The sequence below is a fragment of the Meles meles genome, chromosome 6 (assembly GCF_922984935.1).
Source record: "Meles meles chromosome 6, mMelMel3.1 paternal haplotype, whole genome shotgun sequence".
Lineage (NCBI taxonomy): Eukaryota > Metazoa > Chordata > Mammalia > Carnivora > Mustelidae > Meles > Meles meles.
The window spans coordinates 63,880,458-63,949,901 of record NC_060071.1 but is presented as its reverse complement, the minus strand read 5'-3'; the positions used below and the strand labels follow the sequence as shown (position 1 = coordinate 63,949,901).

Below are 69,444 nucleotides of genomic sequence, written 5' to 3'. Positions count from 1 at the left end.
CTGAGGGGGCCCTCAAGCAGAGCTCAGAAGGGGACAGCTGCTTCCAGTCAGTGTGCTCCCCCGGGGCAACAGGGCCAACTCAGCTTCGGGAAGTGGAGAGTTCTTTCTGCCTCCAAAGCAGCGCCTCCTTCCATGCTCCATTCTAACCTGTAGGCTATGCCTGTTTATAAGGTTTGCTAGCAACCTTCCTACTGCCTAAGGCAGTCCTGAATCCTGGACCTTCCCCCTGACGGTGTGGAGGGTCTCCTAAGGGAAGGGCCCTGCTCAGGCCACCGGATAGTGCACCCAGGACGCTGTATGTTAGAAGCATCTCTGGAGGCGCCTGGTGGCTCAGTTGGTTAACCGTCTGCCTTCGGGACAGCGTCTGCCTCCTGCTCAGCGGGAGTCTGCTTGTGGTTCTCCCTCTCCCTCTGTCCTTCCCCCTGCTCGTGCTTGCTCTCTTTCTTACTCTCTTTCAAATAACTAAAATCTCAAAAAAAAAAAAAAATACAGAAGCAGCATCTGTGGGACTGTTTGGGTAAGGGGCACAGTCTCTCAGTGTCTCTACCTCTTTCCTGCCCAGCCTGCCTCCCACAGAGGTGGGCAGGTGTAAGAAAGCCAGCCATCCAGAGCGCTCCCTGAGTCCTCTTAAACACCCAGGCAACATTTTCTCCTCTTGTCCCTCCTGCCCCTTCTGCCCCCTGTGCTCTGGCCTCTATCCTCTGTTTTCTCCTCGCCCAGGCAGCTGGTCTGCTGTGTGTCTGCCCTTCATAGTCTCTGCCATTCTGCCCCTAGTTGGTGACCAGCGGCTGCTCAGCTCTGCATATGTGCCGGAGGCTTGGAGTCACCTTTTGCAAGGAGGCAAATACCCCCACAGCTGGGTCATTTTCCTCATACTGGAGCCAGGTGTGGGGATCAATTGCACAGAAGACACTTAGGATTCTATCTGGACTGTAGTCCCATGTGCTCCTCCAGGACCAAGGGCATTCCTGGTCATCCTTGGGAATTGTGCTGAGTGGGCTTTGCTCTGTCTAGAGCTCCCAGACCTGCCTGCACCTTCCCTGTGCCTGGCACATCCCAGAGAGCTCAGCTCACAAGCAATCAGTCTGTCTTTGGGTGACTGGAAGGTCTGTGCAGTCCCCACACTCCCACCTTGTGCCCATTCTCAGGTGTGCAGTGCAAAGCTCTTCACCCCAGTCAGGTGTTTCCAGAAGCCTTGCTCCTGGTGCCAAACCCTCTGGGCTAGGCATGCCTGTCCATAGGGTTCCCAGGTTTGCTACTCCTAAGCTGTAGAGGAGACCCCTTGCTTGGCCCAAAGGCCTTATTCCTAACTCGATGAGCTTCTGTGGAGCTGAGTCCATCCTGGAGCCCTGTTCCCACCAGAACCAGCTATTCCCACCAGAACCAGCTTAGGGAAAGACCCTCAAGCAGGACCCTCCAACTTTGCTGTGGGACACCAGGGAAAGAACAAACTGTATACACTGGATTCGTCTGGCTTCTCGGTGAGGCCCCAGCACTTTAAACCCCAAATTCAGTGGGTTTGACCCCCTGGAGCCAACCAGGTCATTAAACCTGCAGCAGAGCTGGGGAGCCTGAGGCCTGTGAGAAGGGCTCATGCTCAGCCAGGCAGCCCCCCTTGAACCTGACCTGATGCCAAGTTTCAGAGTCGGAACCTCTGCCAGGTCAAACTCTGCATCAGGGCGTGACTGGGAGCTGGGTCCCAGCAATGCTCCATAAATATTTGTGGGATGACTAGTTGAGTGGAGTATCCCAGAGGTGGTGGGGTGAGAAGGGCCTCCCTGAGGGGCATCCCGGGGGCCCCACACCAGCTCTGCCGGGCAGGAGGGGGAGGTAAAGGCAGGAATAGCAGAAATAAGCCTTTCTTCCTCCACCCAGGAAGCCAGACGCCAGCTTACAAGGGGCTGTTTCCAAATGAACCAGGAGAGGCGGTCGGGTGGGGTGTGGGGGCTCCTTGTCCTAGAAACCCGCAGCCTCTGGCCCTGTCCCAGGCGGTGGGCAGCCCGGACGCTTGGGTCCCCCCCAGCCCTGCCTGTGGAGCCCGAACCCACCGCGGCCGCAGGAACCTTACCGTGGCCACTGCTGGGGGGCTGCCGGGCCTTGAGCTCCTCACTGCGGGCTGGTGCTTGTCTCTAGCCCAGGAAGAGGCACTCCCTTCAGGCAGGAAAGAAGAAAAAGGAAAAGAAGGAAACCTCGGTGCTTTGCTCACTGAGCCGCTTCTCCTGAAGGCTCCTGGTTGGTGTCGTCCTGCCTCTGCGGGCACACAGTCTTCCTCCCCCTGATGGCTTACTCACCGGTGTGCCCGTGAGGCTGCCAGCTCCACGGGGGCGGCCTTGGGGGGTGGGGGATGCAGCGGGAGGTGGCCCACACCCCTCTGCCCGACACACTGGAGCATGCTCTGTGGGGACCGGGGGGGCTCCAGGGGCCAAGTGGTATCCCCCAGCCAGGTCCTGAGTATGGGGAAGCCATGTCCCGGCCCGCCCCCTGCGCAGGGAATGCGTCCCTGTGGGCTGGCCAGAGGACACACTTAGGTGCTGGCTGGCACTACATGGGAGAATGACGGAATTCCTTGGGAGGAGGCTGTCAAAAGAGGGGGCGGCCAAGGCTCAGTCTGGCCCCCTGGCAGGTTGGCTCCCATCTTTGGGCTGCCCCTCTGGACCATTCCCTACTTGGAAATCCTCCCGGGTCTCTGTCCTGGGGGCTCAGAGAGGGCCTGGACCTGTCTGAGCTGGAGCTTCATCCCTTTTAGGCTGGGTGCCTCATCGTCCTTTTCCACAGCACCCACCTCAGGGCCTGGGTGGGCCCAGCATCAGTTAGGACAAAGTGCTGCCAAGTCCCCCTCACCATCCCCAGCCCTCTGTCCTCAGCCGAGGGTGTGGGGGTGGGGGACATGCACACTCTCACACACACATGGGGCCACACCCAGCACAGAGCCACCTACCTGCCCCGGGCAGCCTAAGCCAATCCAGCCTTGCTCTTCAAATGCCACTCTGACCCTACAAGCCACTCGTGTACAGCGGTGTCCTGTGGGAGGTGAGTTCAAAGCCAGCCCGGGAGGACTCCGGTTAGCACGGACCGGTCTCCCCTTCTCTCCTGACACCTCCAGAGGACACGGCAGCCCGATCACCATATCTGCTATTGCACTTGGCCGGCCAGCATCTCTCTCCCGGAACCTCGGGCCCCCACAGCCGCTTCCATATCCTTACGGGGTGGCAGCAGATTGCTGATAGGTCCCATCTTCCTCAGAGCCCAAAGGAGAGAGAGGAGAACTAGAAGGGGCGGGACCCAGGTGCAGCTCCGAGTTTTCAGCTCCCAGAACAATCAGACGCAAAAGGGAAGGAAGAAATCCCAGGCCAGCAGGTGACTCAGTGCCGGTGGGCCGGCTTAGTCACCTGGATGGCTGCTCCCAGCTCCTGGCACATCAGGCCGGTGTCCTCCCCCAGCTGCTGTCGACAGCAGGGCTGTCAGAGGGAGCGTGGCTTTGGCCCGCGAGAGCCAGCTGGCCCGGGGCTGCCTGGCAGGCTGTACTGGGAGCGGGAGCGAGCTCCGGCCTCCTTTCCAGCCGCAGCGCGCCCCTCCTCCCTCACGCACCCAGGCTCACTTTGGGATTTCTCCATTAAATCCTCAGGCAAGGACCTGCTCGTTTGGGGCGCTGAGCTGCTCCAACGTTGCTTGGCAATTTTGATATCGTCGGGGGTTGCTATGGGGAGGAGGGTGATGTCATTGACACAAAAAACCCACTGAATTTACAAATCAGCTGGGGCTGGAGCTATTTATAAAAACACGTTTTTCCCTGCCTTCCTTTACTGAGGGGGAGGGAAAGGAAGGGCTGCCTGCCAGGCTCAGTGGAAGCCTCCCCCAGCCCGAAGAAGCCAGACGCGCCCCCCCACCCCTCTGCAACCCCCATGTTCTCCCCCACACCACAGAACTGGTTGGCCCCGGCCACAGCTGGGCTGAATGCCCCTTTCAGGGTCTCAGCTGGTGTCGGCATGAAGGGCACAGGGAGGACGGCACACAGTGGGTGCTGGGCAGCAACGCCAACTTCCTGGGTGGGCAGGGGCCAGAAGCCAGCCACTCAGCCGGACCGTTCAGAGCCAGGGGGATGTGCGGGTCGGCAGCTTGAGACCCTCTGGGTGACTGCAGGCCAGCTCCCCTGAATACACCAGGGGGAGCCTGGCCTTCCAAAACGCACTCCTGGCTTCTGATTCTTGCTGTCTCCTTCCCTAGCTCCTTTTCTCCTCCCAGTGTCCAACGGGGGACCCCCGAATCCCCCAGTCTTGGCCCCCTGCTCCTTTCTCATCACACTCGCTGAAACACCATCTTGTCCGTGGTGTTGACTGTCAACCTGGACAGGCTCTCCCAAAACTCGTGTCTGGCCCCCCCAGTTGCAGACCCCAGCCCTGATGAGCCAGGGGTCCAGCTGCCAGGGCCCGCTGTGACTGACGGCTGGTGGAGACTGCTGTTCTCCTTGCCCATCCTTCCCAGCCAGCCCTAGGTCCTTACATCCAAGGTGGCACTAGGTTGCTCACGTTATTTTTGAGAACACTTTCATAAATCTCCCAGAATGAAGCGATGCGGTACCTGGTTAAAAGCCCAGATTCTGAGTTTTCACAGTCCCGAGTTCCCATCCCAGCTGCTGGTCATCAACTGAGTGACCTTTGGCCTGTGACTTAACCAGCTGGACTCAATTTCCTCATCCACAAAATGGGGATGATTTCACCTGATTCCTAGGCATGTGGGAATTAAATGAACAAAGCTCCTCGCATAGGGACTGCTCATCCTGAAAGCTCAATAAACATTAATCTTTGTCTCTACTTTCATGACTGTGTTTTTTGTAGCTCATCCTTAGCCACCCACCAAAGGGTGGCAGGTTAACTTTCTAAAACCATGACCTCCCCCCCATCCCCTCGTAAGCTAAGGTCACAAGCTGCACACACACACTTCGAATGAACTGCACAATATTGGACCTCATGGCATTAAGCACAAAAATTTCAATAAGTCAGGTCCCCCAGCTCCCAGCCACAGAACCCACTCCAGCTCCATCCCGAGCAGGAAAGGAGTTTTTTTGGTGACTGTCAGGTAACCGAGTCCTAGTCCTGATGAGAAGCCTGGAGAATCAAGTCCAGGGCAGAAGCCAGCGCTCTCGGCATCAGGATTGGCCACACCTGGTGCCCTACCACGTGTCTCACGGAGGGCACCCCGGCATCTACTCCCAAGAGCAAGGGGAGTGGCTGGCAGGCTCAGGTCACGTGTGTGTGTGGGGGGGGGTGCCCTGGGCACAGTGCTCTTGTTCTCACCCATGAGGTGGGGAAGAGAACTTGGGTGCTGTATTGAAGGAAAGGGGAGTGGGTGCCGGGGGCCAAAAACCAGCTAATGCTCCAAATAGAATCTTTGCTTTTTTTTTTTTAAGATTGTATTTATTTATTTGAGAGAGAGAGTATACAAGCGTGCCTAAGAGCAGCGGGAGAGGCAGAGGGAGAAGGAGAAGCAGACTCTCCGCTGAGCAGGGAGCCCGATGCAGGGCTTGATCCCAGGACCTTGAGATCATGACCTGAGCTGAAGGCAGCGACTTAACTGACTGAGCCACCCAGGCTCCTCTTTGCTAATTTTTTTCTCTTATTTATTTTCGGTTCCTGAGCCTGATGATTGCTAATTGCTGATTCTTTTATTCTTCTTGTCTTCCTGAGCTTCTGGAAACGGATGACCCCCACACGCGGAGACCTCCTCTGGTCCATCCTGTGGTGTGACTTCCTGATTGTATGAGGATACCTGCCCACTGGGATCCATTTCTTTCAGAGGTGGTGCAAGGGGCAGGGGGACCTGCCAGCCATTGGGAGACCCCTGCCAAGCTTGACTGCCCATTGTAGGGACCGGTGGGCAGATGCCCAGATGTTCCCGGGCCAGTGGCTGTGCCCTGTGCCCTCCTTTATCCCAGCCGAGTTACATCGCTGCTAGTTCCAGCAGGCTCTGAGCTCCCTGGGGCAGGAAAGCCAGCATGGGGCTTGGCACATAGTAAACGCTCCTGGAAACGTGGTGGAATGAATGAACATCTGAAGAGGTTCTGTTCTCTGGCCAGCCTTACTTAGAATACAGTGAATCATGGAACTGAAAGGGATTCTAGAATCACTAACCTCCTCCCCCCTTCAACCCCCTCCCCCCTCTACAAGTGTGAAAACTGCAGCCCTGAGAGATTAAGTGACTCAGCAAAGCCACAGAGGAAATGAGAGGCAGAGTCATGACTGGAACTCAGCTTTCCCTCCTCACAGGCCTGGATTGTTCCCTTGGCTGCCCACACAGACCCGCTCTGGCTCCAGCCCTGAGTGTGTGATGTCTCTGTAATTCAGTCAGAGACGGCCTGTGCTGTCACTGGGGGTCCTTTCTGCCTTTGAGTCTTGGCTCCCTGGGAGTGGCAGCCTTGAGAATCTGCCAAGACAGTGGTCTTACAATTTAACAGAAGTTTGTCACTTGATTCTTTTGTTCTTGAAAATGGAGATACAGTCTCAAAGGTAACGTGCCTCATTTTGGGTCAGCCAGGTTCGGCTGGAAGGATTGCTTACATCAGGAGTGTCCCGCTGCGCGGTTTAAAGAAATCACTGGAGATGTGCTCAGAAAGGCCGTGCAGCAGGGAAGTCCGAAAATTTTCATAAACAAATGCTTCCCAGGTTTTCCCAAAGGATAAAAACCTTCAGAAACAACATTGAGGGTCCTAGTCTGTGGTAAAAATTCCTCTCGCCAGACGAATTTTTCTAGACTTTTAGGTTCTTCTCCAGGCTTTCCCTTGTGCTGAGTGTATATAGGAAGCTTTCTGAAGACCTTCCTAACGGCTGTGTGGGCCTGTCTCCACCTGCCTAAGCTTGTCAACAGCTCTACTGCAGGGCCAGGAAGGGAGGGACAAATTCTTGCCACCTTCATCCCCTACCAGGAAAGGAAGGGCTTGGATTAATGACCACGTGTTGCCACTGGAGGCCTGTGCGTCCTACATTCCAGGCCGGCCTCACCTTAGAGGGGCCCCTAAGCCTCTGCCCTCCAGGAGAACCAGATCAGAGGCAGAGGCCCACCTTCAAGAGATTTTCCCGGATGGCTTTCTACATGGCAGGTAGGATGTCTGGGAAGAAGAGGTTTCTGGGATACCTGCACATTCTCCAAGGTGTTGGTAGTGAAGGGTTAGGGTTAGATAGTCAATAAAGGTCCTCAGTGGGGGTCCTCAGTGGGAAGGAAGCTTTAAGGGCCTTGTTCGATAGGAGTGCTGTGGGTCCCTTCTGTGCCCTCTCTGGCCCTGCTCCTCTGTCCATCTTGTGAAGGGGGGAAAGGGAGCCCAGGGTCATGAGGTGCCCTGGGGGCTGGGCAAGGCGTGTGGAAGACAGATAGCAGGGGAATTTTCTCCACCATGCTCAGCGAAGTAGGGATATCTGCAGGCTACAGATTAGGCAATTTCTTCAGGAACTCTTTTCCTCAACAAAAGCAGATTGGAAAAGCCCAGGGGTAGTTACTGTTGCTGTGGGCTAACAGCCTTGCCGTCTGGCCACTGATCAGAAGGCTCAGTGCTGCCCAAAAATGGAGGGAATGTTGAGGCCTCCTGGTAACCCTGTCTGGGCCGCAGAACCTACCTGGATACCAATGGGCATGGGAAGCTGGGAGGAGGGCAAGGGACCATAGTGCAGTTTTGGGAAGACTGGGATTATTCCCTGAGAAACTGGTTTAGAATCCCCCATTGCTTCCATCTCCATAGTGTGCCCCTACTCTGAGTCAACTAGGGGGAGCAGGAAGAGAGGATGATGGGGCATGGCCAGTGGGGAAAGAGACCCAGAAGAGAGGACAGTGGCAACAGATGGCTGAGAGGGCAGAAGGTGGGCACCATTTTGTATGGTCTTTACTTCTTGCCATTATGCTCTATCACGATGCTATAGGGGACGTGAGGGAGAGGAGGACAGATCAGAATATTAAAAGGATTAGGAATGACCCTGGCTGGGGACTCTGCTGTTGCCCTTCAGGAGATCCCCCAAGAGAAACAGGCTGAGCCTTTCCTGGGAGCATGGCCCCTTCTGTCAGAACGGGCTGGGACCTCACTTGAGATGGAGTGGGTTGGGGGTGGGAAGCTTTCTGTCAGAGTGAAGCAGGCACTCTCCCACTCTGGCCTTAGAAATGAGTTGAGCTGTTCCCAGTGGTGGTGGTGGTGGTTTCAGGGGATCTGCCCTGAGGAGTTAACAACATGAAGGCCGGCTCAGAAACCGGTCAGAGCTACAAACTAGAGTCCCAAGTATTGAACTCACAAGTTTTATCCTCTTTCCAGCTGAGGGTGTGATGGGCCTTCGCTGTCCCAGCCCCACTCCACCAGGAGCAGAGCTTTCTTGACACATCTCAGCTTCTGTATGAGCAAGGGCTTTGTGATCAATATGGCAGCCCAGGCGGGACAAAACGGCAAAAGGACATGTACAGGGGAGGGTTCCCATGGTCTCTATCATGTGGCTAAAATCTAATTTTCTTGGGCACAATGTATAGTCTATGCACTGAGCTAAACCCCTGCCATATAATAACTCAGTTAATCCTCACAACAATCAAATTTATCCATCTATTCAGTAAGTATCTACTGAGTAGCTGCTAGGGGCAAAGGTGCTAGGTGCTGAGCATAGCTAGGTGAACAAGACAAGTTGCTGTCCTCATAAAGTTTATAATCTAGGTAGGACCTATTATTCCATTCCAGAGATGAGAAAACTGAGGCCTCCTGGATGTAACTTACTTGCTCAGGTCACTAAGTGACAGGGCAGGGCATTGAACCCAGGCAGTCTGTTTCAGAGTCCAGGATGCTATTTGTTACCAAATGTTTCCTTCTTTTCTTCCCAACACCACTCACGTGGCAGACACGGTTGGTCGCCTCTTGGAATCCATCTCCCTTCTTACTTGCTGGAAGATTCCCAATTTATTTGGACTAGCACTTTCATACCTGTGTGCTTGGGGGAAGGGCCCCTTCCCAGCCCCAGCCCCAGCCCCATGAGTGAATCTTGGTTCGTTTGAACCAACCTTCTTAATTCCCTTCCTTTTGCCAGGGATTAGTTAGGTCCCAGGGATCCCCCATGTGGATGACAAGAGGGGAAGGTTGCTGGGAGGGTTTCTGGGCAAAGTTTTCTTGTGCTGTTCCAAGTGGTGGATCTGGGAACAGGGGTGCCAGCTGGGTTCCATATGGTGACCAGCCTGAGGACAAAAGCCAACATGCTGAAGATGATGGAATGGAAACGTGCCCTCCACATTTGCTGAGCTCTGGGCTTGTTATGGGAGGTAACAGATATTCTTACCCTTATGAAATTTTGGATTATTTTCCTGATTTTTGTAGTTGAAAACTACCTAATACCAACGAGCTCTAGTCCCTGCCATGCCGTGACACCCCAACCTCGTCTGGCGCTCACTTCCTGAGTGTCTTAAAACACTTCAGCTCTGCTCCTTTGACCTTTGGTTGCTTACCTTGGCAGGCCCTTTGACTTTCTTCTCGCTACATCTATTGGTTTTAACCTATAATACCCTGTTTCTTTAAATCATAAACTCCCTGAAGAGAGTGAGCATTCTTGTATTTCTTTTTGCCCTTCGTGGTGCCTGTCATTAATATGGAACCCCAATAGAGTTTAATAAATATTTCTTGGCTTATCTTCTTTGACACATTCCGAGAGATTATTTGCTGTCCTAGAGGGGTAAGTGAACACATTTCAGCAAAGAATATAACAGGTGTCCAACAGGCCTGAGTCAGTCACAATGTCAGGTGTCTCCATCTTGGCTTAGAGTCCGCAGCAGATGACGCCACCTCCAGCCACCTCCTGTGCACCCAGCTCAGGGGCTGCTGGGGAGACAGAGGAATCTGCTGCTTGCCATGAGCCAAGGAACTTTCATGCTGAGCAACCATCTTATTTTCAATTCTCACAATGGCCCTTGGGATAGGAGCCACTGGCACTCGTTTCTAGATGGAATACTGACCTGCCCGGCTCAAGTAGCTGGTAAGGAGCAGACCTAGGGTTTGAGCCCAAGTTTTCTAGTTTTTGAATTGAATTTATAGGGTTCCCTCTGTTCCCCTTCTTCTTTTTCCTACTAAGTGGTCATCTTTTACTCATTGGCTCGAGAGAGGGAGATAGCAGAGCATGAAATAGAAATCTTTCCCAAAGCCCAAGCTCCAGCAGAAAGAGTGTAGAAAGGGACTAGATGTCTTGGCCTTAAGTGGGGTAAGTAGGCCCTGCTCCCTAAGCCAGACAATCTTTCCCTTGGGCGGCAGAGGGGGAAGCTGTATCTGTCAGTGGCTAGAGGGAAGGAAATCTGCATCCTGCTGCCCACCACCGAGGGCAGCAAGACCCTGCTTGATGTGTCAGAACAAACTGATCCGAGGCAGCCTTCTAAGGACTCCTGTGCTATGAACATGGCACAGAAGCAGCAGAGAGTTGTAAGGCAGAGGAGACCCTGCAGACTGAAAACGCCCTTGTGGACTGAAGACTGGGGACCAGACGGACCTTCCTGATAGCTTGGTGGCTGCCTGATCTTGAGACTGTCTTAAGGACAAAGATTTGGTTTCCTGAAGGTCACTTCCAACAGAAACAACTCTTTCCCCTTATCTTTAGATTACAGAACACCATGCTTCTTTATCACATCACAGTTTGGCTATACGCTATACTATAAATTAACTCAAAAAACAGTAAAGGTAGGGATCAGCTAGCTGGGATCCCAACGTACTTGAGAAGATTCCAGAGAACTTCAGACCGTTCAAGCAATATTAGAACTACATCAATACAGCTATCTACATGTTATCTGTACTAAGAACTTTAACTCACAATATTCTATAAGGCAGGCACTCATGCTATCCTCATTTCATAGAGGACACTAGCTCAGAAAGGGTAAGTAATTTGCTCAATGCCACACAGCCAGGACTTAAGCCCAGGTATTCTGGCTCTGGAGGCATTTCTAACCACCATGCTAGATTTGATTTGACACCATAGGCAGGGAGCCACCTCAATAATGAGGACATTTTAGAAAGCTCTAGGCCTGTGTAATTGACCCCCTATAATATGAGCACTACATGCAAGTTATAACTAAGGTAGGAAAAACCCCCACAGTTCTTGCCCCCAAAGAGCTCTTCTGAGTGAGAAAGGTAGGGTATATGGGGACTATATGGCAGCAGGGAAATGGTACAGGTAGGAGCTATGGGCCGCCCCCTAGTGGCATATACCATAGACCCTCAACCACTGGCGATCTGCTCAATGACGAGTCCAGTTGAGGTGGAAGGTATCTTCCAGCAACACTAGTTAACTTTCACCTACTCTGCCTAGGTCCTATTTCTGCCCGCCTAACCCCTCGATTTGCTGGGACTCCTTGACTCACTGTACCACACACGCACTCATCCTTAGCGATCTCATTTCCTTGAACGAGCCAATCTCAGTGAAGCTTCACGTGTCACCTTTTTAACGTTTTTATCACCTGATTCTAACATTACCAGACTTTTCAATCTTGTCTGAAAAAATGCAAAAGCAAACAAATGTATATATTCATCATTTCGTTCAGAGGTTTTAATGGGTATTTGTTTTTATGCCATTCTCACTTTGCTAATTGCAGGACTGAAGCAGTTAACTAAAAATACATCACATGACCAGGCCAGTAAGATTGAAATCACAGCATAGGCTGATTCGCATAACTTTCAAATGAATGTGAGGCTGGATTAAACACATGTGAGAAATAAAGTACACATTCCAATGGAGTAAATATACCTGGGGAAATAACATTTAATTTAATTTTACAAGGAGTAAACAGGACAATGAAATGTATCACAATGTGAGGTCAGCAATCAGTTCCAACAGAAGGTTACAGAAACATAAAGAGACATACAAGAAAAGTGAGGTTATGATTCTATGCACGTCTAGAGGCTAGGATAGATTTACCCCCCTCGCCAAGGCTCCAGTTCAACTAGGTTTTGGACTCAGAGCAGCTCTTTTCCAACATTTTAATTCATAACTTCTTTTTGACAACTATGTGCTAATTTCTGGGAATATATAAAATTAATAGATGCAGAGTCCTTTGTTCACAAGGGTTTGAAAATTAGCAGTTTGGGCAACCACTACTTTCCCACGGAGACACCAATCTCAACTTATGGGACAATACTGATCAGCAGCCGAAAATCTGCCACCGAGCCTCGAGGAGCAAGATTACTAGAAATGGCGTGCTTTGATAGAAAAAAGGTCTAAGTTTATAGAAGTTTAGCCTAAGTTCACCTAAGTCTATCTGTTCCTTTCTTAATCAATGTCAGTTTGTAGAAGCTCAAGTTTTTATACGAAAGCCAAAAAATGCATTTTGTTTTGGAAAAAAGTCAAGTTTGGGGGCATCTGAGTGGCTCAGTTGATTAAACGTCTGCCTTGGGCTTAGGTCATGATCTCCAGGTCCCAGGACTGAGCCCTGCATCTCCTCATGGAGCTCCCTGCTCAGCAGGGAGTCTGCTTCTCTCTTTGTCCCTTCTTACTTGTTCTCTCCCTCTCTCTCTCTCAAATAAATAAAAATCTTTACCAAAAAGAAAGACAAAACTTTGTTCACAGACATAGGAAATTAAAATATAAGGAAAATGGTAATTTTGGAAAGCATATCTCAAATAGAAAAATTACAAAAGATTTGAATATATATGAGTTTTTAGCATATTAAAAATAGTTTAGATATATTATCTTCAATGATTTAAAATATTTTCACTCTCATTTTTTAAAAAAGATTTTATTTATTCCAGAGAGAGAGAGAGAGAGAGTATGGGCAGAGGGTAGGTAGAAGCAGACTCCCCGCTGAGCAGGGAGCCTGATGCAGGCCAGTCCCAGAACCTGGAGATCATAACCTGAGCTGAAGGCAGACGTTTAACCGACTGAGCCACCCAGGCACCCCTCAGTCTCATTTTAATTCCAAATTAATCTTGCTTTGATATTTGAATGATAAAGCTTCCCAAATTCCCTATTAAAACAAAAACTAAAACAAAACTAACAGTTGTTAGGCTTTTTATTTTTTTTATATAAAGAAAAGATCACAAAACCATGGCCCATCATTTCTAAGACCATAGATAAAAAAGAAAAAAAAAAAGCAGTAATCCATGGACATGGTCAGAAAATTCAAAAGGGGGGCGCAGTGGCTCAGTGGTTTAGGCCGCTGCCTTCGGCTCAGGTCATGATCTCAGGGTCCTGGGATCGAGTCCCGCATCGGGCTCTCTGCTCGGCAGGGAGCCTGCTTCCCTCTCACTCTCTCTGCCTGCCTCTCTGCCTACTTGTATCTCTCTCTGTCAAATAAATAAATAAAATCTTTAAAAAAAAAAAAAAAGAAAATTCAAAAGGTCCAGAAATGCACAAAATGAAAAGTAAAACCCTTTATTCTTTTCTCTCCCCACTCCTATGGCTCTCCCCAAAGGTAATCACGTTTCCTCTTCAGCTTCTCTTTTGTCTTTAGCCAAAGCTGAAAATGGAGTTTCTCTCTCCAAGCCTAATGCACGTCTCTATGCACTCGGACCAAATGGGAAGACTTTCAGCAGCCTGCAGTTTACAAAAATGGTCCCATGTCACCTCTGCACAGTCCAGAATTCCTGTTTTCCTGGGGTCTATCATACTGATCATCCCTTTAGGACTAATGAGCCTTGGAAGCAGGAAGACAACAATACAAATGGCGCTTTTCTTGGGAGTGTGGCAACATTTAAGATGTGTTTTTAGAAGGGTGCCTGGGTGGCTCAGTGGGTTAAAGCCTCTGCCTTTGGCTCGGGGCATGATCTCAGGGTCCCGGGATTGAGCCCTGCATCGGGCTCTCTGCTCCACAGGGAGCCTGCTTCCTCCTCTCTCTCTGCCTGCCTCTCTGCCTAGTTGTGATTTCTCTCTGTCAAATAAATAAAATATTAAAAAAAAAAAGATATGTTTTTAGAAAAATTTCTCAGCCAGAGGGAATATTTAAATTTAATAAATATTGCCAAATCACCTTCTGATAAGGTACAATTTGCACTCCAGCTAAAAATTCAAATTATATGTAAGTACCTACTTCCTTTCACCATCACAAACACAATTTTCAACTATAGCCTATGTGAATGATAAAAATTTCAGGTTTATTTTGCATTTGATTTAATTAGGAATAAAGGGTGAACATCTCAGGTAAGTTGGCCATTAAAATGTTTTTAATGGATTGTTCATGTCCTTTGTCTATTTCTATTGGTTTTCAAAAAATTTTAAAGAGTTCTTTGTACTTTAGGGTTAGATACTGCTCTGTCATATTTTATTCATTCAGACGCTTGGCTTAAAACAGGAAACAAAGTAAATCCCCACCCTTAAGGAAGTTAATTCTAGTAGTGGGCTGCAGAAAAAAAAAAAAGAAAGTTACACACACAGGAGGTTGTAATAGGTGCTTTGTAAAAAACAAAGCAGATAAAGAGGGACAGAAAGCAGCAGTGTGTATGGGGGGATGGGGGATGCTGCTGTAACAGAATGGGCAGGGAAGACCTCTGTTAAGGTGGAGATTTGAGAGGGTACCTGAAGGGAAGTAAGGGAGTAATCCAGTGAAGATACAGGCAGAAGAAATGGCAGGCAAAAAGGCCGTAAAGAGAGAAAATTGTTGACATGTTTAGGGAGGAGCAAGGAGGCGAACAGGTTCAAGAGGCATGAGGAGGAAAAGGAGATTCAAGGAAGAGGTTAGGGGGTAGTGGGACAGATTGGTAGGGTCTCACAGGCTGTGATAAGGTTTCTGTTAGGACTGGAGAAGGGTAGGGAAGCATAAAGATCAGTTATGAGAACTTGAGATAATGCAAGTGAAAGATGATACAAATATATGTTTCAAGTTATTTTCAGTTTATGGTTTTTTTTTGGATGGGAGAGATAGGTAGCTATATTAGATTTTGGCTTTTATCTACTAGAGTAGTAAATAGCAATCTTCTTGCCTGTATCTTGGTTTTACATCACAACGACAAAAGGTCACAAAGTCATCCAGTATTTTATATATATATATATATATATATATATATATATTTTAAAGATTTATTTACTTATTTTAGAGAGAGATAGAGCACGAACAGATGGGACACAGGGAGAGGGAGAGACTCTCAAGCGGACTCTGCACTGAGCGCGGTGTGTGTGTGTGTGTGTGTGTGTGTGTGTAGCTCAATGCAGGGCTTGATCTCACCACCCTGAGATCACAACCTGAGCCAAAACCAAGAGTCGGGGTCTTAACCAACTGAGGCACCCAGGTGCCCCTAATATTTCACCTTTTCATTTTTTTACATCAACACTTTTGATCTATCTGAGATGGTTTTGCAAACAGGCAGTGAAATAGGCAAGCCCACTGCATACACTGTGCAAGCAAGGGCAGCAGGCTGACATGACAGGCTATGTGGGGGCTGAAATCCAGCACAGTTACGGTGCACTGGGAGGTACAGAATCCATTAGAGGAAGGGGCCTTTGTGTAATTTGCACAAAGGTATGAACCAGTGGTTGCACTGGTGACAGAGTTCAAACTCTAACCCATTGTTTCCGCACCAGTTACTGAATGCCCCATCTTCTCACACACTGATTTGAAAATGCCACATTTGTCCTGTTAAGTATTCACAGCTTCTTCTGTCTTTGGTGGAACCAAGGACCTCGTTAAGGTTGAAGTTTCTATATTAAAAAAAGTTTTTAAAATACATCTTTCTCACTAGGGAAGTCTTAATTTTAGAGACTGGCAGCAAATTTTGGCATGTTAGAAAGAGATGGTGCAGTTGGAGGAAGAATTCCACATTTTCCAACGCAACAGAAAAGAAGTCTTTCTTTGGTGTCTTTGCTTAAAGATTTTAGCTTAAACCCATCAAGGGTCTTTCCAGAGAGCCCTGTGCTGCCTGGAAGGCTTTCTTATCTACTTTGAGATAATAGCTCAACTATCAATGTAAAGTCCTACTGCTATAGAAAAACCTTTTTATTTCCAGATTCAGCTTTGGCATCAGTTAGAGCACTCTGAGTTGGGTGGAAAGTTTCTTATTCAAGCAGCACAGGAAGATGAGGGCTCTAACAGCAGTAAAAATTAGTGGATGCAGACTTTGTGAATGGTGAGGCTCTACACATTCCATGGTCTCTTTTCAAAGAAAAGTAAAAATCCCGTCTTTTCAGCTGTTTCGCTGGCCAGGTCCATTGTTATGCTACTTCTGCCTTAGTGAGACAAGAAATAAGAACCATTTGAAGCTTCTGCCAAAAGCTTCCTTCTTCCAAGACAAACAAGCATAAAATACAAGGGAAATGGAAACACTTTGTGGTTTTATGCCCAGGCAAAGAGAAAACTAAGGCATCACAGGTCCTTACTGTTTTCTTCCCACTACGGAGAACCGTCAGGGTTGGAGGGGATAGGGAATGGAGGGAGAGGTGGCAAAACATTGGCAAGTTCTCTGATAAAGGAACTTCCCCAGATTCTCTTCCCTCTCCTCAGAGTTGACTTTCAGAGACAAAGCTTTGGGTTTTCCATCTTGCTGCCAGGTTCTTGAATAAGTCACTAATTAGTAGCTAAGCCTATGTTAAGAAAGAATCTAAATTTACTGTCCATCCTCAGATTAAGGATTTTATGCCTCGAAATGGTGGATTAAGAAATGAGAAGAGCATGGGACGCCTGGCTGGCTCAGTCAGTTAAGCCTCTGGCTTCAGCTCAGGTCATGATTCCAGGGTCCTGGGATTGAGTCCTACATGGGGATCCTTGATTCTTTCTCTGCACCTGCCTGCCACTCCGCCTGCTTGCTCTCTCTCTCTCTCTCTGACAAATAAACAAATAAAATCTTTTTTTTTTGAAGATTTTTTATTTTATTTATTCAACAGAGAGAGAGAGAATGAGATCACAAGTAGGCAGAGAGGCAGGCGGGGGGCAGTGGGAGGGAAGGCAGGCTCCCTGCTGAGCAGAGAGCCCAATGCAGGGCTTGATCCCAGGACCCTGAGACCATGACCTGAGCTGAAGGCAGAGGCTTAACCCACTGAGCCACCCAGGCACCCAAATAAATAAAATCTTAAAAAAAAAGAAAAAAGAAATGAGGAGAGCACAGGGGAAAGAAGGGCTCAATTACATCAAAGATACAGATCTATAATTTTACATCATCAGTTGTACGAGAAGCAAACATAAAAATGTTTGAAAAGTTGTATTTTGGCTAAGAGCAAAATTTTCTATATTGATTATCTTTCAGATTCAAGTTATATTTCAGTGCATCAACTATATATGCTTAAATATTTTTAGTTGAGATATACTTAGAATTTTCTGCTTTCCAGCAATCTTAGAGCACTAACAGTGACAACTAGAGTAAAGAAAAAAAAATATATCAGGCACCAGCAATGGAGGGAGGCAGAGTTGAGAATTTTGATATTTGGATATGAAATTGATCATTTTCATTGCCCTTTCTTCCAGTTTTCCTCCCTATGCCCAAAGCCAGGTATAATTTATGCTTCCGTTTGAGGGGTCTAATACTTCCTCTAGATCTAGTCTTTCCCAAATTATTACATGCTTCCAAGTTATCTTTTCATTCTGGCCTCTATCTCTTCAAATCTCCCAATCAAAACTTCCTTCCATTCCTTTATGAACGCTTGCCCCACCAAGTTATTCTGCAGGTAGTAGAATGGTGACTGTTTTATTTCTGAAAGGTTGCTACACCCTGTTCAAAACCTTTTCTCTTCCTTTCTTAGAGCCACAGTCCTAATCAAGAGACCCAGTAGCCTCAACACCATGAGATTATATAAATAGTCCAAAGGGTTTGGTGGATTAAAAAGAATGAAAACATTAAAATAGAAATAGAACAAACAATTTTGCCACTTGAAATTTAAGAAAATTTGGCCTTGTGTTAAATCATTTTATATACTTTTAAATTTAGACCACTTAGTGGAAAGTCAGAACACCCAAAGGAATGGTTGGCTATTCTGTCTTGTTATGATTCTATCATGGCAGTTCCAAGTCTAGGATATATAAATTTCCATGGTAAAACAGCTTCTGTCTGCGAAATCAAGCCATTTATTACCTTAGTTGGCAAAAAGTAGATGAGATGTTAGAAGCACAAATTTAACAAAGACTATTTTATTACTTAAAAATACATAGTGATCAAAAAAAATTACAGAGTGATCATAAGGGTATATGTCACAAATTACAAAAGAAAAATGTACAGGGAAAAGTAGAGACAAATGTGTTAAATGACAATAAGGCACCCATTCATATGGAGTCCATTAAGAATAAAACAGTTCTTTGTTAGACAAAGTTAAGAACAGATATAGTGCTATGTAAAAAATGCCAATTACTAGAAATATAGCTCTATTAAAAAGTAGCAACGCATTGGTAGTGTAACTAAACGTGTCCTAAATTAAAATATAGCATACACAGGTCCAGTGTTCCACAATACAACCATTGGTTTTAGGCAGGAATCTGTGAGAGATTTGACTGCCTATCCTGCTGAAAGAGCAAAGCCCCGGGACTGATTAACTTCCCTACCTTCCACAAAGCTTTGTTCAGGTGATTTTGGAATGTGGTATCAAACACCCCACTCACTGCTGCTTCAAGTTCCCTCAGAACAGACACTGTGGACTCATCACTGGCATTCAGAATCCGTACAAAGAATTTATTCCACAAGTCACCACCTTTTAGCCTAAAAATACATAAAACCATTCCATCAAGATTAGGCATATAAAAGAATTCTGTATTTAAATCAGTGCTACATTATGCACTGACTGATTTAAGGTAACAGCTAGAAGTCTAGGGTTAGAACTCAAGTAATCCTTTCAAAGCCCAGGGTAGAACTATATAAAAGAGAGGAGAGCCATAATACGATAATAAAAAAGAGAGGAGACTCTTCCCATAAGTCTCTGTTGGGAATCTACACATTTCCTCTGTGTGCTAAGACGCAGCACTGCTCTACAAAAAAGAAGAAAAGTGAATTTTGCTCCTCTCCTCTAACTTTCCTAAAGTCTAGTTCATTAGACAGACTGCAGTTCTCCTTCTCCCCTGCCCAGAGTTTTATTAGCTTCACAATCCTCTGAGAATCCTAAGCTTAACTGAAGTAACTACTACTTATGTCTACAATGTTTTAACTTCCTTGTTTTTTTTGTTTTTTTTTTTTTTAACCAAAGAAGCTTGTATTATCAGACAAGGCAGAGTTGTTAGGAAATCCCAGCTGATCCTACCTATTTGTTTGTGTTACACCCACCTAGGACCACACCAAGTGGAGATAACTGAATTATCCTACAGGTCTTACATATATTTAAAGCCCATTTTAAAAGTATGTTTCAGAGACATATGAGACTGACCAAATTCTGAATTAAATAAAGAAAAAATACAATACTTGTTGGGAGTCGGGAGAATGGAGAAGGGGTGTTAAATTCTCAACAGTGGGTTTTTTTTTTTTAAAGCCGAAGAATATACCAATAAATTGGTATATGGTAAGTTTATTCTATGAAGTTATTAGCTATGATAAGCTAAAGTGGACCATGGAATATTTAATAAGTTTTATGAGTTGGCTAGAGGGAATACTAAGGTTCTGAGACCAAGCAGCTCTTATTAAGGGAACATTTACTTCTCCAAGGAGACTTCAGTTCTCTGCTTTGATTCTACCCATTCATTAAATAAATAATTGCCTAAAATTAGTATATAATTGAGAAATTTAATTCTCTTCAAGAGATGCTTATTAACTTTGATAACAATAGCTATTAAAAAGCTCTATTAGACTAACATCAATTGATTATAAAATTATTCTCACAAAATGTTTCTATTAACACTTCTAAAATGAGAGGCTTCCATACCATAGTCACAGTCTATATGATATATCTAGGTCCAGAATAATGTCCTAAAGTCTGAATAGTTTGATTCTTATTTTTAATTAGCAATTCCTTTGTTCTGCACTAGATGTTCCAATGACACACTAATGAAAACTCCTTGAAATTAATGGAATCATGGCATTCGGACTAAGAAAACTAAGGCTGCCCGAGCAGAGGGCACCCAAGAGTAAAAGAAAATTATCTGGATAGGCAAAGACCCTGAAACCGCCAGTACTTACTCCGATATCTTTTGGCTAAGTTTCCAGAGGGACCCATCCCAGAAGACCTGTAGGTGTTCCTTGAACAATAGTAAGTGTGCTAAATCTGCTATACCAAACAGATCTACCTGAAATCACAAAAAGCACCATCAGCTAAAATATTTCTCTGCTACTGTCATGGCAATTTCTTTATGTAGAAAGCAGAAAGTTATTATAGTGTTGAAGTTTATTTTATGACATACATATTAGTAGACTGTTCTCTACTCCTACCATGAAGAGAGAAGCTCCCCAAAGAAGTGATCTATAAAGCTAACTCTGGGAATTACCCTTAAGAACAAAAGATGGGAACAAAATTATCCTGAAGAACAAAAATATAGACTGTCAAATTCAAATGTGTAGACCTACTGAATGTGCACGGACTCTAGCTGTGATCTAAATGTGGTCCACATGACTAATTCAAATTCATGCTACATTTTCAATCAGCAAACGCCAAATATCCAGAGATGAGTCAGATGGGACTTTGTATATAACACTACCACATAAAACACTTAACACTTGTAATCTTCTTTTTATGTACATTGTTTCATTTAACCCTCACAACAATTCTGATACACACAGAGCAGATTGTAAGCCTTATTTTACTAAGATTATAGAAAATTACTTTCAGAAGATCACATACATGAGTGATAGAAATGGCCCTGACACTTAGGTTACTGAGTTAGTCATGTGTCTGCACGTGTATGTGTATAGTCTTCAGTGTTGTAACACAAAAATGGTACATTTTGCTTGACTTGGTGATATCTGAAAACTAGGTCATCTATTCCAGGGGAGACAATATCAGTAAATACTATCTTTCATGGTTTATCCATGGAAGAAAGAGATTAAGAAACCTTCCCCATAGTTGCTCAGGCTTGTTTTACACTTACCTGGTAGGGAGAAGAACAGTTAGCCAGGATCTTTTTTCCTTCCAGGATCTGTACAGTCCGAAAGCCGTTGAGGATAAAAACATCAGGATGCGCCCTAAGGTCGACACTGTAGGAAAAGTCCACTATCTTCAAAGCTTGATTGTTCTTATTATAATCATAGGGATCGTGGATTCTAAGCCCAGATTTAAGAGAAAGAGATAATAAAAATAGGCCATGAAAGAAGCTGCAGAGCTGCTCTTTAAAAAAAAAAAAAGAGGAAAAAAAGGGGGGGGGAGGTATTGCAGGTGTGTCTTAGCTATGCCAACAGCTCCCTCCTGTGGTTAGCTATGAAAATGCACCTGTAAGGGCAGTGGCCGTGTCCAGCAAACCGGGGAATTTTGAGGTTAGTCTAGTGACACAAGGATATCTAAACCATAATGTATAGCCACCACAGAACATTTATCATATTATAGTTATTATATAAAACAAGTACTGGAAGTACAGTACAAGCCTCTGTCTTATACTAGACACATTAATATGTACAATAGCAATGATTTACACACTGATGAGAACTATGGAAGAATTAGAAGCTTTTATAGATGTCATAGCCTTTCTTGTTCACTACTATAGATTAGGCTTTCCAAGTGTCATTCAGATTCCTCCTTCTCAGAGTTTAACTGAAACAACAAAAGGCTGTTTTTGTGTAAGATGCCACCTCTACTGTAAACTATCCTGTTTTTATTTAACACCATATTCTCTAACTCTTACCTGTAATTCCAACCATTATTTCCTAACCCCCCAAACAGATAAAAGAAAACCTAATAATACTAATTCACTATTAATTATATTTTCCTTGGGGTTTATCTATTCCATGCAATAAAGCTACTCTCCAAGGAGACATAAAACTATTTGTGTGAGAGAAAATAATGAATTATTTTTGTGTTCCTTTTGTCTCTGCTTTCCTCAGTTCCCTCAAATCCCTGATTAGTATCAGTGAGAGATGTTATATTTTTAAGTATAGGCTTTGACTAATCCCATCACATACCTCCACAGCACAGAATGATATATTTTACTTTAAAATTTACAACTGCTCCCATTTTTCCTTAGCGCAAGATACATTTTTCAGCCATCACAAAACTACGTATTTCTTGCTCTGTGTTCATCCCTTGAATTTGATGGCTTAACTGGGTTTAACTGGAACTCTAAGCCCTTTTCCTTGGCATAGTTTGCATCTGCACTCTGGTTTAGCCACTGCTCTTAGCAATGACCTCAATTTGGCCTGAATGAAATTTTGGTTTTGAAACCGAGAAGTGCCTTGGTTTTGCTAGCACCCTCACTCAATCCATACTGGCCGCACGCAGAGAAAGACTACACAATCTAAGTCGCATTCCTCCAAGTAATCATATTTTATATCTCTTCTTGGAAGGAATCGTCACAATATCCAGAGTGGTTAATTTTTTTTCTGAATTAATGTATTTCCTCAATGCATTTTCTTTGAACTCTTTCAAACCATTCCCCTTGGTTATTAACTTTCAGATTGCAAATACTTTAACACACTGTGTTCCTCAATATGGCATTTGTCAAGAGGCAAAAGGAAATGGAAACTATCCATATTTTAAGAGAAAGTTGACAGAATTTTAAGAGAATGAAAAGGACCAACCTGTTTCGAAGAATCAGACTCCTCGGACTCAAGTCACCATGGACTATTTCTGCTCTGTGTAATTTCTCCACTATTGTCAAAAGGTTATAAATAACTAACACTATTATTTCATGGGCAATAAGTTCACTGTGTTGAAGAAGATCCTAGAAACAAAAGGACAGAAAATTCACTATTTCTTAAGTTGGGGTGACTGTACTTACACTTAGTACCTTATCAGCTGCTGCTTTGTACTCCTTGTTGTTCTCTACTAGAATCTGGCTTTCATAGGTTGGGTCTTTGTCCCAGTTCTAACAACACTGCTCTCCTATATAGTATATAGTATATATATAGAGAGAGTGTGTGTATATATATACACATATATATATTATCTTATAAGGACTTAACGAAATAATAGATGAAGAGCTTCAAGGATTAGCCAGGCCCACAACAGGTGCTTTATAAATGGTAATTTCAAAATACCCTCATTCTAACCATTTTAGAAATTCATATTACCATCAAAATAACATTCCAAGGGCACCTGGGTGGCTCAGTCAGTTGAGCGACCAACTCTTGGTTTTGGCTTAGGTCATGATCTCAGGGTCCTGGGATCAAGCCCTGAGTTGGACTCTGCACTCAGCAGTCTGTCCCTCTCCCTCTCCCTCTGCTCCTCCCTTGGCTTGCACACTCTCTCTCTCAAATAAATAAATAAAATCTTAAAAAAAAAAAAAAAAAAAAGAACACTCCAAAGAATAAAATGATATATTGTGTTTGGGTTCTAAAAATAATCTACTGGGGGATAGCATAGATAGAACAAGAGTAGCAAAAATAGACCATTCCTTATGTAAAGAGTTTGGAAGTTGCAGCTCTGTCCTAACAAGTAAAAGCCTGCACAGACTGAAAAATCAACTCTTCTAGGATCTATAAGCATGGTGGCGGCAGTGGTAAAGGGGGTTCCTCACACTTCTGTGAGTTTTATGTCTAGGAGCTAGATCAGGTTCTCACAATAAATGCTGGACAAAAATTCTCCTTGTGCTTCCAGAGGTGGAGGGGAAGAGGAATCATTTTGAAATAGGCCACAGGCACTGTTCTTAAAAACTCTGTCATCAGGAGAAACAGTTAGCCAGAGCCTAACCTGCTAGAGTATTATCTGAGCCTACTTGACCTGGGGAAGGGAAATATCCAACACCAGCCTGCTCTAGCCATCTTGTCCCACCTAAGGGAGGAGAAATTCTTGGGAGGAACACAGTCCAGAGGCATAGACTCACTATAAAAGAACATAATACATAGAACTATACAATGTTTTCCTTCCCCTCATACCTTATCACCACATTATTAAAGGCCAATTTATAGCAGGTCCTTTTACCCAGTACATCATGCCTGTCTGTCAAGAAAAATTAGGGGCGCTTGGGTGGCTCAGTCAGTAAAGTGCCAACTCTTGGTTTTGGCTCAGGTCATGGGTGAGTGAGATGGAGCTCCACACAGGGCTCTGCACTCCACAGGGAGTCTGCTAGAGATCTCTCCCTCTGCCCCTCCTCCCACTCACACACGCACATGAACTCTTTCTCAAATAAATAAATCTTTAAAAAAGAAAAATTATATGATATACTAGAAGGCCAAAAACACAATCTGAAAAGACAGAGAAATATCAAAACCAGACATGGAAAAAATATTGGAATTATCACATCAGGAATTTAACATAAGTGTGGCCATGAGCTGATGACGATCATAGTTAGATTACTGGGTCACTGTCCAATTCTGTCTATTTTTGTCTATGTTTGAAAATTGACATACTAGGGGTGGTCTGGCTGGCGCAGTCAGTAGAGTATGGATTCTTGGTCTTGGGGTCATGAGTTCGAGCCCCATCTTTCTTGGGTATAGAGATTATGTAAATAAACAAATGTTAAGAAAAAAAAGAAAACTGACATAATAAAAAGTTAAGAAAAAAACGTACCAAAGAAGTTTTTGGTCAAAACAACTTGGGAAAGGAAAATGATCAATGCTTCAAGTTTATAATTTAATTGGTCTATTTCTAGAAGATTAACAGGAATTTTGCACTAAATTCCTTTGCTAAACGGAGCACAAATCTCTCTATTTAAGGGCTTTAAATGATAATGCTTTTATATTATTCAAACCTGAAGGGTGAAGCAGTTTATATATTGGTGCCAAACAATACAACCATCTTGGTACTGGTAACAGCTGCACAGATGATCATACTCCTCATTTAAACGTTCCTTTAACTTGAGGTTGATATAAAAGTCCCATGGGACAGGTTGAGATGATACCTGCGAGAAATTTTAAAAATAAGAGCTATTAGAATCTCTGGTTATGGTTGGCAGATTCAAAACATTCCCTCCAGCCTTTATACCCCAAAAGAAATAGTAGTAAAGGAATGTTTTAAAAGTCATAAATCGATAGTAAAAAACATAGCAGCAACAAATTCTGAAAGCCGGAAAGAGTATAGTAAGAGGTAACAATCCACTTAGCAGACCCAAGGAAAGCTGATTCTAGCAGTAGAGAAAGCTGAGCACAACCGAATTTATGCCACAGGACCATCTCCCCATGGTATAAAACTGATCGCACCAATTACCTAGAGAAATAAGGTGGAGAAGGAACAAACACAGGAGTGGTTGAATTCTATTAATGAGGAAGTTAAACCCCAGACTCCTCTGCTGCTCCTATAGCCCAGCCTAACAACTGCCTCTCCTCCATTCTAGAAGACCAAAAGTTTACCCCTAGAAAGTATAAAGCAGAAGGGCTCTGGGCTAGAGGTCACCAGGGACTGTTTAAGGGAGATAGGGGTGGGGGAAGTTTATACCTCAAATGTTAAGATGTACCTGTCTGCCCATCCACTCTCCAGACTAATTTTCCCACTTAGATTTTAAGAAGCTAGCAGCCAGGATTATGTGCTCCAGGAAGGATATTAGAAGTTTTCTGTGAAGAATCTGATTAGCTCAAAAGAAAAGGCATCAAGAATTGAGGCATTTTATTGAATGGCCAAGCAAGATCTTCTTACTGTGAGGCCCAACAGCTGTCAAGGTCCTATATACATAGAGCTTTCAATTAGCTTTTAGAGTCTCATAATTAAATATGAATAGAGTCAAAGTCTTAAAGAAAACCTCTAATATGAAAGACAGAGTTCAAAACAGACAAAAGGAAACAGATGATGTAAGGAGAAAAAAATTTAAAGCCTTGCAAATACACTCAGAGAAAGAATATTCTACCTTTGAAATGAAGAGCAGAATGTTATAAAGAAGAAAATTCTGAGAATAAAAAAGAGCTCTGGCAAATCAAATGCATGACAAAAGAAATGAAAAACCCAATAACAAGTCTGAATATTAAGTTGACAAAACATTTCAGAATGTAAAACAAAAAGACAAAGAGAAAAGGAGAGAAAAAGATAAGATTTTTAAAGGATCTCTAAGACACCCTATATCCTAATAAAAGGAATTCTAGAAGTAGAGAACAGAGAAGACTGAAAAGAAGAAATAATTTATTTGAAGGAAATTTCTCAAAACTGAAGGAGTTTCCACACTGAAATGGCCATTCAGTGTCTAGCAGATGGGCAATAATAGATTTTTATCAAAAGATGTACTTGTGGAATTTCAGAATACTAGGGGCAAACAGAGGATCCTACAAGGATTCAGGGAGAGGGAAAAATAGTCTCACACAAAAAATGGCAAAAGACTTTAAAAACCAAGGCTGCAAGCCCAAAGATAATAAAGCCATCTTCAAAATCTAAGGAAAAAAAGTTTGAACCTAGAATTCTAATATTCAAACTACCAATCCAGTAAAGATGTGGAATAAAAAATTTTCTGATATGAAACATTTCAAAATAATTTATACCCGTGCATCCTTTCTCAGGAGACTACTAAAATATGAAGGCTTAAATCAAGAAAGAAATAAAAATGGGAGCTAATACTACTGGTCATCCAATATAAGAAAGAGGTAATGTGACTCCCTAGGAAAATGGAGAATGGAAATGTCAAGGTAGTACTGAGTGTGTGACTGTGTGACTGTGTGTGTGTGTGTGTGTGTGTGTGTGTGTGTGTGAGAGAGAGAGAGAGAGAGAGAGAGAGTGAGAGGCCCAGGAAGAGAGAGAGAGAGAGAGAGAGATGCCCAGGATGTAATTTGTCCGGATTGGAGCAGGCCAGAAAATTTCAGGGTATTTCCTCAAAAAGATAGAATTGATAGAATATTTAGTATGTTTGGACTTTTAAGAGATATACACAATTGCCTCTCATTTTTGACATCTGATCCTGGCACACAATGCTGAGTGATTTTTTTTACTTCTCAGCAACTTTTCTATCAGGAAGCTTATGGACTATTCAAGGGAGTTGATGGTACCATGTGGCCAAAGTTACTGCTTCAACCCACATTATTTTTTACAAGGTAACTGAAATGACAAAGAATCAGCCCTACCTTTATTATGGTTAACTCTGCAGAGTTTCTTGGTGTCACCCAGAATAATTTGTAATCATCACATATTAGGTATTCTTGTTTAATGCAATAATCCTCATTACCTGTTGAGAAGGTTTGATTCCATTTAAAGATCACCGTGAATATGTACAGCCCCTTCGCTTTTACTTCCTGGTTTAAGGGCTAAAGGTACTTTATATTTGCCAGTTAACAGCTAGTTAGAATACTTTTCAAAATCATTGTTAAAAGTTGAAAGAGGGGTAGACAGAATCCATACTGTTACTAGAACATGAACTTATCACTGTGTCAACCTCTATAATGTTTCTTTTTGTTCTTTTTTTTCTTTTAATACATGAGTTTTCTTATTTTTTGTTTTAATTAAGTAAACTCTAAACCCAGTGTGGGGGTCCAGCTTACGACCTGAGATCAACAGTTGCATGTTCCACTGAATAAATAAGCCAGCCAGGTACCCCCATAATGTTGTTTCTTAGATTCTAAAAATATTTACCGTGCTCAAGCAACAAGCTCAAGTACAAATAATCACTTACTTCTACAGTGTCACACACACACAAAAAAAGCTCACGTGTTCAATGATACTTACCCAGTTCAATTTCCTTTTCTATTTCCAACTTAGGCATTGGTCTATCTTCTATAAAAAACTCTGCAGAGACCGTCAGCTCCATTAGAGATTTTAGTAGTTGTTTGCGATACTGGGGACACCAGGGTGACTGAGTAGGGTTGTCTGGGGGAAAAAAAAGTTGAAAACAAACAAACCAAAAACTCCATCACCCCCCAAACCTAAAATGGGTGTTATAAACAGAGGAGAGGAAAAAACAAGATTGCACAATCAACACAGCTAACCTAGCAAAAGTCATCTACCTCAGGTCTTTATGGTGTTCAGTTAATACTGATTCATTCTAGAAACTGTACAATTTATGGAAACTTTTTTTCTATTAGAAAAAAAACACGTAGTTCAGTTTGCTGAGATATATAAGTGTTCAGTAGACATGGGTATGGAGGTTTGCTTACAAGTGGTATGAAGCTACCTGCAGTCTCATTAGTAAGCTCCAGTTTCTCAGGAATTTGAAGACATTTGATGGAGGAGGAACTTGTAATTGAGGCAGAAGACCCAGAGAACCCAGAGGAGTGTGTGGCTTCACGGCTATCTTCGATAATCGGGCTGAAAGAACCACAAATGAGTCAATTCTCATAGGGATAATAGGTATCACTTTATCTTTGTTATTTTATTTAATATTCATTAGTCTAATTTTCAAAGTCCATTATTTTCCTGAAACAGATATAGATTTATAATCAGAATTTAGGTGACTTTACCTACCCTGGTTGACGGTCAATGCTGAGCATTAGATTTCCTAAATTTATGCTTTATTTACCTAATCAATAGCAAATCCCTAATCTACATCTATTCTATACTACTGAGAAACACTGACTAAGGTACTTTTTTCTTGTTTATCCTTTCTCTAGACAGTTTATTCTTTAATAAGAAAAGATCAAGAAAGAAAAAGGGAAACCTGAATCGCTCAAGATGAAAGCATGCTAACAAAAATGTGATAAAAAGTTTATTGGACAAAAATTTTAAAATGCAGTTTTAAAAGCACAAATTGGCAAATTAAACAATATTCCTAAAACCAACATTTGTTTAACTTAGCCAACTTTAAAATACAAATACATCAAAAGGCTTTGTCTGTGGCTCTCTACACCATTTTTTCATACCATTTACTCATTTCCACCTCCCCATTAAAAAAGATACTTTTTTAAAAAAGATTTTATTTATTTAGTTATTTTTATTTAGTAGAGAGAGAGAAAGAGAGGGAGAGCGGAGGAGAGACAGAGGCAGAGGCAGAATCTCAGGCAGACTCCATGCTAAACACAGAGCCAGACCCAGGGCTTGATCTCATGATCCTGAGATCATAACCTGAGCCAAAATCAAGAGTTGACTACTTAACCAACTGAGCTACCCAGGCACCCCTAAAAGATACTTAAAAAAGTATACTTCTGAGTGCCTACATGGCTCAGTCACATCTTCCTTTAGCTCAGGTCATGATAGCAGGATCACTGGATCGAGTCTCACATCAGGCTCCGTGCTCAGCAGGGAGTCTACTTCTCCCTCTGCCCCACCCCCTCACTCATGATCTCTCTCTCAAATAAATAAAATCTAAAAAGAAAAAAAAAGTACACTTCTAGCCTATCTGAAATTAGTATCAAACTATTCTACCATTATTTAAAACTTAATATTAAAGGAAAAACAAAATGCCTCCTGTCTCCCCAACAGGCATAGTTTACCAAGTTTCCTCAAAGACACCAGAATCCTCCTGGGGCTCTCAGTCTCATAACCATAAAAATTGACTTCTTCTAACCCTCATACTCAAATCAATTACCAAATACCACGACCACTTTGTCAGGGGGAGTCCCACTGTCATGTAAAGCACTTTGCATGGAACCTGGCAGGTAGTAAGAACTTGATAAATGATTGCTCAAACTGACAAGCACACACAGAATACGAGATCACTCAGACAATCTGGCTTGTACAACCTACAATCAATCACCTGAGCTTCTTGGTGCTGAGAGTTGGATTGTAGATGGTGCCACAAGCAGTCTGCTGGTCCTCAGAGATCTTCACATCTAGGTCCTCCTCCTGTAGCAGTCTCTCGGGATCAGAAGGGAGATCCTTCAAGGACACTATCTCATGAAAAGGAGTGGATACAAAACGTGCTGCTCTGGCGAAGTCACAAGTATCTTCTGGGTTAGGACATAGAGTTACATTCCTGAAACCTGTGATAATAGCATCCTCACTCAAGGGCTCAAGTCCTGTAAATTCATCCTAAAAAAAAATTCGTGAAGTTTAGCTGAAATATTTCAGTGAGCATATAGAGGACCTACCTTTTTTATTCAGAGAGACAAACATTAGATAAGTGATTTTTGATGTAGGGTACGGAAGTAGAGTATAAGAATCTCTAGAAAAGATAATTTAAAAAAGCACATCATAACATTTGAGGGAAAAGGTTTTATATCATGAAAATAGCAAACTATGTATTATCTAAAAGTATACTGTGAGGAATCGCCATACAAAGGAAAAATACTGGATAATTTTTTCCCAACCAGTTTCACCTAAGAACTAGAGTAATTCTATTTTTCTTCTGGCTTTGACCTAGAAAATGTTCTAATAATTTGCTATCCTCCTAGCTTTTAAGTCTTCCTCTATGCCAAATGTTGAATTTTTATTTTATTACTTAAAGGTAATTCACAGTGACTGTAGAAAAGATGGAGTATAAAGTATTAAAAAAATGGAAAATTTAAAAAAATATTCCTTTGTCTTTCAAAGATTGATTTATTTATTTAAGGGAGAGTGCATGTGCAAGCAGCGGGGAGGGGCAAAGGGAGAGAGAGAATCTCAAGCACAGTGCTGGCTGAGCATGGCGCCTGACACAGGGCTCCATTCCAGGACCCGGAGATCATGACCTCAGTTGAAACCAAGAGTCAGACACAACCAAATGAGCCACTCAAGTGCCTTCTTTTGTCTTTCAAAGTAATACATGTATATGGTTTAAAAAGTCAACTAGTTGAGAAGGATATATAGTGAAAAAGTCTCCCTCTTGCACTTGACCCCCATCTCCACCTCAACTACTACTCCCCAGAGGGAACAGTTGTTTTAACATCTGGTAGGTTACACGCATATACTTAAGAAAGGGTTTCAGGGTCACCTGGCTGGCTCAGTTGGTAGAGCAGGTGACTCTGGGTCTTGGGCTCGTGAGTTCAAGCTCCATGCTGGGTATGGATCCTCTTAAAAAACAATAATAATGTGGAGATGCAACATGGGGCGTTAGGGGGGTAGGAGAAGAATAAATGAAACAAGATGGGATTGGGAGGGAGACAAACCATAAATGACTCTTAATCTCACAAAACAAACTGGGGGTTGCTGGTGGGAGGTGGGGTTGGGAGAGGGGGAGGGGGTTATGGACATTGGGGAGGGTATGTGCTATCGTGAGTGCTGTGAAGTGTGTAAACCTGGCGATTCACAGACCTGTACCCCTGGGGATAAAAATACATTATATGTTTATAAAAAAAAAAAAATTGGAAGGGGAAGCGAACCATAAGAGTCTATGGACTCTGAAAAACAACCTGAGGGTTTTGAAGGGGTGGGGGTGGGAGGTTGGGGGAACCAGGTGGTGGGTAATAGGGAGGGCACGTATTGCATGGAGCACTGGGTGTGGTGCAAAAACAATGAATACTGTTATGCTGAAAAAAAAAAGTAAATTTATATAAAACAAAACAAAACAAAAACCAATAATAGTATTAATATAAATAAATAAGGGGGTTTATAACAAATGAAATTATAGGATAAATGCTAGTATCTTTTAGCTATTATAAATAATGTTGCCATGAACATTCACGTACAATTTTTTAAAATGTAAACATGTTTTTATTTTTTTTTAATTTTTTTTTTAAAAGATTTTATTTATTTGACAGAAAGAGATCACAAGCAGACAGAAAGGCAGGCAGAGAGAGAGAGAGGGAAGCAGGCTCGCTGCTGAGCAGAGAGCCCGATGTGGGACTCGATCCCAGGACCCTGAGATCATGACCTGAGCCGAAGGCAGCGGCTTAACCCACTGAGCCACCCAGGCGCCCAAAAATGTAAACATGTTTTTAATTGTCTTGGATATATACCTAGGAGAGAACTGCTAGGTCATACATATGGTAACTCTATGTTTAACATTTTGAGGAACTACCAACCTGTTTTCCAAAGTGGCTGCACCATTTTATAATCCTACCAGCACTGTATGAGGGTTCTAATTTCTCCACATCCTCACCAACACTTGTTATTTTCTGTCTTTGATTATAGTCATCACAGTGCATGTGAAGTACTATCTCACTGTGGTTTTGATCTACATTCTCTAATGACTAAAAATGTTAAGCATCTTTTCATGTGCTTAAATTTGAAGCCTGTGATTTTAATTTTAACCCTAACTTTGTAAGAACTGCATGAAACAATTCGCAAGTCTGCTTATACTAACTTAGGAATACTGTTCCTTACATAAACATCTGGAGACACATCCTCATTTGAGTTGATGCTTTCTGAAGTTTTGAGAACTGCAAAGGGTCTTCGTTGGGCTACATTCCGTGGGGGAGCTGCAGGATGACTGCAAAAAAACACTTAATTTATTTTTCTGTTCACATAGATAACAGTAGCCCTTAATGCAACCTTATTTATAATAATAGAAGACTTTAAAGTATCAAAACAAACCAAAAAACTTCAAACCTGGTGTTTTCTTTTTCTGAAAGAAGAGACTCATCAAAAATGGAGAAAGGTAAACTGGGACCTATAGAAAAAGAGAACAGATTTATGCTCTTAAGAGTAAATGCCTATCCTTCAAGACATCTAGGTCAATTAATACTTTGTGCTATTGAAGCAGAAAGGTAATCTGTTCTTTAAAATGAATAATTTTGGGGGCACCTGGGTGGCTCTGCCTTTGGCTCAGGTCATGATCCCAGAGTCCTGGGATCGAGCCTCGCATTGGGCTCTCTGCTCCGCGGGGAGCCTACTTCCTCCTCTCTCTCTGCCTGCCTCTCTGCCTACTCGTGATCTCTATCTGTCAAGTAAATACATTAAAAAAAAAAAAAAAAGAATAATTTTGGGGGCGCCTAGGTGGCTCAGTGGGTTAAGGCCTCTGCCTTCGGCTCGGGTCATGGTCCCAGGGTCCTGGGATCAAGCCCCGCGTCAGGCTCCCTGCTCAGTGGTGAGCCTGCTTCCCCTTCTCTCTCTCTGCCTGCCTCTCTGCCTACTTGTGATCTCTGTCTGTCAAATAAATAAAATCTTTTAAAAAAATGAAAATAAAATAAAGTGAATAATTTAAAACATATAAAAGTAGAGATCATTTAATAACAGTTACCTAAACATGAATGACTGTCTCATCTTTATTCCCCACCACTGCTACTATTTTCCAAACCCAACTCAACTCTGAATTATTTTAAAGCAAATCTAAGACATCATATCATTTGTAAATATTTCAGTATGTATTTCTAAAAGAGAGGCTCATTCAAAAAAGAATAATCTCAAAACATAATCATACCTATAAGATTAGTAATTTCTGAGTATCATATATCCAATCAGAAGATTCACTTTTTACCAAAATTATTTAGAAAGTCTGAATTGAGAATGCAGATTAGTATATTGTGACTGGTTGAAACGCCTCCTAAATCACTTTGATTCTTTAGGGTTTGTTGTTGTTTTAGTAATTTTCTGTTGAAGAAACTGGGTTGTTTGCCCAATAAGCCTGGATTTTTTTTGCCAATTAAATCTTCCTGTGTTGCTTAACATGTTCCTCCAGGCTTTGTATTTCCTATAAAATGGTGGTTAGAGTTGGGGTTTTAATCATATCTTATACATTTTTTAAACTACTAATAGGTAGATAGTTATGTTTTACCACATTTAATGTACTTTTAAATGAAAAGAGAATAAATTTGGGGTGCCTGGGTGGTTCAGTTGGCTAAGTGTCTGCCTTTGGCTCAGTTCATATTAGGGTCCTGGGATTGAGTCCTGCATCGGACGCCCTGCTCAATGCTGAGTCGGCTTCTCTCTCTCCCTCTGCCCGCCACTCCCCCTGCTTGTGCTTGCTCACTCTTTTTTCTCTCTGTCAAATAAATAAATAAAATCTTAAAAAAAAAAAGATAATAAATTTGAATATAAATAGCTTTAATATATTTTTTTAAAGTTTTATTTATTTATTTGAGGGAGAGAGGGCACAAGCAGGGGGAGAGGCAGAGGGAGAAGGAGGATCCCTGATGAGCAGGGAGCCTGACATGGTCCTTGATCCCAGAAGTCTGGGATCATAACCTGAGCCAAAGGCAACACTTAGGCGCTTATCCACCCAGGTACCCCCAAATAGCTTCAGTTTTAGACATTTTTTTTCTTTCTTCTGAAAAACCACTTTCTTGGCTGCTAAATACTACTGAAAGATTTAGCTGAGTGTACACTGCTAAGGTGGGAGATGATATTCAGTAGTTAATATAAACTTAAATTTACATTTAAACTAAACATTTCAAAGCACCAAGGAATCTTATAAAAACAAAAACACTCTTAAATGTCTTCCCTATCTCAAATTACATGCTTATAACTGAATTCTATAACTCAAAGATATACTATCTTGTTCCCCTCTGTATTCTTACAACTCCCTTTACCATAATTAAGAAAAATATTTACCACATATTACATAATGTGTTTGTTATTGTTAAGTTTTTCATGACATTGTCAAATGCAACTCACCTTTAGAATGAGGTTCTTGCCAAATGTTTTCTTCAGGTGAAGTCTCTCTGTAAAGAAACTTATTTTAAGACATATCCTAAGTACCCACAAAAAGAATTACTTAATTCTTATAAGTCCAAGAGGATTTTTCATTAAATATAATCTTCTTCTCTCTAAGATAAAAAAAAAATTCTAATACTGTTGATCCAAATTCTTTAAGAAGATAAAACCTTTGATCATTAAAATTGCTTTATAGAAGTATATTTGATAATAGATGTTGTAACATTAACAGTATAAGCAGATAACAAAATGGTAAGCTCTCATTTTTATCAAATAAAACAAAAAACAGAACACATAAGGAATATACTTATGTTAATAGCAATAATCTCTTGGTGGTAGAAATGGGTGGTTTTATCTTTAAAAAATTATATTTGAGAGGTGCCTGGGTGGCTCGGTGGGTTGGGCCTCTGCCTTTGGCTCAGGTCGTGATCTCAGGGTCCTGGGATCAAGTCCCGCCTCGGGCTCTCTGCTCAGCGGGGAGCCTGCTTTCCCTCCCTCTCTGCCTGCGTCTCTGCCTACTTGTGATCTCTGTCTGTCAAATGAATAAATAAAATCTTTTTAAAGAAATTATGTTTGATTGTTTCAATAAGAAACATGTATTTTTTTTAATAATTCTTTTTTTTAAGATTTTTAATTTAATTTTTTATTTGACAGACAGAGATCACAAGTAGGCAGAGAGGCAGGTAGAGAGAGGGGGAAGCAGGCTCCCTGCTGAGCAGAGAGCCTGATGCGGGGCTCGATCCCAGCACCCTGGGATTATGATCTGAGCCAAAGGCAGAGGCTTTAACCCACTGAGCCACCCAGGTACCCCAAACATGTATTTTTTTTAACAAAAAAAAGTCAGTACCCTGTCTTCCCTCATCAGCATCAGAACTTATGTTGTGACAGAGATTTGCAGAGATCTGTCTTGATATTATAAAAGACCAAGTCATTAGAGTAAAAGGTTGGTTCTAAGTGCCCTCTATAAGCATCATCCCTTCCACTAAATGTGGTCTTACCTGGCATAAGAGTTTATTGGACAAACAGAACTGGATAGGGCCATTCCTGGTATTTCCTGAGACCCTGAAGCAATTTGCAGTTCAGCTGTCTCCTTTGTAGGCATCTTTTCTTCGTGCTATTTGCATTAAATAAACAAAATGAATGTGTCCCTCCTATCTAAAAGATCCTACCTATTTTCAAGCTTTAGTTCCAAAATTAGGTTTACCATACTCTTCGCCTAGACAACCACTAACCATATAAAATATCTCTGCTATAAAAGTTCTTTCTAATAATTTACGTTCCTAGTATAAACTGTTTCTATTGTACTCAACTGAGCAGTGCCAAGCATATACCAAATTTTTTTGGGTGACATGCAACATGACTAGAATAAAAAGAAGTCAGTAAATTACATTGCTTCTAGTGGCTCAATTTCCATTTGAGGTCACCTGTTAAATTACTCTCCTGCTGGACTTTGTTGCTACTAACAGCAATGAAACTACCAGAAACTCTGAATGGGGGTTGGGAGGATTTTTATCTTCTATGCTTTGATATTGTTTAAATTTGTTTCAATAAGCATAGTTTTCTATATTAAAAAAAAGAGAAATGGGGACATATGGGTGGCACAGTTAAGCATGTGACTCTTGATTTCACCTCAGGTCATGAACTCAGGGTGTGAGATAGAGCCCTGCATGGGGCTCGGCGCTAAGTGAGGTGTCTGCTTCCCCTTTCCCTCAACCTCTATCCCTCTCCCTGCTTGCATGCTCTCTTTCTAAAATAAATAAATAAATCTTTAAAGAAAAAAAACAAAACAAAAAAATGAGAGAGAAATGACCTGATCACCGGTTCTTTCTTGCTGAGAAGTCTGAATTTCTTTTAGCTTCTTTTCCATCTCTTCAATCTGTTTCTGCATTTCTGCTCTCTTCTCGGCACTGGTCAGTAGCTCAGCTAGAAACAGTAAGGTCGGCCGATGCATTAGTCCTCATAGCAATTTATTCTGTCAAAAAAGGTCTTTGGAGCCTGTGGTATGCATGTTTTGGGGTGTGGTTTTGGCAGAAATCAATAATTCTGTTCTGGCTATGTTGAGTTTAAAAATGTCTGTTGGAGGGTGAGGGGAATGGGTTAGCCTGGTGATAGGTATTAAGGAGGGCACAGATTGCATGGAGAACTGGGTGTCATATGCAAACAATAAATCATGGAACACTACGTCAAAAACAAATGATGTACTGTATGGTAACTAACTACATAAAAAAAATTAAAAAACAATTTTTAAAAATGTCTGTTGGAATAGTCAATAGATACAGGTAACTAAATAGAAGTTTAGGGTTCAGGTGAAATGTCAGGGATAGAGATATAAATTCGAGAATCCCCACCTTGTAAACAGTATTTAATCTATTACCTAGTGATAGTTGTTGAAAGAAAAGACAATTAGATTATTCCAAGACTCTATTCTGGGTCTTAGGAAGAAGTCTTTGATGAGAAGAATAGCTTTTTGATGAGAAGAATAGCAGTGAAGGAAACTGAGAGGGAATACACAAAAGGGAAGAAGCCAAGAGAAGCATTTCAAATAAACAAGTATCTCATCAACTGTATCAAGTGAAGCCAAGATGGCAAAAAAGATCAAGACTGATAAATGGCCACTGGATTTGGCAAAAAGGAGGTTTCTGGTGACCATGATCAGAGCTGCTTCACTGGAATAGAGGGAATGCTTGCGAAAATAATGGGCAGTGATAAAGATTACAATTCCCAAGAAATTTTGCTGTGAACTAGATCAATACACATACCTTCCCTTCGCTCTTTTAATTTCTTCCGGAAAACTTCAGCCCGTATCTCTTCAAAGGAGAACTCCCCCACCCCAGCATAAATCTTCTCCTTACAATACATCATCTTCTCCTTTTTCTCCTGAGACTCTTGCTGATGGCTTTGGACTCTTTGCAGGGGATCTCCTTCTTCCTTTCCAGGCTTTCTTGTGCTTAGAATATGGTTTATACTAGGTTCAATTTTACATGGTGTTCTAAAGAAGAAAAATAATTATTATTCACCATATAGGTCAAATGAGTTATTTCTTACATGTTTTGAAAGAACACAGGGACAATGTCAGTAGTAAGACTATGTATAATTGATTTCAAAAAATAAAAAAAAATTGAGAAAAGAGGCTAAAAAATAATTTATGTGGATTATCAATAATTATGTTCTGAGTATTATTCTGTTATGATGAGGAATGAAATTAGCCATAAGTTAGGGTCATCAAATAGCTTATATTCCTTATAGGTAAAACAGATCTGAATATCGTATCTTAAACCCAGTGTATGAAAAAAATTAACTTATTCAATATAGCCCATTTGCTACTGTTTATTGCCAAAAACAATTAGAGTTAGGAATAACAACATTCAGGAATGTGAAGTTCAAGGTTCTCAGTTGAAGGGGAAGAATGAAAGTGATAATACAGGTTTGGAAAGAATGAAGTATAAAATACTTCAAGCAAAATGGGGTAGATATTCTCAATCCTGGCTATGGACAGAATTCCTTAAATACTTTTTATTTTCTTATGTGTCTTTTTACAGCTAAAGGTATCCGGTCCTCGCCACCTGGTTAAGTCAGTTAAGCATCTGACTCTTGATTTCAGCTCATGTCATGATCTCAGTTCCTGAAACGGAGCTCCACATCGGGCTCCACACTCAGTGCAGAGTTGCCTTCAGATTCTCTCTCTCTCCCTCTCCCTCTGCCTCTCCCCCTGCTCACACTCTCTCTAAATAAACAAATAAAATCTACACAAACAAACAAACAAAAAGCCCAGACATCTTGTCCCTACCCCAGATCTACTAAATCAGAACTTTTATTAATGGTAGGGACCAAGCTTCTACACACCTAAAAGCCTTCCTCAACCTGTTCAACCTAATAAAGGACATCTACAAAAAACACACACAAACATCATACTTAATGATGAAAAACTGAATGCTTCCCTTCTAAGATCAGGAACAAGATAAGAATGCCCATTCTTGCCACTTCTACTCAAAACTGTACTGGAATTTCTAGCCAGGGCAATCAGAAAAAAAAAGAAATAAAGCATAACTAAAAAAGAAACATGACATCCAGGTGGGAAAAGAATAAAATGATCTCTACTTGCAGATGACATGATCTTATGTACAGAAAATCCTAAGAATCTATAAAAACGACTAGGGCAAATAATGAGTTCACCAAAAAAGCAGGATATAAAACCAATATATGAAAAATGATTGTGTTTTATACACTTGCAATGAATGGAAAAGTAAATTAAGAAAACATTTCTATCCGCAGCAGCACCAAAAAGAGTGAAGTACTTCAGAATAAATTTTTAAAAGTGTGAATAGACAAACACCAAAGAAGATATACAGAAGGCAAATGAGCATATAAAATATACTCAATATCACATGTTATCAAGAAATTACAAATTAAAATAATGAGATACCACCATACATCTTTAAGATCTAAAATATTGACAACGCCAAGTGTTGACAAGGATGTGGAGGTATGAATGAATGCAAAATGGTACAGCCACTTTGGAAGAGAGTTTGGCACTTTCTTACAAAACTGAGTCTTATGATATAATCCAGCTATATGAGTTCAAAATTTATGTCCACATAAAACCCTGCACACAAGGGTTTAGAGGAACTTTGTTCATAATTGCCAAAACTGGAAGCAATTAAGATGTCCTCCCATAAATGGATGAACATCCACACAATGGAATATCATTCAGTACTAAAAATAAATGAGCTATTAAGCCACAAAAAAGATATGAAGAAAACTTAAGTGCATATTACTGATAAAAGCCAGTGTGAAAAGCTTACATACTGTTTATTTCCAACTCTAGGACTTCTGGAAAAGGTAGAAATAAAAAGACATAAAAAGATCAGTGGTTGTCAGGGGTTTGAGGAAAGGATAATGAACAGGTGAAGTTAAGTTTTAAGGCACTGAAACTATTTATGTGACAAAGTAATGATGGACAGCTGAAAACCCCATAGAACTGTAAAAGAAATTGGAATGAACCCGAATGTAAACTATGAACATTGGTTAATAATGTATCAGTATTGGTACCTCAATTACAACAAAAGAACCACGGGAGGCAAGATGTTAATAGGAAGAACTGTGTAAAGGGTGGGGGAGGAGGAAGTATATGGGAACACTCTGTACTTTCTGTACAGTTTTTCTATAAACCTAAAATAACTCAAAAAACAACATCTACTCATTTTGTTAAAAAAGTGTACAACTTATATTCTGAAAACTATGGTAAACTGTTGAAAGAAATGAAAGAAGATATAAATTAAAGATAGTCCATGTCCATGGATCAAAAGATTTAATATTATTAAGATAGCAATATTCATTAAATCGAACACCAAATTCAGAGCACAATCTGTAACATAATCCCAGCTGGTTATTTTGCACAAATTACCAAAATGATCCTAAAATTCAGATGGAATTGCAAAGGGGACAGAATGGTCAAAACAGTCTTTAAATGGAAGAACTAAGTTGGGAGAATTGGGAGACTCAAACTTCTAGATTTCAAAAGTTACAACAAATCTACAGTAATCAAGGATATGGCATAAGGATACACATGTAGATCAATGCGATAGAAAAGTCTCAAAAATATATTATGGTCAGTTGATTTTCAACAGGAGTACCAAGACCATTTGTGACACCTGGGTGTCTCAGTCAGTTAAGCATCTGACTCTTGACTTCAGCTTGGGTCATACTCTCAGGGGTTGTCAGACTGAGCTCTCCATCAGGCTCTGTGCTGGGTATGGAGCCTGCTTGAGATTCTTTCTCTCTACCTCTGTTCCTCCTGAACCCCTCTCTGGAAAAAAAAAAAAAAAAGAAGAAAGAAAGAAAGAAAAGAAAAGAAGAGTACCAAGACCATCCAATGAGGAAAGAAGTTTTTTCAAACCACAACTGTATATCCACATGCAGAAGAATAAAGTAGGACTCCTTTCTTATATCAGACACAAACATTAGCTGAGAATGGATTACAGACCTAAATGTAAGAGCTAGAACTATAGAACTTTCAGAAGAAAACACAGGAGTAAATCTTCATGATCTTGAGCTAGGCAAAGCCTTCTGGGATACAGCACCAAAAATACAAGAAAAAAAAAGAAAAGAATAAATTGCACTTCATCAAAAATAATTTTTTTAAAAGATTTTATTTATTTATTTGAGAGATACAGAGCAAGAGAGGGAACACAAGCAGGGGGAGAGGGGGACGGAGAATCAGGCTTCCTGCTGAGCAGGGAGCCCAAGGTGGGGCTCGATCCCAGGACCCTGGGATCATGACCTGAGCCGAAGGCAGACACTTAATGACTGAGACACCCAGGTGTCCCTTCATCAAAATTTTTAAAACTTTGGGCTTTAAAAGGTAACACCAAGAAAGTGAAAAGAAAAACAAAGAAAGTGAAAACACACCTGATAGAATGGGAAACAATATTTGTAAATGATATATCTGATAAGGGACTTATACTCAGAATATATAAATCCTTACAACTCAAAAATAAAGACAGGAGCACCTGGGTGGCTCAGTGGGTTGGGCGACCAACTCTTGATTTCAGCTCAGGGTGTGATCTCAGGGTCATGGGGTCAAGCCCTGCCTTAGGCTAAGACATCAGTGGGGAGTCCACTAGGGATTTTCTCCTTCTGCCTCTGCCCCTCCCCCCCACTCACACTCATGCTCTCTCTCAAATAAATAAATAAAATCTATTAAAAAATAAAAAAACAAATAATCCAATTGAAAAATAGGCAAAGGATTTGAAAAGGCATTTCTTCAAAGAAATACAAATGGCCAATAAGCCCATGAAAAGATGTTCAACATCATTAATCATTAGAAAAAAGCAAATCAAAACCACAATGAGATACCAGTTCACACCCACTAGGATGGCAATAACCAAAAAAACAAAACCAAAAGAAAGTGAATAATAGCAAATGTTGGTGAGGACGTGGAGAAATTGGAGCCCTCATTCATTATGGCAATTTGGGAACAAATTGTTTTCCTCTTTGGAAAACAGTTGGAGAGTTCCTTAAAATGTTAAACATGGAGTTACTATATGACTCAGCAATTCCCTTCTGAGGTTTATACTCACAGAATACGAAAACATATGTCCACAAAAAACCCCATATACACAAATGTTCACAGAAGCATTATTCATAATTAGCCAAAAAGTTAAAAACAATCCAAATGTCCAAAGGGTAGCTGCTCCAGACAAGTTCAGGAACTTGCAAACAATCTGGTTTGACTATATATGGGGAAGGAAACGGAGATGTTAGCAGAGGCCACATCAAGAACAGTCTCATAATTAATCTTAAGGAGTTCTGGTTTCATCCCAAAGGTTATGGGGACCTAGCGAGGGATTCTGATCAGGAAAATGAATCAATCAGATTTGCAATGCAGACCTGTGACAGCATAAAGAATGAATGGGATGAGTAACAGTAGAAGTACAAAGATTAGGTAGGTTGTAATAATCCCAGCAAAGAATGATGGAGAGGGGCATCTGGGTGGCTCAGTGGGTTAAAGCCTCTGCCTTCAGCTCAGGTCATGATCTCAGGGTCCTGGGATCGAGCCCTGCATCGGGCTCTCTGCTCTGTGGGGAGCCTGCTTCCTCCTCTCTCTGCCTGCCTCTCTGCCTACTTGTGATCTCTGTCTGTCAAATAAACAAATAAAATCTTTAAAAAAAAAAAAAAAAGAATGATGGAGACACAGACACCATAAGGAAGACTGTTAAATCTATATAGGAATTAGAAATATATTGGTAATTGTTATTGCTAAACAAGATCAAAAACAGCAACAAATTAGGGGGAAATATTTGCAGCTCCTATTAAAAATTTTCGCTGATTATATTAATCTATGAAGAGACCCTGGAACACATCATTAAGAAAACACGAACTAAAGAAAAGTGTTGCGGATAGGTCAAATAAGACAGCCATGAAGAACAGTTCAAATAAAAATAAAGTTCGACATTTTCTATACCATATTTATTTTGCCATAATTGTATATATAGGTGATCTGAAACATTAGAAAAATTAAATATCCACAAATGTGGGCTAGCAATTTCTTCAGGTAATCTTTTTTAAAGGCTCATTGGATTTTTTTCTTTGGTTCTTTTTTAAAAAGATTTATTCATCTGCTTGAGAGAGCAAGCGAGCACAGTGGGGAGGAGCAAAGGGAGAGTCTCAAGCAGACTCTGTACACAGACGATCCCATGACCCTGAGATCATAACCTGAGCCAAACCCAAAAGTCAGACACCTAACCGACTGTACCACCCAGGTGCCCCTCATAGAAATTTCCTAAGAATATCCTCCCCTGTGTTGAGCTCTTATTAGGCAGAATTTTTTGCTATGAATCTTATCTATTTTTGCCTTCCTACCGTACCTAGCATGTAGTGATGATGGGTTATAGATAAGTTATGAGAAAACTCTTGCACTGGGACACAGAATCTGACCCTAGTATTATAAGCTCTGCAGTGTGTATTAGACAAGATCTCACACTGCCTGATGATTTAAGTATCACCTATCATTCTTTTTCCTATAACAGAAATACTAAGGGTTAGGAAGAAAAAGAAAAAGATATCCAGAAGGAAAGAGCAGGGTAAGAGGAAAAAGTATCATAATCTCTAATTACTGTCAAAACAAAAATAGAATATCTCACTTAAATCAAAGGGATTATCTTTGACTATAGCAATCTAAATTTAACCTATGAAGTTTATTCCTTAAAAAGAATATTACCAAATGGTCTTTTATTCCTAATATACTCTAAAAAATAAAGACATTAAAACACAGACACACACACACACACACTTTCTTTGTCTGGTTACTTTCATCCCCGTAAAGAAGGAAATGCCTTTGGGAACCAGAATAAAGGTACCCCTGCTCACTCTTAATAATTACCCCCTCAAAACATCAGGAAATCAAACTCACATAACTGGCTGTTGTGCAGTTTCTTCAACATATGGAGTAAAACTGGGAAGTAGAGGGGGTACAGTAGTCACAGAAGCTGTACCACCACGAGGCTGGCGATGAAGAAGAAAATGAAAATTACGACAGTTATACATTCTGACAAAGTATATGCAGACCATGCCTAATCATTCAGGAGGAATTAAAAGAGACACTAAAAATACTCCTCTACACTAAATCTGAAGTCTTTGTTATGTTGGCAAGTACACTGGCTATAATAGTCCTTACCCTGTATTCCAAAGGTCTGCCTGTGTTCCAAGGGCCGGGCTGCAGCTCATTTTCTTTGGCCCTAGACACAGGGGGTGCTATCCATGGCTGAACTGTAGGCTTAGACAACTCTGTTCTAGAAGCCTCATCAGCATTTTCATCAAAAATAGTAATTCTGGAATTACTTTGCCTCTGTTGAGGAACTGGATTTTGGAGTCCTCTGTTCTGGTTTGGAGCTAGGAGAAAAATATTAAAACTTCATGTAAAATCTTTAATTATCAACTGAGGTACTAATAAGGTATACCTAATTCTTCCTAAAGCCAAGGAGATTACCCTTACTACCATAGAAACAAATATTTTCTTTTTTTAAGATTTTATTTATTTATTTGACAGACAGAGACCACAAGTATGCAGAGAGGCAGGCAGAGAGGGGGTGGGGAGAAGCAGGCTCCCTGGTGAGCTCTACCTGGCTCTACCCTAGGACCCTGAGATCATGACCTGAGCTGAAGGCAGAGGCTCAACCCACTGAGCCACCCAAGTGCCCCAAAGAGATTTTTTTAAACAATAATTTTTTTAAAACCTTACATGAATCAAATTACTAACTTTTTAATCTATTCTGTTTGTTACTTATACTCTCCCCCTCCTTTCCCTCACCTACTGTCTTTTATTTATAGATATGTTAAAAAAAAAAAAAAGAGGGATGCCTTAGAAATGTCTGCCTTCAGCTCAGTTCCTGATCCCAGGGTCCTAGGTAGAGCCCCACATCAGTCTTCTTGCTCAGCAGAGAGCCTACTTTTCCCTCTGCCTGCCACTCCCCCTTGTTGTGCTTACTATCTCTCTCTCTGAGACAAATAAATAAATAAAATCTTTGGGAAAAAAAAATTCTACATCTTCCTTCAATCATCATTCTAACATTGTCTAGTTTTCTCAGAGACTACCCTAACCTAAATCTTCATTTGTCAACTTAAAACTTTCTCTCAGTGGATATCAGCTGAAATGTGCTGAATCTAGAGAAGACAAATTAGTGCATTCATTAGGGGGGTTCTCTGTTGTGGGGCTCCTTATTACAATCAAGCATCATTATGATCTGGATAAAATATTCTTCAGGTCTATGTACTCCTTATACCCTAATTCTAGGATTTGTAAGTAATATTTTGAATACTGGTAAGTCAATACCATAAAAGGAATAAAAGATTTTTTTTAAATTTTGGTCTACCCATCTAACTGCTATAAATGTAGTTAGTAAAAGCTTATTGCTCTCTGTACTTTCTACTCAATTTTGCTGTGAATCTAAAACTTCCCTAAACATAATGAATTTAAGAAAAAAAAAAAGGCTTATCAGTGATCCTCTTTAGGCATATAAAGAGAGTCCAATTTCTGGTCCCAAAAAGCTGAAGACCACTTTGACAATACTGGCTGTATTATCCCATATCTTCTTTCAACGAACAACACAAACTCAGAAACTCTTGATGCTCCCTATATGTTATTTTTTTCTTAATTAAGACACAAAATTGCTGACATGTTTTGCTTTTACTGCATACTGTAATCTCAGCTCTCTGAAGACTTCCTTCTTTTTGCTACCTAGTATTCAGAAAACTAGGACAGTGTCCACATATATATTTATACATTATCTCTTTACATAATTTGCCTACCGCCCGCGACTAAGAGTTTCCCATAATAACACTTAACAAACTTACCCTTAAGAGCACCTCCTACACGGCTGATTGGAGCTCTTGCTGTCCTTTTCCCTTTGCTTTTTAGTTCTGCCAGTGTGCTTCGTTGTGGTACAGAAGATCCAAAAACTTCCTCCTCCTCTTCTTTCTCAAGGGCCAACACAGTTTGCCGAGACACTCGAGCTTGGAATTGTCTAAGAGAATGGACAATTAACTTTTGGGAGAGATAAACACTACTCATCGGAATCAAAATTTCTGATTTATTAAAACAAGGGAGAAGAAATATAGAGAAATAGCCCAAAGAAAGTGTTTATTCTCTCAGGAATAAAGAAAACTACCTTGAAGTCAGAGAAAGTTTGGAATAGGATGATTTAACTTCCCCTTTAAATGTCCAAGGCTCAACCAATTGGCATACTCTGAAGAGCACCATTAGGCTGATCTCAGGATCAGATCGGGATGACTAAGGTTAAAGAATTTATTAAGGTCAGAGTTCCCACCAACTTTTTAAACTTACAAAATAAGTTGGAAGAGTAAATGAGCATCCATATACTCTTCACCTAGATTCAGCAACTGTTAACGTCTTGTCACATCTATTTTATCAGTGTCTATGTCTCCTGTTCTCTTTAGGCGCATTGCTCACCCCCATACCATTTTTCCCCAACCCATATGAAATGAAGTTGTATTCCACATGTCATTTCACTTTAGCAAAGCTCGCAGAAGTTTGAAGATTAAATTTCCTGTGCTGCTGCTGAAGTTTTACATATTATCAAAAGGGTAAAAAAGCAGAATAAACTGCAAATGATGGCCAAGGAGTAAGCCTGTGATAGCCTCTCTCTCACTGGGTAGAATTAAAAATTCTAAACAAAATACAAAAAAAGCAACTGAGGCCTCTGAAAAGTAAACAAAAGCAAGTGGACTGTAGAGAGGAGTCAAACTTGAAGAAACAACCCACACAGGGTTGTTTCCTGTTTTTTTTTTTCTTCTTCTCTTTTCTATTGTGGTTTTAAATCGTTGCAACAATGGTGCGGGAAGCTAAAACCTCATTTTTCTGGCCAGAGTACTGGGAAAAGGGGACTCTGAGGGCCAACGAATGTGGGAAAGATACTGGAGAGGATGAGCTGAAGCAGGGGATCTCCTAATTCTCTGCATGAACTGGCACAAGCCCTGGACTCACTCCTGAGCTATGCATACAGAAGGCGGACCCAAAGCAGCACAGAAAAGGCTTTGAGAACTGAACTATGATATAACCATTGGCTAAGTCCTAGACTAACCACTGAGCAGCCTACACATGGGAGAGACCCAAAGGTCTTGAAAATTGAACTGCCAATGGAACCACCACTCACATGAAAAAGAACTTATGATATCTGAAGGTTGGTTGCCCGCTAAGACAAAAAGATCAGATTCCCCAGAGAATATTAACCAATAGGACTCAATCTAATAACATAGTAACGGGATAAATGTCCAGGGTATAATCCAAAATTACTTGACAGACAAAGAGCCAGGAAAATGTGATCAATTCTCAAAGCAAAAGGCAATCAACACATATCAAAATCAAGATGACCTAGGTGTTGGGAATTTCCAGACAGAAATTTAAAAGCAGCTATTATAACGACACTCCAAGAAATAAAGGCAAAGATCTCTAAAATGAATAGAGAGACAGAAGTTCTCAGCAGAGACACAAAAACTATAAAAAAGAATCAAATAGAAAATTTAGACCTGAAAGACACATTATCTGAAATAAAAAATTACTGGAAGAACTCAATATCAGAATGGAGATGGCTAAGGAAGAAGTAAATGAACCTAAGGAAAAATCAACAAAAATTAGCCACTCTGAAGAACAGGAAAAAGAAAGGTTAAAAAAGTAAAAACAAAAGCAAGGGCAGTGCCTGCATGGCTCAGTTGGTTAAGCATCTGCCTTCTGCTCAGGTCATGATCCCAGAGTCTCAGGATCAAGCCCCATGTTGGGCTCCTTGCTCAGCAGGGAGATTGTTTCTCCCTCTGCTTCTGCCTGCTGCTCCCCTGGTTGTGCTCTGACAAATAAATAAAAAAAATATCTTTTTTTTAAAAAAGTAAATTAAAAAAATAAAAACAAAAACAAAACAATAAAAAAGAGCTTCAAGGACCTATGGAATAATATCAAAAAGTCTAACATATGTGTAAATGAAGTCTCAGAAAAAGACATAAGTGCAGAAATAAATAATGGCTGAAAACTTATCAAATTTTGGGAAAGGCACACATTTACAAATTCAAAAAGCTCAGTAAACCCCAAATGGATTCAATGCAAAGGTAATCACACAGAGACATATCATAATCAAACTTCTGAATAATAATGCTAAAGAAAAAAATCTTAGGGGTGCCTGGGTAGCTCAGTCGGTTAAGTGTCTACTTCATCTCAGGTCATGATTCCAGGGTTCTGGGATCCAGTCCCATGTAGGGCTCTCTGCTCAGCGGGGAGTCTGCTTCTCCCTTTACCCCTCCACCCTGCTTGTGCACTCTCTCTCTGTCAAATAAATAAAATCTAAAAAAAAAAAAAAAAAAAAAAAATCTTAAATGCACCCAGAGAAAATCAACATATTACATATAGAGAAGGAACCATTCTCATCAGAAATCACAGAGTCCAGAAAACAGTACAACATCTTTAAAGTACTGAAAGAAAAGAACTGTTGAGGGGCACCTGGATGGCTCCGACGGTTAAGCAGCTGCCTTCAGCTCAGGTCATGATCCCAGGCTCCTGGGATCGAGCCCTGTGTCAGGCTCCCTGCTCATTGGGGAGTCCGCTTCTCCCTCTCCCTCTGCCCCTCCCCACCACTCATGCTCTCTCTCTCAAAGAAATAAAATTTAATATTTAAAAAAAAAAAACAAAAACAAAGAAAATAGAACTGTTGACCCAGAATTCTACATCCAGCGAAAATATCCTTTAGGAATGAGTATGAAATGAAGACATTCTCAGATGAAAAAAAACTAAGGGGGCGCCAGGGTGGCTCAGTGGGGTAAGCCTCTGCTTTTGGCTCAGGTCATTCCTGGGATCAAGCCCCACATCAGGCTCTCTGTTCAGCAGGGAGCCTGCTTCCCTTCCTCTCTCTCTGCCTACTTGTGATCTCTCTCTCTGTCAAATACATAAAATCTTAAAAAAAAAAAAAAAAAAAAGGAAGAAGAAGAAGAAGAAAAACTAAGGCAGTTTATTAGCCATAGGCTCACTCTAAATGAATGGCTAAACAAACCTCTTCAGGGAAATTATACCAAAGGAGAACTTGGGACTTCAGGAATGAAGAAAGAACAAAAATGATAAACACAAAAGACCATTTTCCTCCATAGTTCTTTAAATATGTAAGGCTGCTGAAAACAAAAATTGTAACATTGTCTGGTGGGGCTTTCAACATATATAGATGTAATACATCTATATATCCAAAACAGTAGGGAAGATCAAGGGACCTATATAGTTATAAAACTTCTGTATTTTCTTACTTGAAGTGGTAAAATATCAACTCTAAGTAGACCATGAAAGGTCAGGTATATTTATAATATACCCTAGACAAACACGAAAAAAATAGTAACAGACAAAAAAAGCCAATAAAATAAATTAAAATGAAATATTAAAAAATATTCAGACAATCCATAAGAAGGCAGGAAAGAGGCAAGAGAGGAACAAAATATATAGAACAAGTAGAGAACAAATAAAATAATAGATCTAAATCCAACACAATAATTAAAGTAAATGTTCTAAACACAACATTTAAAAAGATATTATGAGAGCTGATGAAAAAACAAGGCCCAACTATTCACTGTGTATAAGAAACCCACCTTACATATGAAGATATGGGATAAAAATGAAAGAAAATCCATACAAAAGCCTGCATCATGAATGTCTGCAGCAACAATATTTCATAATAGCCAAAAAAATGGATACAGCCTAATTGCTCATTAATTGATGAATGGATAAACACAATGTGGCATAGTAACTGAATGGCATATTACTGAGCAATAGAAAGGAATGAGATACTAGTATACGACAGTGTGTGTTCATCATTGATGAACATAGTATGACGAACCTTCAAAACAGTACGCTAAGTGAAAGAAGCCAGTCACAAAGACCACATAACGTAGGATTTCATTTATGTGCAAAGCCCAGAATGGGCAAATCTAGAGAGAGAAAGCAGATAAGCAATTGCCTGGAAGTGGATGAGTGGGGATGGGGAGCGACTGCTAATGAGTACAGGGTTCATTTCGGGGTGTTAAATATGTTCTAAAATTAGATAGTGGTGGTCACACAACTCTAAAACTGTTAAAAAAAAAAAAAAGAAAGGAAAAAGATATATCATATAAACAAAAGGAAGCCAGAGTGGCTGTACTAATACCAGACCAAGGAGACTTCAGAATGTGTATGAGCAGGGATAAAGATAGACATTGTATAATGATAGAGGGATCAATTCTAAATGTGTATGCTTCAGAATTTCAAAATATATAAAGCAAAACGAATGGGACTTAAGAGAAAAAAATAGACAAATTCATAATAAAAGGGACTTCAAAATTCTTCTCTCAGTAACTGATAGAACAAGTAGACAGAAAATCAGCAAGGAAACAGAAGACCAGAACAGACTATCCATCAACTTGGCCTACATAACATTTAAAAAACATTCTACCCCTGAACAGCAGAAAACACATATTTTTCAAGTGTCCATAGAATATTCACTGACAATAGAACATATTCTGGGCCATAAAACAAAACTTAATTAAAAAAAAACAACTGAAACCATACAAATGTTCCCTGACCTTAATGGAATTAAACTAGGAATCAGTAACAGAGAGACATCTGAAAAATCTCCAAACATTTCCCAATTAAATTAATACACTTCTAAATAACCCAAGTCAAAGAAACAACATATGTGAAATTAAAATATTTTGTGCTGAATGAAAATGAAAAATACAGTATTATATCAAAATTTGTGGAGTATAGGGCACATGGGTGGCTCAGTGGGTTAAGCCTCTGCCTTCGGCTCAGGTCATGATCTCAGCGTCCTGGGATCAAGTCCCACATCGGGCTCTCTGCCTGCCTCTCTGACTACTTGTGATTTCTCTCTCTGTGTGTCAAATAAATAAATAAAATCTTTAAAAAAAAAATGTGGAGTATAGCTAAAGCAGTGTTAAGAAAGAAATTTTTATATTAGATAAGAAAGATCTAGAATTAGTGAAACAGGTTATCACCTTAAACTAGAAAAAGAGCAAGTTAAACTTAAAGCAAATACAAAGAAGGAAATAATAATAATAAAAAAAAATTTAAAAAGAAGAAAATAATAAAGAGCAGAAATTAATAAAAATAAGAAAAAATCAGTTAAGAAAAAGCAATGAAACCCAAAGCTGGTTCTCTAAAAAGATCGATAAAATTAAGGCGCCTGAGTGGCACAGTCGTTAAGCGTCTGCCTTCAGCTCAGGTCATGATCCCAGGGTTGTGGGGTCGAGTCCCACACCTGGCTCCCTGCTCAGCCAGAAGCCTGCTTCTCCCTCTCCCACTCCCTCTGCTTGTGTTCCCTCTCTCACTGTGTCTTTATCAAATAAATAAATAAAATCTTAAAAAAAAAAAGATCAATAAAATCAATAAACTTTTAGCTAGACTGAGGGGAAAAAAGAGAAAACACAAATTATGAATATCAGGAATGAAACAGGAGAGATATCTATATAACATACAGACATTAATAGGAAAACAAACACTATAAACAACTCTATGCTCCTAAAGTCATAGATGAAATGAGTCAATTCCACAAAAGACAAATACTACAAAAGCTTACTCAAAAGAAATCAAAGATCTAAATAAATGGAGAAATATACCAAATTTATGCACAATACTAATCAAAATCCCAGAAGCTAATTCTAAAACTTTTACAGAAAGTCAAAGGAACTAGAAGAGCTAAAAAGAACAAAGTTAGAGGTCTCCTATTTACCTGATTTCTAGACTTACTGTAAAGCTACAGTGATCTAGATATTGTGGTATGCACTAATTAACAGATATACAGATCAGAACAGAATAACAGAAAGAAACCTACACAAATGCGGTTTTTTATGTCAAATATGATTTTTGGCAAAGTTGCAAAGTCAGTTCAATGAAGAAAATCTTTTCAACAAGTGGTACAAGAACAAATGGAGGTTTGTATGCAAAAAACAAAACAAAACAAAAACAAAACCTTGATCAATACTTTCTACAAAAATTAACTCAAAATGGATCAGAGATCTAAATATAAAAGTAAAACTATAAAGACTTGAAGATTGGGGCACCTGGGTGGATCAGTTGATTGGGCATCCAGCTCTTGGGTTTAACTCAGATCGTGATCTCATGGGTCATGGGACTGAGCCCCAAAACAAGCTCCGTGCTCAGTGGGGAGTCTGCTTAAAGATTCTCTCCCTCTGCCCCTACCCATACTTGTGGGATCTCTCTCTCTAAAGTAAATAAATAAATCTTTTTTTAATTAAACATAGAAACATAGAAATACCATATAATCCAATAATTCCACTATTAGCTATCTACCCAAAAAAACCCAAAAACACTAATTCAAAAAGATATATGCACACCTATGTTTACTGCAGCATTATTTACAACAGCTAAGATATAGAAGCAACCTAAGTGTCTCTCAATAGACAGATAAGAAAGATATTGTGCGCATATGTGTGTGCGTGTACACACACACACACACACGTGCAACATGAATGTACCTAGAGCATATTATGCTAAATGAAATAAGTCAGACTTAAACAAACAAAAAGCAGAATAAGACCTATAAATACAAAGAACAAACTGTTAGTTGCCAGAGGGGGACAGGAGTGGGTGGGCTAGACAAAAGGATGAAAAAGAGAACAAGGGGCGCCTGGGTGGCTCAGTGGGTTAAAGCCTCTGCCTTCGGCCCAGGTCATGGTCCCAGGGTCCTGGGATCGAGCCCCGCATCAGGATCTCTGCTCAGTGGGGAGCCTGCTTCCTCCTCTCTCTCTCTCTGGCTGCCTCTCTGCCTCCTTGTAATCTCTCTCTGTCAAATAAATAAATAAATAAATCTTAAAAAAAAAAAAAAAAAAGAGAACAAGACACAGACTTCCAGTTATGGAATGAATAAGTCATGGGAATAAAAGCATAAGAATAATAGCATAAGAAATAAAGTCAGTGATACTGTAAGGGTTTTGTATGGTGACAGCTGGGAACTACAATTGTGATGAGCACAGCATAATTTATCAACTTGTCCAATCCCTATACTATACACCTGAAACTAATGCAATGTTGTGTATCAACTCTACTCAAATTTTTTTTTTCTTGAAATTTCAAGATGAAACATAGGAGAAACTGTTGGCAACCTTTCACTACACAGAGTTCTCATGATCCATACAAAAGTAAGTTAGACTTCTGTGAAATTAAAAAATTTTGTTCTATAAACACACTATTAATAGAACAAATAGACCATAGTGAAACTGGGAGAAGATTTACAAGTCACATACCTGACAAAAGACTTGAATTCAGAATATCCATCTTTAAAGCAGAATCAATTTAACAACCAAAATGCATTATGCTAAATGGAAGCAGTCAGATTCAAAAAGCTATAGTGAATGATGCCATTTATGTGATATTATGGAAAAGGCAAAACTATAGGGCTGGAGAATAGGATCGGTGGTTGCCAGGGTTTGGGAATGAGAGTATGTGTTAAACTACAAAGGCAGAGAGTATAAGGAAATTCTAGGGCATGATGGAACTTGATCATGGTAATGGTTACAGGTCTCTATTCATTTGTGAAAACTTACAGAATTGTACAACAAAGAGTAGATTTTACTATATGTTAAATATAAATTGGTCTTTTAAAAAATTAGATAATAAACTAGGAAACTTGCCAATTTATGGAGAACATTTTATTCAGATGCAAAACCAATGATTTATATCTATTAGTTTTAAAGAGTAAAGACAAGCTGCAGAGAAGTTTACCGGTGCTGTGACTGTAGTCGTTCCAGTGGTTCTGCCTTCTGTTGAATTCCTTCCTGAAATATCTTATCTGCCTTCTTAAAGTTTTCTCTAGCTTCATATTCTTCAGCCCATGAGATATAGAACTGAGCAAGTGAAACACCAATCCCTTGGCTGTGTAAATAATTGTACATATCCAGAGGCTCATTGCATAAATGTCCCTGTAACAAATTAAAAGCATTAACAATTAGCCAATTTCTATTTACTTACTTTTATGTGCCAGAAAATCACTGGAGTTTTATGTAGTTTCTGCATTGAAAAAATATTTATCTGTTATAATATGTTATAAGGACTCTACTGGGAAGACTTAAATAGTAGACAAAAGAAATTAATTTATAAGAAAAGGGATGAGAGGGGCGCCTGGGTGGCTCAGTGGATTAAGCCGCTGCCTTCGGCTCAGGTCATGATCTCAGGGTCCTGGGATCGAGCCCCGCATCGGGCTCTCTGCTCCGCAGGGAGCCTGCTTCCTCCTCTCTCTCTGCCTGCCTCTCTGCCTACTTGTGATCTCTCTCTCTGTCAAATAAGTAAATAAAATCTTTAAAAAAAAAAAAAAGAAAAGAAAAGGGATGAGAATGAGAGACCTCAAGAAAGTATGACATTTGAGTGTGGCGTTGAAGGAGGAATAGACATATCTGGTAGAGAATGGGAAAGGAAGGACATTCTAGACAGAGAAAATGGTATAAGCAAAGATAGAGACTTAAAGTTTGTAGGGATGCAGACAAGATAGGAGCTTAGAAAAAAGGGTGTAACAGGTCTTAAATATTAAGATAATTTTAAATCTACCTGATAGTGAATGTATGTGTGTTTGGTGGGAGAGTTGTAAGCAAGGGAATGACATGGTCAAATCTGTATTTTAGGAGGGTCTTATAAGACCAGATATAATGTAGATAATTCTAGTAGTAAGAAGGTAGGGGAATGGCTCAATAAAAATCCCACATCATTAACGGTTCGACACATATTTTTTCTTAAGGAAAAAAAGAACATATATCATTTTACATAGGTAAAGGGGTTTTTATCATTTTATAAAGTTTTAATCACAAGAAAATTTGCTTTTATTCCACTTAATAGTCCATCATTCATTTTTCCATGTTGCTGCTTATTCGTTATTTTTAGATAAGTAAAAAATATTCGACCCAGAAATCTTCCATCATTTAGCCACTCCCTATTTTTTGGATAGACAGCTTCTACTTTGCCCAATTACAATAATTTCTATAACAAATATCTTTATGCACACAACATTCCATGTTTCATATTACTCCCTTAAATAAATTCCTAGAAGTAGAACTATGTTAAACAGTAACAAATTGCCCTTTTATTAAAAGATTTTTATTTATATATTTATTTGACAGAGAGAGAGAGAGAAAGAGCATGAGCAGGGGGAGCAGCAGAGGGCAGAGGGAGAAGCAGACTCCCCATGGAGCAAGGAGCCTGATGCGGGGCTCGATCGCAGGACCCTGGGATCAAGACCTGAGCCTAAGGCAGATGCCTAATGGAATGAATCACCCTAAATCACCCTAAAAAGCAACAACTTGCTTTCTAAGAGTGTTGTACAAATTTAAAATGCTAGTACTTATTCCCAAATACTAATTTCACAGAAAAAAACTAATTTTAATTTCATACAAAAATGGCATTTCAGTGTTCTAATTAGGAGTTTTTATACCACAAAGGAGGCTAACATTTTCTCCTATTTATTTACTAGATATATTTTCTCTCATCTCTATCTGTTCCTGATGGTCTAGCCTAAGTTAAGTCCTCCTTGTATGTATTCTCTCCTACACAACTCAATACTTTCCTGCTTTCTCTTTTGTGACAATTAAATGCTTAACATCTGTCTTTCCCAATAAAGTAAGCTCCACAAAGGCACAAAATATTACTATCCACTATATCCCAATCCCTAGCCAGGGTCTGGTAAAAAACTGAATAAATGAAATGCTCCATTTCTATCTTTAACAAAAACAAATAGCATTTTATAGTTTAATTGTATAGTAATTCAATAAATGGAGTTTTCTGCTTATCCAAATGAGTGATGTTTTCCCCTTTGTGACTGCAATTCAAGCAAAGTTCTAATTCTGAACATGTTATCAGTATCAGATCCAGTCCTCGACATCTGTTACTATATAAATAAAGGTTAACATTGACTGCACTTGTTAATGGCTTTCTAAGTAGCTCTGGTTCAACCTGAAAAAGCCAAAAAAGATAGGTTATTCTAGAGTGCTGAATGAGATTACTTAAGAAATAACACAAATAAAAAGACAACATGGTTAGATTAATATATCCAAGAGTTAAACAAATCTTTCTGGTAATCCCTAACAAGCCAACTAAAACAATTTTATACTTTTAACTAAAAATCCTGGATACTGCCTAAGAACAATTTTTTCCTTAGCTAGATTGTAGTCACCCCTTACAAAAATAATTCTTAGAGAAATTTTTCTGCAAAGCAAAGAACGTAGTGTGAGGAAGCCAACTGTTACTCCTCTTGACCATTACATAAAGAAAAAAACGCCCAGCAAAATAGTTCATTATGCACTCTGTTAACCATCTACGAAGTTCAGATTATTGCTGATCATTCTAGGGCTGATCATTTGACTATGAGGGTTGTCTAGAACAGCGCTTCTCAGACTGCTCATGGGAAAGGGGCTAGTTTTGGTGTGTGAGAGTTTCAAGTTTCCATTCCATTGTTGAATGTTTTTTTTTTTTTTAAGATTTTATTTATTTATTTGACAGACAGAGATCACAAGTAGGCAGAGAGAGGGGAAAGCAGGCTCCCCGTTGAGCAGAGAGCCCAATGTGGGGGCTCGATCCCAGGACCCTGAGATCATGACCTGAGCCGAAGGCAGAGGCTTAACCCACTGAGCCACCCATGCACCCTGTTGACTGGTATTTTTTTTTTCTATTGTTGATCAGTATTTTTTAAAAAATACAATAAAAATAAATTACTAGAAATACAATGATGTGTTTGGATGTTGTGGGAAAGTCAAATTTGTTAACAAAACTTAACAAAACTTCTAAATGTTTGCTCTGAACTCTTATATTTACGCTGAATAGTCTGCAGACCATTCTTCCAGTAGTTTTGGTCTAGACTGTGCTTTTTATGTTATAATAACATCACTATTCTTCAATACCAGCCCCAGGTCAGCATTTGTGAACAGCAAAATTATTCCAATTAATTTTTACTTTCAGTAGTTCCAACTAAATATAATCATAGAATCCCGAGATAACAAGTTACTTTATCTAGTCCAAACTTTAGGTAAATCACATTTAAGAACATTATTTAGGATAAGAATATTATGTAGGATGGAATGAAGAAAAAAATCTATTTGTAAGCTACCAGGGACCATAGTCTTCATGCTAACAAATCTGTTTAGCATTCCTTGGGTACCATCCTTTGACATAAACTCTTGTCACTAATGCTCCAAAGATAGTTTTTCCAACTTGTCAATAATGATGCCAAGATATGTCAAATGTCCTATGGAAACCAAGATAGCTTATGCCTTCAGGACTCACCTAATTCCCTTTATTAATGATATTTGAGGTTTAAGATAAGGTCTCAAGAGATATATTTTAGCCAAAAATTTTATCAATTTCAAATGTCAATATTTTATATTATAATGGCTGTTGTAAATATTCTATTATTTAGAATTATTTAAAATATTATGTAATTATCTATTTTATTGTTTTATTTTTAATAAAAATAATTTATTTTTATAAGTATCCAGTTATCCATTATCTAATTATCTATTTTTTTAATTTCTTTTCAGCATAACAGAATTCATTGTTTTTACACCACACCCAGTGCTCCATGCAATGCGTGCCCTCTATAATACCCACCACCTAGCTCCCCCAACCTCCCACTCCCCACCCCTTCAAAACCCTCACATCTAATTATCTATTATCTAACATTCTATTCTAAATATTTATCACTTACTTTATCTTTCTTTTCTCTCTCTCTTTTTTTTAATCACTTACTTTTTCTAATCTCTTTTAGGATAAAGGCAATGAAATTAATACCTAAGAAATTCTGGTCATTATCTTATTTGAAGATATTTTCATTAAAAAAAGCCTCAAGCAAAAAAAAAAAAAAGCCTCAAGCATATTCTAGAAATAAAAGAACTACATGTCAAAAGAGACAGTATAAAGTGGACAGGCAGATATTTTTAGATGCAGCAATATACTACATAAAAAACACTATCTTTTCATGGTATTGATTCTCAGAAAGGGGACAATGGGATGCCAGAATCACCTGTAAAAACTTTTACTAACAATCATACTACTGCCATGTGTTGGATCCTACAGATCCTCTCCCAGTACAGTTTCATGGCCCGGTTATATTTCAAATAAATAATCCACTCCCATGAGGAGGTATACAGGCCTTATGATCACTTTTAAAGGGGTAAAAAAACCCAACTTCCATTAAAATCCATCTTTAAATAGAGCCAATTTGACAAATATTGAGTATGTATTAATTGTTTAGTTTAGTACCTACTAAATAGCTCAGGTTTTGCCTTTTTTTTTTTTTTTTTGGTATGTACCAGAAAGCTCTAGAGAAAATCACCTGGCGTAATACTTTAAACTCAAACAGACTTGAGAAGGACTTACCAATTTGAGCCAGAGACTAAGAAATCGTGGATCGTTATAGTATCGTTTTTCTCCTTGTAGTGCTTCAACAGCTCTTTCTAATAATGTTGACATATTACTCTCTTTCCCCCCCTGAGGATAGTTCTGCTCTGTCCAGTTAATATACCTGAATGGAAAAGAAAAATTTTATTGATTGATGATTGATTTTTAAAGATTTTATTTGAGAGAGTGAGCAAGAGAAAGAGCAGGGGGAGAGGGAGAAGCAGACTTCCCACTGGGCAGGGAGCTAGCCATGGGACTCAATCCTAGGACTCCGGGATCATGACCTGAGCTGAAGGCAGACACCCAACTGACTGAGCCACTTTTTGGGCAACCCAGGTGCTCAAAAAGAATTTTAAAGTTTAATGTGTACTTTTATTCTTGCACCAAGAACCATTCTTGACTTGCTTATGCAAAAATATCTAATTTGAAAGTATGTTTATTTAGAGGCCCTCAATGACATGTCCTAAGCCTATATTCCTTAAACTTTGCTAACATGTGCCTCCGGGAAATAATGGGTATGGGGATAAAAGGGTGTAGCTCTCAGTTGCACGTCACAAATTTGAAATTTCTTCAGTTATGAACACCTCAGGAAGAAACACTGTCTGTCTCTCTCAAAGATATCACTTTGGGGCCCCTGGGTGCCTCAGATGATTGGGCATCTGCCTTCAGCTCAGGTCATGATCCTGGGGTCCTGGGATTGAGTCCTGCATTGGGCTCCCTGCTCAGCAGGGAGATTGCTTCTCCTTCTCTCTGACTGCCTCTCTGACTCTGATCTCTGTCTGTCAAATAAATAAATAAAATCTTAAAAAAAAAAAGAGAGAGAGAGATCACTTTATACTCTGACACACTGCTCTGTACACCCTAATTTGAGAGGCATGGCCATAAGGACTCATCTGTTAAGTTTCTAGTGCCCTTGTTAAATAAAAAAAAGACGCACCTATCCCAAACATCCAGAGGGTCATTTCCAGTGTAAAACCGAATTTCAGATTCAAATGCCCTGAAATTTAAACGGAAAATGTTAGCATTAGCAAAATAAATAAATCGCCAAATAAAGAAGCATCATCTCCATTTTTAATCATTTTTTAAGTGTTTAGCATCAATCCAAATAACTGCACTGGAGCTTGAGGTTTTGTTAAACAGGAAGAAAATAGAAATAATCAAGATTTTGCCTGATAATATAACAGGAAGGACAAAACATGGGGAAATTAGATAAACAAATTCCAAAATAACATACAGAAAAACAGAATTACACAGCAGTTTAGAGCTCTGGAAAAAAAACTCCCTAGGTTCAAATTAGCAGCTCTACTAATCAACACGGTGACATTACACAACCAGTTCAAATGGTTTTCAGTCTCCTCATCTGTAAATTGGGAATAAAAATAAAGAAGTCCCCCCTTTATCTGCAGGGAGATAATTTCCAAGATCCCCAATGGATACCTGAATTTGAGGATATTTCTTAAACCTATATGTACTATGTTTTATTCCTGTACATACACACCTATGATAAACTTTAATTTACATATTAGGCATAGCAAGGGATTTACAACAGTAACAAAATAGAAAAATTGTAACAACATACTATAGTAAGAGTTATGTGAATGTGGTCTCTCTCTATCTTATTGTACTGTACTCATCTTTCATCTTTTTCTTGTGATGATGATAAAATGCCTACATGATGAGATGAAGTGAGGTGAATGATGTAGACATTCTAGCACAGAGTTAGACTACTACTGACGTCCTGATGATATGTCAGAAGGACTATCATCTGCTCCTGGACCACAGGTGACAGCAGGTAAATGAAATTGAGGAAAGTGAAACCACAGATCAGGCAGGACTACTGTAGTACCTATCTAATTTACTAGGTTGATTACTCTTATTATAAAGTGTTTAGACATAATAAGTACTCCATAAATGATAGGAGGTACTGGGCAATAAACAATTTACATTAATAGAAATTAATAAAGTAAAATTAAAATAAAAAATTAATAAAAACTGTATAAAGGGTTATATCTGATACAAAGAACTATACAATAATTACTGATGCAAAGGAATCTATAATAAGAAAGACAAAGTATACAAAGGGAAAATTAACTAACAATACAAAGCAAGATAGTGTATCACAGTTGCCAAGAATGGATCATAAAGGCTTTGATAAGTCAAAAGGAGGTATCACAGAAGCAGCAACAGAAGGTGGGACTCTGAAGGAACCATAAAATTTGGAAGAAAAAAAAAAAAAAAAAAAAAAAAAAAAAGATTTTTCCAAGATTTCCAAGAAATCAATGTTGAATAAAGTTGTAAAAGTGGGAGAGTTACTAACACTAGCTCCTGATACTAACTGTGTCAGGAATAAATGGAGATAGGCATAGTAAGGGATTAACCTTACTATGATACACATACAAACACACAACCATGGTCCAGGAGCAAAAGATCTTCCTTCTGACATATTTTCAGGAGTTCAGTAGTAGTCTAACACTACGTTAGAATGTCTACTGGAGAAGAAGGGCATGTTTTAAATGTAAATTTAAAGACTTGGGGTGCCTGGCTGGCTCAGTCTGTGGAGCATGCATCTCTTTATTTCAGGGTTGTGAGTTCAAGCTCCACGCTGGGCAGAGAGATTACTTAAAAGAAATAAAACTAAACTAAAAGACTTTGGATTCCATCTGCTCAAGCCACTACTGGTTCTTTAATTGGAGAGTATCTTGAATATGTTAAGTAAAGATTTAAAAAGATCAATTAAGTAACATTTTAAGAATAAAAGAAATTAGAAAAGGAACCAACATTATGAAGTTAATATGATTTAGGTATGAGATAATGAGGCCATTACCTGCAGAAATGGTGGAAAACTAAAATCTAAGACACTACTATAAAAATCAACAGTCCTCAGGGCGCCTGGGTGGCTCAGTGGGTTAAAGCCTCCACCTTTGGCTCAGGTCATGATCTCAGAGTCCTGGGATCCAGCCCTGCATCGGGCTCTCTGCTTGGCAGGGAGCCTGCTTCCCTTCCCCTCTCTCTGCCTGCCTCTCTGCCTACTTGTGATCTCTGTCAAATAAATAAATAAAATCTTAAAAAAAAAAAATCAGCAGTCCTCCAAATGTATCTAAAGATGAAATAAAATCCAAACAAAATCTCACACGACTCTTTTCTAGAAACTAACAGGATGATTTTAATATTTGTTTGGAAAAGCAAAGGACCAAAAATAGCCAAAATCATTCTGAAAAAAAAAAAAAAAACAAAAAAAAAAACAAAAAAAACAAGAGTTGGAGAACTCACTTTGCCTGAAGTCAAGATTTAGTATATAAAGCTAATCAAGACAATGTGTAATTGGCGAAAGGATGAGCAATTAGATCAATGAAACAGAATAGAGAAGCCAGAAATAACCACACATACACAATCAAATATTTTTTTTTCACAAGAGAATTTTCATAAAGCAATTCAGTGGGGGAAAAGAAAATAGTCTCTTCAACAAGTGGAGGCAGGACAACTAGAAATCCTTATGGGGGGTGGGGGAAGAACATTTACCCCAGTCTTACACTATACACAAGGATAAATTTAAGATGAATCATAGAATGAAACAAAAAAAGCTAAACAATAGAGCTACCAGAAGAAAACACAGGAGAATATCTTTGAAACTTTGGATCTTTGCAAAGATCTAAAGACAGAAAAAGCACTAACCATAAAAAAAAAAACAAAAAAAAATAGTAATTCATTAAACTTCATCAAAATGAAAAACTTCTGCTTATCAAAAAGCACCACCAAGAAAATGTTTGTAACACATTATTTGATAAAGGTCTTATAAACAGACTATATAAGATCTCTTGCAATCCAATTTTAAAATTGGGCAAAATGTCTGAATATACCACAGAAGAAGTTATATAAAAGGCCAATAACCATGTGAAAAAGTGCTCACCATCATTAGTCACCAGGGAAATGACAAGTAAAATCATAATGAGATACTATTACATACCCACCAAAATGGCTAAAATGAAAAAAGACTGACACCATGAAATACTGAAGTGGATTTGGAGCAAGCAAACTCTCATACATTGCTGACAGAAGTGTAAAATGTTATCATCTCTTTGGAAAATTGCCAGTTCCTTAAAAAGTTAAACACACATTTATTCTTTGACTCATCAGTTCTGTTCTAAGAGAAATGAAAATGTCCACAAAAATCCTTGTACAAGAATGTCTATAGCGGCTTTATTTATGAAGCGCAAAACTGTAAAGAATCTAATGTCCATCAACTGATAAATGGACCGACAAATGTGAATATAGCTCAGTAATAAAAAAGAATAATCTACTGATCACGCAACATGAAAGGCCTAATAAAACAGGCTGAGTGTTATATAAGCTTCTAGAATAAGCAAAAGTAACCTATGATGATAGATATCTGATCACTGATCGCTTCATGAGGGCGGAGGAAAACACTGATTGGGAATGGGCATGAGAGAACTTCTGGAGGTAATAAAAATGTTCTGCGTCTTGAAATGCATGTTAAAACTGATTAAATGGTACACTTAAAAATCTGATCATTTCATAGCATGTAAATTATACTTTAAGAAAAAAAAATCCCCCGGGGCGCCTGGGTGGCTCAGTGGGTTAAAGCCTCTGCCTTTAGCTTGGGTCATGATCCCAGAATCCTGGGATCGAGCCCCGCATCGGGCTCTCTACTTGGCAGGGAGCCTGCTTCCTCCTCTCTCTCTCTCTGCCTGCCTCTCTCCCTACTTGTGATCTCTATCTGTCAAATAAATAAATAAAAAATCTTTAAAAAAAAAAAAGAAAAAGAAAAAAAATCCCCGACCTTAGTAACTGACTAAATAAAATTAGGATGAGAGGGCAATGAGTAAAATCATTCAAGTGAGTTTTGGCACCATTAACCAAAATGGAAAATTCATCTATGAGAGACGAGATTCAGTATTTAATAACACTAGTGATTATATGTTACAGGTAGATAAAAAGACATTTAGAATGCAAATAAGAGACGTAAATAGTAGTTCAACAAGCCTGAAAAACGTGAATTTGTAAGGACACAGAGCAATGAACAGATGACTTAGGTAAAATGCAGTAGGAAGCCAGTAAGAAAAAGGAAGTTTAGAGAAGTAGAAACACTAGTACAGTGTCACAGAAACCAGGAGAGGAGTTAAGAAGAGAACACCACTGTCTCTGAAATAAAACTTAATGCTTTTAAATATCCAATAAGATGAATGAGAATATTCATTACTATATAGCCCAAAGTTTTGAAATTGCCTATGACAGTGAAATTATTTTGTCAGAGATTAAACTGATACTTCAGTTCGCTTTTGAAAAAAAGTATATTTATCAAAACTGTATTAATCAGAGGAAAGGAAGTTCCATAGGTCCATTTGAGTAAGGTTTTGTACAGTTGACCCCTGAACAACATGGGTTTGAACCATACGGGTCTACTTATACATGGATTTTTTTTTCAAGAAAATAGTGTACAGTACCATAAGTATATTTTCTCTTTATGATTTTCTTTTCTCTAGCTGACTTTATTGTAAGAATACAGTCTATGATACATATAACATACAAAATATGTGTTAACTATTTGTTATTGGTAAGGTTTCCAGTCAACAGTAGGCTTTTAATAGTTAAGTTTTTGGGGAGTCAAAAGTTACATGTGGATGTTCTACTGTATGGGGGTAGGGCCACTAATCCCTGTGTTGTTCAAGGGCCAAGTGTAGTATTTTTCAGCTTTTCTTTTTTCAGACTTCATTAAATCATTCATGAGAAACTGTCTAGTATAAATTTAATTTCTCTCAGGTTTATATTTTCTTTGGAGATCACTATTTCTTTTTGCCATACTCTCAAAAATGCTTTCCTGGAAAGTTAAAAATTGAATGCATATACAAGATAGAAGATTTCAGAGGCGCCTGGGTGGCTCAGTGGGTTAAAGCCTCTGCCTTCAGCTCAGGTCATGATCCCAGGGTCCTGGGATTGAGCCCCACATCGGGCTCTCTGCTCGGCAGGAACCTGCTTCCCCCTCTCTCTCTGCCTGCCTCTCTGCCTACTTGTGATCTCTGTCTGTCTAAATAAATAAAATCTTAAAAAAAAAAAAAAAAAAGATAGAAGATTTCACTCTCCCTCAGTACTCAGAATCCAAGGAAGCAATTTCTTTTAACTGATTACTATTCAAGAGTTAATTCTATTTAGGGATCCAGCATGAATAACACTTTTGATAAATATTGTTTAATATGATACTTACTTTCCTTTGTTTCTCACTGTTCTGTATAAGATCTATTTCTATTGATACAAGAGTTTAACTGATCCATAATTAAATGAAATCCTATAGCTCTTGTTCTTAATCATACTCGAGGAGATCTTTAAGTAGCTGTTGTGTGATGAAAAAGCAGGTGGGGAACAGATTCTCACACTATCAAATTTTGAAAAGTACTTCTTAATGCCAGTCTGCATGGATCCACATCTACATTACCAACCACAGTTGGAGATGAATGATGACAGGTTCACCCCCCACCATTCTACACACCGTTTCTGTTGCTGAAGAGTAGTGTTAGAGGCAGATTCTTGCTGTGCCAATGCTCCCTGAAGTGTGGACATGATCCGCCCCTGCCGTAATGGTTGGACATTTTCTTTACTCAGTTCCCACTCATCTCCCTCCAAGGACATGGCTTCACTGTGAAGAGAAATGAAAGTAAGTTTCATACTTACATGTATATATAAATTATTACAAATGTTTTCAAATAAGTGATTATTCATGATCTTTGGGCTGAATATGGTGGGCTGGCACATTAGTAGTGTTCTTATACTCCTAAGTGTCTGAGCCTTTCTGTAACCTGGTTTCCAAGTTTATGGCTGTAGTATTGCCTAACAGAAGAGAGAATGTAACTACGGTACTGAGGACAGTTATAAGAATAAAGTTTAAGGAAGAAAAGAAGGAGAAAAATTACAAATTTGGCAAAGTAGATAAAAAGCAGTTCTATGCTTACCACTAAATGCATCATCTCATTTAGTTTAAATTAGCAAACAGGGGCACCTGGGTGGCTCAGTCGGTTAAGCATCTGACTCTTGATTTCAGCTCAGAGTCGTGGGATTGAGCCCCACGTTGGGCTCTGTGCTCAATATGGAGTCTGCTTATCCCTCTCCCTCTGCTCCTCCCTTTGCTTGTGTGTGCTTTCTCTCTCTCTTAGGCTCAAATAAATATATAAATAAATAAAATCATTAAAAAAAAATTAGCAGTTTGTCAGACCAACATGTCATGTTTCAATTGATGACAGAAAACTGAAGTTTATATGTATATACAGGTAGCCCAGAGCACAAGCAGACAAAAATACAATTTACTGGTTACAACTGCCCCCAGCCTGTGGATGGGGAAATTCCCACAAGTTTTTTGGAGGCAATCGCCATATGGGGTATGTGCTCTGAACTTCAGAGCTCTGCCACTATCAGACAAAAGCTTACTTCTGGCTGAGAGACATCATCTCTGGGTTTAAAACAGAGAAATAGATAGGCACTAATCTTCAAAATAAAGTGAAAGTTACATGTGACCTTAGTTTAGATGAGAGCTGAAAACTCTCAAGAAGGTTCACGATAAGTGATTAATAATTTAGGTTGTAACTACTCACGTCTTTTTAACTATATTGTGTGAATCTTATAAATGTAAGGGCCTTGTCATTTATTTTTACAGCCTCATGGTCTAATATAGATTCTGTCTCTAGGAAGCACTGAATAAATGTTTGCTGAGTTCATCTGAATTTCTTTTCTTAATCTTGAAATACCAATTAAACTACCTCACCTAATGTCCCAAATTGAGCTGGGACTGCTCCCCTCCCTCCTTGCTTCTCTTGTCTCCTTCCAGACCTGCTCCTCCCAGAGTTCCTTCATCTCAAATAAATGGCAATTTCATTTTTCCAGTTGCTCAAGCCAAAAATCTCAGTGCCAACCTTGACACCCCTCTCCTTATCCCCCACTTCCAGTTACCTGGAAAATCCTGCTGGCTCTACCTTCAAAACAGATTCAGAAATCAACCTTCTATCATCTCCATTGCTTCTAGTCTGGCTCAAGCTACCATCTTCCCTTGCCTGGATTATTTCAGTAACCTCATAACAGCTTTCATCCTCTTCTGCCTTAGTCTTTTCAACACTGCAGCTAGTGATCCTATTGAAACTAATATCAGATCCTATCTTTCCTCTGCTCAAAACCTTCCACTGACTTTTGAACCAGAGTAAAAGCCAAGTCCTTCCAATCTTTGCATCCTCACCTCTACCTCATCCTTCACTTCCTTTTGCTCTTCTGGTTCACTTGACTCCAACTACTTGCCAGATGCAGCTCCCTCCCCCAACCCTCACCCTTCAAATCTCTGTACTTCCCCCAGATATGTGCTTGACTGACTCTTGAGTTTCCTTCAAGTCTTTTTTTTTTTTTTTTAAGATTTTATTTATTTGAGAGAGAGAGAGAAGAAGCAGGGGGACCAGCAGAGGGAGAGGGAGAAGCAGACTCCATGGTGAGCAGGGAGTCCAACTCAGGGCAGTTTCCTTCAAGTCTTGACACAAAAGACACCTTCTCTGTGAGGCCCCCTGTTCAAAAATATCTAAAATTGCATCAATACCCCTAATCCCCACTGTTTTAGTTCTTTTCGTACTGACCATCTAACTTAAGTTTATTGATCTCATTTATTGTCTGCTGCACCCACCCTCACCCCACCCCAGAACTTAAATTTCACAAGGGTAGGGATTTTCGTGTCTTTTGTTTTTTTGCCATATTTAGTGCTTAGTAGGTAATCAATCAATATTTGTTGCATAATCTAAAGCGTTCTCCATATCGCATTTATCTAAGTATGGTGTACCCCATAATGAAAATGCATACTTCGGGGCACCTGAGTAGCTCAGTAGTTTAAGCATCTGACTTGGCTCAGGTCATGATCTCAGGGTGCTAGGGTGGAGCCCCACCTAGGGTGCCCCACTCAGCGAGGAGTCTGTTTGTCCCTCTGCCCCTCCCCCTGCTCATGCTCTATCTCTCTCTCTCTCAAATAAATAAATAAAATCTTTTTTAAAAATGCATACAGAATTCCAACCTAGAAGAACTGATATGTATTTATATAAGGAAAAGCAGCAAGCATGCAGAGAAGGGCTTTTTATATTTTTAATTATGCCATTGACATGGAAGCACCTACCATTTGGCACTGATTTGGAGGTAGTTACCTTACACATACTTTGAATTCATCAGCATTTTCCATATTTTTTTTGGAAAGATAACAGTGTGGTGATTTTATTTATAAGATTACAGTATGATTTTAATATTTAAGTAGCAATTTATTATATCTCTGCTATCCTTTTTTTATCTAGATTCAATTAACATACACAGTAATACTAGTTTCAGAGATAGAATTCAGGGATTCATCAGTTGCATATAACACCCAGTGCTCATTACCTCAAGTGCTCTCCTTAATGCCCATCACCCAGTTAGGGCCGTCCCCCACCCACCAGCATTTTCCACAGATCAAAGAGCTAGCAAATGGCTGAGCGGAGATACACAGACCACACTACAAATTCCAAGTTCTTTGTACATTGGGACCGCACAGTCTCCTTTGCTTTGAAGCTGGATGCAGCTGGGTTCTCCAGTGCCCTTACCCCAGTGAGGTCGATGATAACTAACCCTGTCTTCACCTCCAACACTTGCGCCCCCGACTCCAACAGGAAGGAGGCTCCAGCCAGGCCCACTCTTCTCCCGACCATGTTCCTCTGGACTGCACTGAGCGGAGCCTCTGTCACCTGCTACATTCTCGGGTCTCGCAGGCACAGTTCCCGGCAGCCTTTCTCCGGTACCTACCTCAGAGCACCCCCTTCCTTCTTCATCGCCGCCATCCTGCATTCCCGGTTCAAGCCCTCTTCCTGCCGCAGGCCTTTCTTCAGGGTCGCAGACCGCCTGGAATTCCTTCCGCAACCTGCCCTTAGAGGTAACAAAGCGACCAGAGGGACAAAAGTTTGCACCCGACTCCTTGGCAAACCAGCAACCTCAAACCCTCCAAGTTTCAAATTTAACGGTCCCGCGCGGCCGACGTGAATACGCCCCTCCGCCCTTCGTCCTCGCGTAGTTCTCTCCCAAAGAATTCTGGGGCTTGTAGTTTATCCCGGGTTTAGTCCGTGCAGTCGTGAGGCATAACGGGAGTTGCAGTTTCCGGGGAGTCCGTGGCTGCTCCGACTGCTCAGGTTGAGGCGGTGTAAATTCTCGGGAAGTGCTGTAAAGCAAGTCTCTGAGCAGAGCGAGGGACACTTTAAGCACCAGGATTTCTTTGATATTTTGAGCACAGAAAGATATCTTTGCGTCCTTTCGATTGGCTTGACTCTTCTTGGGTGGTTGGCCAGGCTGTGATCACCCCTTGCTGTCTGGCTCTAGTTGCTTACAGGTCTAAAGTTCTTGGGGCACCCCGACCCCGCTGTTTCCTGCCTAACTTTTGAATTCAGAAAAGCTAGACTCTAGTTCTGTGAAAATCGTACCAAGTGTGCAGCCTTCGGCAAAGCCATATAGTCTCTCTGACTTTCAGATTTCTCATCTATAATGTGATGTATTGCCTTTCTCTACTGCACAGTCCACAGGCAGAAAATACAGCTATGCCTCGCGTCCCAAGGTCTGGCGTGTTTTCATCTTCGGGATACCAGCCTCCATTGGCACTGCACTCTTAGTCCCAGTTCCAGTTTCCTGAGGAAGAAAATATGGTGGGCTCAGTTGTGGCCAGGGGAGCAGGGTCTTTTGAACAAAACCCAGTTAGGAGGGAGTCCTCCTCCTGAGAACTTGGGGGTGGGGAGAGGTGGCAGTTCCCAGAGAGGAGAGCTGGAAGTAGGTGTTCACTATCCCTTGCCTCTTGGTTTTCAGGTTTCTTCACCATTTTTTTTTAAGTTTTTATTTTTAAGTAATCTCTACACCCAACATGGGGCTCAAACGTAAAACCCCGAGTTGCAGGCTTTACCGACTAAGCCACCTGAGTGTCCTTCCACCATTTTCTCATACTATGTAAGCTCTTCTTTCTTCTACATCATCAGGATTCTTGATTGCAATGGAATGGGAATCCAACTCAAACTGACTTCCTCAGAAAAGGGAGTTTAGGGGCACCTGGGTGGCTCAGTTGGTTAAGCATCTGCTTTTGGCTCAGGTCATGATCCCCGGGGTTCTGGGATGGAGTCCCTCATCAGGCTCCATACTCTGTGAGGAGTTGCTTCTTCCTCTGCCTCTCCTTCTAACTGCCATTCCCCCTGCTTGTGCGCACTCACTCACGCTCTCTCTCTCTCTCTCTGTCAAATAAATAAAATCTAAAAAAGGGAGGGGGAGTTTATTGACTCATATATAAAAGACTTCAGATGACACTTAACCCAGGACTCATGTGGTGGCACCAGAACTGGGACCCTTTCTGTTTCTCACCTCTGCTCTTCTTTATGTTAGTTTATTGTCATTCTCCATTGAGTGACAGCTACAGGACTTTGTCCTTCCAGGTTCAAGTTCAGACTCAGAAGTCACTCTCATCTGCCTACTTCCCACTATCCCCCACCGACCCGCCCCCTTCCTGGAACTAGCAGATTCAGGGCTCTAATCATTTAGGCCCAAATCATGTGTTTCATCTTGGGGTGGGGGGGGAAGGGGTGGTTCCCCACAGGAAATTTTGGTTTCTCTTTACTTCTAAGTGTTTTACATCCAAGAAGACTTCAGGGATTGTGGGAGAGGTGGTGTAGGGGATTCTCTCTCTGGCTGGTTTTATCTCTCACCTCACACCAGTACTGACCTAGCCCCTCGTTTCCTTTC

At 40.3% G+C, this 69,444-nt stretch overlaps 1 protein-coding gene across 1 annotated transcript; it reads right to left on the bottom strand.

The window, feature by feature from the left end:
- Positions 1-18,041: 18,041 nt before the first annotated feature.
- Positions 18,042-67,684, bottom strand: BUB1B (BUB1 mitotic checkpoint serine/threonine kinase B). The gene is made up of 23 exons (XM_046009574.1): positions 67,480-67,684; positions 64,181-64,327; positions 58,616-58,675; positions 57,658-57,802; positions 53,026-53,222; positions 45,102-45,271; positions 43,426-43,640; positions 43,162-43,253; positions 37,010-37,239; positions 36,061-36,173; positions 35,249-35,364; positions 34,212-34,258; positions 32,208-32,268; positions 31,983-32,088; positions 29,497-29,771; positions 27,979-28,112; positions 27,534-27,674; positions 26,936-27,036; positions 24,649-24,798; positions 22,538-22,680; positions 20,899-21,070; positions 19,994-20,100; positions 18,042-18,589 (listed from the first exon to the last, which is right to left on the bottom strand). Exons 1-23 carry the CDS (start codon positions 67,512-67,514, stop codon positions 18,358-18,360), a joined length of 3,189 nt encoding a protein of 1,062 aa, XP_045865530.1. The 5' UTR covers positions 67,515-67,684; the 3' UTR covers positions 18,042-18,357.
- Between the last annotated feature and the right edge of the window lie 1,760 nt (positions 67,685-69,444).

What these genes read in the sequence shown, in the direction of transcription:
- BUB1B (XM_046009574.1), bottom strand. Translation starts at nt 67,514, where the DNA reads ATGGCGGCGATGAAGAAGGAAGGGGGTGCTCTGAG. An exon ending in ACTCTTCAGCAACAGAAACG is followed by an intron (nt 58,676 to 64,180) that starts GTGTGTAGAATG and finishes TTTAAATTTCAG; the next exon opens with GGCATTTGAATCTGAAATTC. An exon ending in CCAATAAACTCTTATGCCAG is followed by an intron (nt 34,259 to 35,248) that starts GTAAGACCACAT and finishes GTTTCTTTACAG; the next exon opens with AGAGACTTCACCTGAAGAAA.